The sequence below is a fragment of the Cnephaeus nilssonii genome (assembly GCF_951640355.1).
Source record: "Cnephaeus nilssonii genome assembly, chromosome: 22".
NCBI lineage: Eukaryota > Metazoa > Chordata > Mammalia > Chiroptera > Vespertilionidae > Cnephaeus > Cnephaeus nilssonii.
The window spans coordinates 12,280,223-12,348,699 of NC_137093.1; the positions used below are offsets into that span (position 1 = coordinate 12,280,223).

A 68,477-nucleotide genomic window follows, 5' to 3' on the forward strand; every position below is an offset into this window, starting at 1 on the left:
GAACACTGATTAGCTTCTAAGGAGGAAAATGTCGGGAATGAAAAGGTTTGAAAAGTAAAAAGTTATTTTGTGGCTAACGTTAGTATTATTTATTTTGAGAGTATGTCGATTAAAGCTGGGGACAGTGAAACAAAGGAAGGGCATAAGATAGAAAAGGCAAGATGGTAGCAACTGGAGTGAGTATAGGCGGGGCTGCTTTGGCCCTTTAAGAAGAAAGTCTCAGAGGCAGAAGAAATGAGCCAGCAGGGCTGCGTGGACTCAGGAAGCGAGTTACAGAAGCAAAGCAGGGCCCTCAGAGACAGGTTCAGGGTGGTTAGCCCGGGACGTGTTGCCACTGCCCACTGCTCCCCTGGTTGCAATGTGGAGTTCCTTAGAGTTTAGGAGAAAGAAGGCAAAGACACATGTTTGTTTGTTTTTCTTTTTGTGGCTAAAGTTATTTAAATGTGAGCAATTTCTGTTAAAGAGAAGCATCCTCAGTATGTTTAAAATAATTGCAGGATAAAACTAGATTTTAGCATTTATATTTTGTGTCATTCATATCCTTTATCGTAAGAGGAGGCAACTAAATTGTACTATAACTGGCCTGCCAGAAATTCTCTCAGCCATCAGAAGAGACTGGATAAAAAGTTATTTTTAGGATTTGTGTGAACAGATCATTTCAACAAATAGAAATTCCCCAAAAGAAATAAATTCTGAATCAAAATAGTAGCAAGCCAAAAAACAGTCTTACCTAAAAGCTGCTAATAGAATGCATAGGATTGAGAGGCTCCGTGGGGTAAGGTTGGTTCGTTTCAGGAACATGGCTGAGGTTTGAAACCTTATGCATGCCATGGCTACTCGATCTGTAGTTTTCCTCGGTGATCTTGACCTGAGATTCCACCCCCCCACCTTTGAGATACCTGTAGTTAGATAGTGGTTTCGAAGTAGTATATCTTGGTTTCCCCCGAACCATTTGAGATTCATTTTGTTAGCATCCATTTCAGGAAGGTTCATCATTCTAGGCCTTAAACAGAATAATCTTAGCAACCACTTCATAAGGGATAGAAAACAGTGATAAGTATGGAGTAAGAAACCAGTCAGAACCACAGCTGACAAGGTAGGCTAAAAACCAGCATGGTCTTTGAGAGGAGTTTATCAAATGAAGAGGGCACATCAATCAGGATGATTTCTGGGTTCTCAGCCAAATGCATGTTTAGGAGATCTAACAAAAAAAGGAAATGATTTGAGCACAGTAAGTTCTGCTTTGCTGGCCACTGGAGGAGACACACAACCTAGCAAAGCAGACTCCATGCTGTTTATAGCCTGGTGGGGAGAGACCTTAATGAAATAATCACAAATAGGTCATGGAAACTGGTAAGTGCTATGAAATAAAGCTTCGAGCACGAGACAGCATGCAGCCGGGGCATAGGGCAAGGGCAGAGGGTTCAGAGAAGGCTTTCCTGAGGAGGTGACCTCTGAACTAAGAGATGAAAGATGAGCAGGCAAACAGAAGAGGAAGAGCATTCCAGACAGTATGTGCAAAGGCCCTGAGGTGGAAGGAGTGTGACTGACATACTTTCGGACCCGGTGGACCTGGATGGAGCAAGATGAAGCTGAGCAGAGAGGCGGGGCGTCACGTGTCAATGAGGCAGTGTGGGGGTTGCAGCACCGTCATTTTAATAAGCAGTGATGTCACCTCTACTGTTTGCCTCCCGGGATTTTTCTGGAAACAAGGCCTAATTCATATCACAAATGCTTTGCCTTTGTAATATCCTGGGTGGAGCCTTAAGCAGCCCTGGAGACACACCAAAGCTTGGTGCCCTGATTCTGGTGATAAGACTCTCCGCCCATCAGCTACAGAGCCAGCACTCCCTGAAGATGTTCCCACAGATGAACCCTGGCTATGAGTGAGGAAGCTGTGTCCTTGTGCTCCCAGGAACGCTCTTCCATAAAACCAAGCCAAATGCAGACGTGTAGCAAGTTACGGGGGGTTATTTACGCACTTTCAACCCTTCATTGCACACACACTTTTGAACGTTGCTATGTGCCAGGCACCCTGCTAGGCACTGAGGGTATAAAACAGGAAGATAATGGTCCTTGCCCTGTACTAGCTCAACATCTTACCTACAAGCAGATAACTTAGAATTCATTAGAGATGCTGAAGCCAAGTACTCTGCGATCCCGACAAGTGTTCAGCACAGAGCCTAGCCCATTAATAAATAAAGGCTTATTTACAAAAACAGGCTGTTAGCCCACAAAGTCACTGGCCCTGCTTAGTCATAGTCTGGTCATTGGTTGCTAATGTTAAGTCACTATGGCAGATGGTCTAGACCCAGAGGGGTTGTCGCTTGATTTAAAGCAGATGCTGCCTGGCCGGTGTGGCCCAGTGGTTGAGCATGGATGTATGAACTAGGAGGTCACATTCATTTCCCATTTGGGGCACATGCCTGGATTGTGGGCTCTATCCACAGTGGGGTGGGGGTGGGGGGGCTGGCGTGCAGGAGGCTGCTGATCAATGATTTTCTCTCATCATTGATGTTTCTATCCCTCTCCCTGCCTCTCTGAAATCAATAAAAATGTATTTTTAAAAAATGGTTAAAAGCAGATGCTGTGTTAAGTGTGAAGTTCACTGGAGAACTGATTTGTTGGATGTGGAGCAGGAGTCTGAGAAACATTTGGTGTGGAGCCAGCAACCTCTGTAGTGGGGGGGGGGTGTCTTTATTTCATCACAGCTATTGACTGGGGCGCCAAGGATTAAAAATGAGATAATACATGTAAAGGGTTTAGCCCAGTGCCGTAGCAAATAATAAGCACTCAGTAACTATTAGCTATTGTCGTTTTTGTTGTTATTCTGGTAGAGAAGCCTTTCAGGGATTGGAATTAGGTGAAGCATGATTAGTTTCTAGTGGAGTGAGAGGAGAGCCCTGTCAAATACCATTTTCAGGAACTCGGTGTCTGCTCCAGGGCTGGGCAGTGAGGCATCAGCCACCACGTAGCCTCCAGAAAGTGTGGAGGAGACAGCGGTCAAGGTTATGAAGGGATCACTTTCCCTCTTCAAGGGGAGTCCTTGGTAGCTGTATTGGGTAATTTCACACCTATATTCTGATAGGAAAGTTGGAGGTAACAATAACAACCATTGAGAACACATACTTGGGATAGCTGTTTGTTTTTTGAAGTCTTGTGATTGATAATTTAAAAAACAAAATCAATACAATGACTTTTTAATTTTTATTTTTTAATCCTCACCTGAGTATATGCTTAGAGAAAGGGAGAGAGAGAGAGAGAGAGAGAGAGAGAGAGAGAGAGAGATATGTTGGTTGCCTTCCAGATGTGCCCCTACCAGGGATCGAACCCGAAACCCAGGTATGTGCCCTGACCAGGAATGGCACCTGCAAACGTTTTGGTGCACAGAATGAGATGCTCAACCAACTGAGCCACTGGGGCTGGGCCGGTGTTTTTAAAAGTCCCGCACCACCTCCAGGGGCATCTCTTTGATGCACTTCGATGGTCCATCACTGTGTTTTGTTCAAATCTGTCTGCAAGTTGTCCTTGCCCGGCCTCTCCAGTCCCCTCCCAGTTCCTGCCCCCAGGCGGGTGTCCTCAGTCTCACCGCACAGCCCGCGTGGGTAACAGCTGCAGTTACGTTAGAGATGCACAAAGAGTGGGCTGCTGAATTGCATTCATTGTGACACAAATTAATGAGACTGAAACGAAAAAAAAAAAAAAAGAACCAGATCCGGGGCTGGTGTAGACAAGCCTGAGTGATCCCGGGATGGTGGGGTGTGTGTGGGAAGGGAAACGGCCTGAGCCCCGATCGGGAGGAAGGAGGAGCGCGCCCGGCCGGAGGAGCAGGTGGAGTGAGCCTGGAGGGGCTGCGGGCCTCGGCCTAGACCCGCTGGGCTAGGGGGCGTGGCGCGAGGAGGGCGTGGCGCGGCGGTGGAGGGGGCGGGGCCGGGAGCCGGAGCTGCGGCGCGAGGGGCGGGGCCGGGAGCCGGGCAGCGGCGGGCGGGGCGCGGCGGCTCCGCGGTGCCTAGGCTCGGGCGGCCGGCCGGGGCGCCCTCATTCACGCGGAGCCGGGCCGGGAGCGCAGGCGGCGGCAGGATGAACAGTATCAAGAACGTGCCGGCGCGGGTGCTGAGCCGCAGGCCGGGCCACAGTCTGGAGGCCGAGCGGGAGCAGTTCGACAAGACCCAGGCGAGCGGCGGGCCGCGGGGGGCGGGGGGCTGGCGGGCGGCGCCCTCTCCGCGGTCCCCTCACACGCGTCCCTTCGGGCCCAGCCACCGGCCGCTCCCCGCTCCCTCACCCCCTCACCCCCTCACCCGCTCAACCTCTCACCCCCCCGGCCTCCGCGGTCGAAGCCGCCCCGCGCGCAGGTGAACCGGAAGCGCGCGCTGGCGCCGGGGCCTGAGGTGCGACCGGGGACCGCGGTGGCCGGAAGCCGGGAGGCGGCGGTGGGCCAGCGGGGGGTCCAGGTGAGCGCGGGGCCCAGGGGCGTGCCGGCGCGACCCGGCTGGGTGTCTGCGCCCCGGCCGTGCCCCTCCCCGGCTCCCGCGGGCCGGCTCGGGTCCCCGTCCTCCTCGCTGGTGAAGACGCCGCCCCCACCTCGGGGAAGCAGCGCGTTTCCTTGAAGGAAGCTCCCGGTTTCCTCCTCCCCCGAGCTGTGGTCTCGTTACCTGCCGGGCGAAAAGTTTCACGGATGCCGCCGGACTTGTTTGCCCGAGCGCCGGCCCACACGCCAGGAGGTGCACACCCCTCATTAAACCGGGCGCCCGGCAGACGGAAACTTCCTCGGCCCCCTTCCTGCGCTTCCCACGCGCCCGCAGCGCCGTCCCCGGGGGGTTATTTTAACCGTGAAACAATGGCGCGGGCGTGTATTTGGACGCGAGTTCCTGCGGAGAACGCGCGAGGCCGGCGTGGCTGTGCTGCTGGTTTTTTCGGTTCCTTTTCGTTTGACAAGCACCGAGGTGTGCTCAGGCCTGGGGGGGAGGGGAGAGCGTACTTCTTTATTTGCCAAAAGAAGTCAAACAAGGCTGAAATAGCCACACACAAAAAAATTTAAAAAAAAATTTTGCTTTCGAAATAAAGGAGGCCGAAAGAACCTCCCTCCCTCCCTCCCCTGCCTGAAGCTGGATGGTGGTGACTTGTGTGGCTGCCGCGAGCAGGTTCCTCCCCACCTCTCCCTGCAGAGAGCCCTGACTTTTGCGGTTGCTTTCAAAACAAGTTAGCACATTCTGTCTACAGCAGCTGTCTTTTGAAATAAGAAAAACCCCAGGGACACCTTCTACCTGGGTGCTTGTGATTAACAACGAAAGTGATAATAAAACCTTGGGATACCGAGGCTTTTTATGGAAAGCCGAGCGCTAGGAGTAACCTGGCCACAAATTAATTTATCCTTGTGATCATCATCCTCTGGCCTTCGGTATGTTTTTTTCTTTCAACCCGGATAGCCCATCATAAAAACAAATGTGGCATTTAAAGTCACTAATGCATAATCGATTTGCCGGAACTTGCAGAAGGATGGGGAGAAATTTAATGGGCAGAGAGAATCTGGATGTTGTCCGAAGCTTTATTCATTCGCTGAATTTCCCCCCCCCCTCCCCTCTTGCTTTTGAGGAGGAATAAAGAATTCTGGTTGCTACATAGAGAAGATGGAATTTAAAGGGCTAAGTTATTGGTCTAACTCTTGAGTTATTATAAATCAAGAGCAACCTTCTTTAATGTCAAAGAGAAGGGGTCTCTGATATAGATCCACACATTTTAGGTTTGGAAAAACTAAGGTGTTCTGTTTGTGTTTGCTTGTTGGGTTTTTTCCTCGGGCTGAGAGCGTTCCTTATAATGAAGAACTTTCTAATGGGTGAAAATAGCATTTGCCTGTTCCAGGGCTCGCTCCTTTTTTTCCTGGAAAGATAGGGTTTGGGTCCAGTGTCTGGCTGTGCTTGTCTTCAGGGTGACTTACCGGGGATGTCGGAATAAGGTTTTGTGCATGGTTAATATTTAATTAGATTGTTCCCAGAAATATCTAGTGAGCTGCCAGCCAGACCCCATTGGTGGGAAGGACCCGGAGAGCTGAGGTTGCTGCTCACGCGTCTCCTCTGGACACAGAATAGCAAGTCCAGTCCACGGACCCGCCTTCCCTGTGGAATACGCTGCCTGTGTCTTGGTGGTGACCACAGGGCCCTGTGCTGCAAAGGAGCACTTTGGCTTCCTAAGAATTCACATCCTTATGACCCCCCAGCTTCTGCTTTCCTGGTGGGCTCCTGGGTGAGGATAGGAAAAATGAGTACAGGTTAGCTTTCTCGACAGACCACACCCCCTGCTTTACAAAGGTCCCTCCCCACCCCAGTCAGGAGTGTTCAGGGAAGGTGCCTGGTACCTGTGGTTGTTGTGGGGTTGTGTGTGTGTGTGTGTGTGTGTGTGTGTGTGTTTGTAATCCTAGGGGAAGTGTCCAGAAAGCTGGCCTCTTCTTCCCCACGACTTCATTTTCTTTGGTGATAAAACCCTTTTCCAAAATGGATGTCAGAAAATCGTGTTGGCTTGTTGTAGTATTCTGAATACGGAACACCACACAATAGAGTGCACCTGCCTTCTGAACCGGAAAATGGCCTGGACCTTTGCAAAGATGATGTGGTAGCATGGAGGGCTCCTTAGGCAGGTACACCTGAGGGCTAGTCGGTGTCCCTGTGCCAGTTGCTTAACTCCTGAATCTCTTTCGTTGTCTCTAAAGATGGAGATAATTCCATCCACCTCCTGGGGCTGTTGTAAGGTATAGAGATCAGCCCCTAACGATGTGCACGCCTCCTGATTCCTGGAACCTGTGAAGACGTTTTAGTCTATTTGCTAAGAAAATGCTCATCAGCTGACCTCAAAGTGGAGCGACTAGCCTGGGTCAGCCAGGTGGGCCCAATGCAGTCACATGGCCTTTAAATGTGGAAGAGCCATTCGATGCTGGCGCCTTGGAGGTGGGGGCTGGGGCCGCTCCAGGGAAGGCAGTGTCCTCTGGAAGCTGGGACAGGTGGGAACAGGTTCTCCTGCAGAACCTCGAGGAAGAAAGGCTGCCCTGCTGGCACGAGACTTTAGCTCCCTGAGACCCATTCTGGACTTTTGACCTCAACTGTGAGATGATAGGTGTAAGCCACCAAGTTTGTGGCGTGTTATTATAGCAGTAATAGGTTACTAATACATGCGGAATGCAAGCCAGGGAGGACAGTGCTCTGCAAACTGCCAGCTAGTCTTTCTCCCTTCCTTCCCGCCCCCACCAAGCCTCAGTTTCAGAGCCATTTCTGACCAGGCAGACCTGCCTTTGAGGCCTGTTATGGATGAGGACTCAGTCTTGGAAATGCTAAATTCTAGTCTTGCTTTTTCCTTAGCTGAGTCCCTTTGCTTCTCTGGGCCGGTTTCCCCTGCAGGATGTGGAAATAGATCCCTAAAGCTTCCCGTGAGGTCAGCACGAGAGAGGGGCCGTACCTGCGTATGCCAAGCCCCGTGTGGAGCGGTGAGCAGCCCAGGTGTTAATGGTGGGGAAGGGATCGGACAGAGGACCGGCCATCCCGCTCGGCAACACATCCCCTCTGCAGCCTCTGGGAGCCGCAGTCCTGTAAAGATGAACACTTACTGCGGCTCCTGTTAGAACAGCCCTGTCCAATGGAAACCGAGTACGAACCACGTGTACCACTTCCCATTTGCTAGCAGCCCCATGAAGAAGTCAACAGAAACTCCTTTTCCTCCTATCTGTTCTTGAGCCTGGTGTCTTCAAATTAACCATTACAACATGTAACTGCTATAAAAATTATGAGTGGGATAGTTTACATTCCTTTCCCCCTACTAAGTCCTCAAAATCCGTGTGTTTGACAGAGCATGTCTGGATTTGGGCTCACACACAGGTGCTCAGTGGCCACATGTGGCCGGTGTAGACAGCACGAGGGGAGAATCACCTGGGGTGGGGAGGCTTTTAAAAATGTCAGAGCCTGGGTACCTGAGATACGGGGTCGTTTGGTGTGGGTTGGAGCCCAGGGTGTTGTTTTTGTTTGTTTGTTTCGCTTTGTTTTTAATGTTTTCCTGCCAGGAGTTCTTTAGAATCTCATTATTAGAGGCAGACCACAGGACAAGTATTTGGGAACTTGAGTTTCTCTTTGGAAAAGCTGTTCCCAAACACGCAGTACTCTCGCTTTGCGCCTGCTGGTCCCTCTGACTTCCACGCGTGCCCAGCGCCCCCTCCATGGAGTCTCCTGTGATAGGCAGGTAGACTCACATGTGCCCACCCTTGCATCTTCATCGTTCCTTACAAACACTGTGGTATTATAACACTCTAAGTCACTAACCCCTTTTTGGGCCTCATTTAAATGTTTACCAAAAAAGCTCCCAAGTTTGAGAAGAAATCTAAACCATGTGGTGGACAGGCAAGACACCCAGCTCCGTCCCACCATTGTCATGGGGGCGGGGCAGGCCTATCTTCTCCCTGCCGTGTCCCCACGTGCTGGCAGGGTGCCTGGCACCTGGAACAGACTGGTTGAGTGGCTAAAGGACAGAGGCCAGCCAAGGTTCCTTTCTGAAGAGGACAGAGAGAACCAGGCGCACAGCTACCCTAGGACACTGCCCCCAAAGCCGCCACAGCCATTCCAGCCGCACTCACCTGCCTGCTGAGGTCTGCCATTGGGGTGTGCCATGGGTGGTGAGCTGTGCCCTCCTACCTGGTTCTGCTCTCTTGGTGATGCTCAGGCAGGCAGCTGACTTCCTGACTCTGGGCTGCCAGAAATCCCCTGAGCCTCCCCGCTCCCATCAATTGACTTCTTGGTCCTGATGGGGGTGGGGATGCAGCTGCCAGCCCTTCCCTCACCCTTCCCATCTTTGATGCTCATTTGTCCCATGACATGTTCATGAGGACCTCATGCTGTGTCTTTGGGCTTGTTTCTGGTGCCTTGGAGTGTGCTACAGGAAGAAAAAGATAATTTTTTAAAATAACTTTAGAGAGAGGAAGGGAGAAGGAGAGAAACATCAATGTGAGAGAGAAACATACCATCGACTGCCTCCTGCACACCCCTACTGGGGATTGAGCCTGCAACCAGGCATGTGCCCTGATCAGGAATCAAACCCATGACCTTTTGGTGCCCGGGACCACACTCAACCAGCTGAGCCACACTGGCCAGGGCGAGAAAGATCATCCTTGTCCCCTCCAAGAGTTTTCATGTAGTGAAGGAGGTGAGAGAAGGACAGGTGTGCAGTGGCAGAGCAGTGAAGAGCAAGGCTGTGCCGCAGACGGCTCTTCTGCAAAGTGGACGCAATGGTTGTACCCAGGTCATGGCATGAGAGGTGACGGATTGCCTGGTGCTGGTGCAGAGTAGATGCTGTGTCAGCGTTAGCTGCTCCATAGAGCCCCGAAGGGCAGGTCAGACAGAAAGAAGTAGAAAGAATGTCCTGTTGGGCTCTGTCCCTGTGCCGTGGTTTGTCAGGGCAGGAGTGGAGCTGGGGCTGTTGAGGAGGGAGGCGCATCTCCAGAAGAGCGAGTCTCAGGTGCTCCCGGCCCCCTTCCCCAGGACAGCAGGCCCACTTCCAGGGACCTGGTCCTCTGGGAGGTACTCCGGGGAAGCCCCAGGGAGTTGGGACAGCCGGCTTGTGACTCCCTTGGCAGAAACGCTGCCCTTCTGACCTTGCCCAGGCCAGCGCGACCTGGGCAGACAGGGCTGTTTGTGAATGAAATGAGACTGGGCACTCGATTCCAGCAGCTTGCGTGGAAACTGGAGTCGAGTCTAGGCCTGCTTGGCTGGGGGACAGGGAAACCCGGCCGGCTCACCTGAGACGCCGCGGGGCCACGCTGTGCGCCAGGCTCTCCCTTGTCCACTTGATCCCAGGCGGGACTCAGATATCACCTTGTCTGTGCGGCCTCACACCGTGACCCTGTTCCCCGCACACTGCAGCAGAACCAAGGACGTGGGCACATGGAAGGTTGGGCACGATTGCATCACTTTGCAAGGTTGGGCCCCCTAAGCACTACCCCCTGAACCCCAAGATTCTCAGGCAGGGAGGTGTTGGCTCCTCCTATGTCCCAGCACCCTGAGCACGTGGCTCGGAGGACACACTCGGTGCGTGTGGATTCCATGCGAGTCTCCCTTCTTCGAAGCCGCCGCTTAGTGAGGCCTGAAAGGCCACAGCTCCCACTGCGGAGAGAGGCCGAGCCGTGGAGAGAAGTTTGGCTGAGGCGGGGCTGCTGCTTCTCCTGCTGAAATAAACAGCCTCAAACTGCAGTAGGTCTGCCTGCCAGGGAGTGACTCAGGCCCCTGGCTTGTGGGACAGACAGGTCTTAGAGTGATGTCACCAGGGCCCAGGGAACGAAACTGCCTGGGGTGACTCCCTGTCCATTCCGGAAGTGGAACTTGGGGTGCATCTCCACCTCCTCCTGTGTTACCAGCAGAGGTGGCAGTGGGCTGGGCTGTCCCGTGAGTGGCACCATCCTTCCTGACTCATGCCCCTCCTCCCCGAGGGCAGGTGGCCTCAGCTCAGCCCTCGGGTTTCGTAATGGAGAGGCTGGGATATGAATGAAGACAAGTGGCGCTTGAAGCCTTAGGACTGGCGCTCCCCTGCCTTCCCCGCTGCAGACGCATCCCAGTGCGCCCGGCTACTTTGCATATGACCACATCTGAGCTACCTCCTCGCTACAGAAATCCTGTGTTCGCTTTCATCAATGGCCTTTGAGGTGGCAAAACCTCTGAATGAGATCCTTCTGTCCTTCCAACAGCTCTGGAAACGCCAAAGCAGAATAACCCGCCTCTCTGCCAGTCCCCGGCCCGGCTCTTTGAAGGACGGTTTTGTCCCTGCCGAGAGCCCCTGTGAAGGGTCATGATAACAGTACAAGGAGACTTAGGTCTGATTCATTGCAGGGTTGGTTTTTAAAATAGAAACTGTTTTATAGTTGCCTTTAGTATTTAACCCTCGTGGTTAAGTTATTAGCTGGAGAAAGAAACGCTCACCACCTTGAATTTAACCAGCACTTGTATTTGAAAGAGCTTTTGTCCATTCAAATGTTCACTATTTTTTTAAATATATTTTTATTGATTTCAGAGAGGAAGGGAGGGAGAGAGAGATAGAAACATCAATGATGAGGGAGAATCATTGATTGGCTGCCTCCTGCATGCCCCCCACGGGAGACCAAGCCCACAACCCAGGCATGTGCCCTTGACCAGAATCGAACCCGGGACCCTTCAGTCCGCAGGCTGACGCTCTATCCACTGACCAAACCAGCTAGGGCTAGTGTTCACTCTTTCATTCAGCCAGCAGGAGATACGCTCCTCCTGGGGGGGGGGTGGGGCAGACCCTCCAGGAAGGGGTGTTTCAGCCCAGAGCTGAGAGATGGGGAGGCACAGTGTGGCCTGGAGGTGGGACCTGGCTTGCCTTGTTGGAGGGACAGAAGGGAGGCAACGTGGCTGGAACACAGCACGATGCTTTAGACAAGTTGCATGTGTGCTTACCTTCCGGAAGACGGGGATTTTCTTATTCTTGCTTCCCACATGGGGAAGTTGTGGTCTGGGAAGGGGACGTTTCTAAAGCGAAATCTCCCCACTGTGTCGGGGGGATGGGGATGCAGTCTGAGGGCTGGGGAGCTGCGGCTGGCAATGGTGGAACTGGGTGAGAAGACCTGGATTTGTCCTTGGGCGTGGGCTCCTGGGGAAGGGGTCTCCCGAGCCCATGTTCCCCCGTGGTGAATATCGCGATGGACTAGAGCTGTGGTCGGCAAACTGCGGCTCGCGAGCCACATGCGGCTCTTTGGCCCCTTGAGTGTGGCTCGTCCACAAAATACCACGGCCTGGGCGAGTCTATTTTGAAGAAGTGGCGTTAGAAGAAGTTTAAGTTTAAAAAATTCGGCTCTCAAAAGAAATTTCAATCGTTGTACTGTTGATATTTGGCTTTGTTGACTAATGAGTTTGCCGACCACTGGCCTAGAGGATGTCATGTCTCCCCGAGACAGTGACTCGGCTCAGCCCCTTGCTGAAAAAGGGGTTCCCAGACAGTGTTGCTGCGCGATGGGCCGAGGAGCCGGGAAATGCTCACGCTCCGTCCTCAGGGACTGTCCCCTCCCCACTGCCCCCTGACTGTGTGGCTCTTCCCAAACTTCCTGGGAGCCCCTGTGCCCTGAGTGAAGCCCCACAGCTGATGGGGCAGGGACTGGGTTGCTGTGAGCAGCCCTTGACCGAAGCCTCCTATGTGGCCCTCTGGCTTTGCTGACCATGTCCACGCCTGAGTCCACGCATGAGTCCACCTCAGGGCCCAGCCTCTTGGGGAATCACAGCTGTGGCTGCAGCTGCCTCCCAGTCTCCTGTCTTCTGAGTCGGCGCCTGCTAAGATGCTCCCTGGTGTGTGGCCCTGCATGTGGCCCGTCCAGGGACGAATGCCATTCTGGCTCTGTCCAGCCTGGTCCTGGGATTGTCTCCACAGGGTTTTTGTTAGACAAACAAGGACGAGATTGTTCCTGGAAGCAGGGCAGGTGAGGCCTCCCAGGATGTCCCCGCCCTGGCCACAAGACAGAGCCACCCCTGGAGGGAGCTGAGGTGAAGCCCAGGCCAGGTCCTTGGGAGCCGGTTCCTGTGGTGGGACCGAGAAGGCTGTCTGCTCCCTCTGCCCCTCCCCCCAGAGAGTTGGCCCAGGAGGCTACTGGGTGGAGTGAGGTGCAGACTGGGCGCTGGGTGGGTCGTGTGGGAGCTGAGAGGACAGTCACGGGCAGGTGGCCTGTGTGGGGGCTGAGAGGACAGTCACAGGGGCAGGTGGCCTGTGTGGGGGCTGAGAGGACAGTCACAGGGACAGGTGGCCTGTGCTGCAGCTTCCTCATCACAGTCTGCGAGGGAGGATGTGTGGGGCTAGTCAATATGTGCAAAGTGCTTGGAACAGCACCCGGCAGGGCAGAGGCACTTGGTCAACATTTCATCATTGTGACCTTGGGCAAGTGGTTAACTTCCTGAAGCCTTGCCCGCCTGCTCCCAAGGTTGCTTAGATCGAGGGAGGTCTCAGCTGTGACGTGCCCAGCAGTGTGCCTGGCACAGGGCTGAGCTGGATAAGTCATTTTCTTGTTAGGTGATCGAGACCTGTGGCGTGAGATACACCTTTCCATGCTGTGAGGAGCTGGCCATTCTGACTGTGTCTCTGGTGCAAGCTAGAGCCTCCCCATCTCTGGCCTGTGGCCACCCCAACCTCATCCCCACCTCTGGCTCTGGAGGGTCGGGCCCCTCCCTCACTACTGGGCACTGGGCAGAGTGAGGTGCAGCCTGCAGAGGCTCCTGGGTGTAGGCTTGTTGGATTTTTCCAGCACAGGAGCATGGGGGTGAGTGCTCAGGAAACTGGTAGCCCTCCCTCCCTGCCCACCCTCTGTGTCCTTACAGCCCCTCCCGCCCCCTCCCTCCCCAAAGCCCCCTGCCCCGCCAGTACTGCTGTGGTCCTGCTTCCCTGGCTGTGCTCAGGAGTGGGGAGATCTGTCCTGCCCCTGCCTGTGCTCAGGAGTGGGGAGAGCCTTCCCTGTCCCCCTTCCCCACCACTCAGAGCTGCTCCCTTTCTCCCCTGCGGCTCAGAGAAGCTGACAAATCCCCAAGACGGTGGCCATCTGTCCTCCCTCCACCCAGGGCCCTGCTCTCCAGCACTGGGTTTTCCCTCCCGACCTGAGGGCCCCCACCACCCATCCACTCAGCCTGTGTCTCCCTGGAAGACAGTTCTCTCTGCGGCAGGGATCCCCTGAGCCACCGGGAGGGACTGCCCCTGCTGGTCAGCACTGCTGAGGGGCTCTGGCGGGGGCTGCAGGGGGCCGAGGGAAGAAGGGTTCTTCAGGCACGCAGGTGCGAGAGGACCCCCACAGTGGTCCCGGGTTCCCCCTCCCCCTTCAGTTTTCCCACAGTCACCCCTTGGCTGGCATGAGGGTGCTACACTGTGTAGACAGAACCAAGTGATAAGGCCGCCTCCACTGAGACTGTCAGCCCCGAAGCTGAGCTGGGTCATAATCGCTCAGCAGAGTCCGGCGTGAAGGAGGACCGGCTGCACGCCCCATCTCTGTGCCCATAGGGGAAAGTCCAACAGGACCGGCTCGGGAGGCCCGGGCGTCCCTGGGGCCAGATGTCCCCTTCTGGGACGGGGCTTGGCTGCTGCTGCTGGGAGGAACATCGAGGCCCTGTGAGGTGTGCACAGACTCCCTCTGTGTGAGCACTGAGCCTCCTTGTGAGCGACCCGACCCGCACATCTGCCCCTGCACACAACGGGGCCGTGTTCCCGCTGGGAGGAACCCTGGTCCTGCAGCCAGTGGCTGGGTGGGACTGGAGGGCGGGCAGGCCTGACAGATGGTGCCATGCTTTAGAAAATCTTCCATGTGCCAGGCACGTTAGGGGCTGGGGTACAGCAGCGACCAGCCAGGTAGAACCACCCCCCTCGAGGTGCTGACATTAGGTTGAGGAGACGGATAACGGACAGATAAGGAAACGTTAGTGGGTGCTGAGTACATGGAGACTTAAGTAGGGTGGCATCAGGAAGGTGACAAGGTGAGCAGACACCCAAAAGGGGTGGGGGGCAGGGGCTCTTTCTGGGGGTCCAGGGTCCAGCAATGAGAAGGTGCTCAGTAAAGTAAGTGGGAGCTGGGGATGCCTGACCTTAACCTTGGGCCCAGCTAAGTTATGCGCTCCTCCCTGCTCCAGAAGAGCAGCCCTCTCCCTCCCCCCACCCTGCTGGGCCCCAGCCAGGCCCCAGCCAGCCTGCTCCTTCAGGGCGGGCCTCTGCTCTGCTCCTAGCTGCTGGCCTGGAGGACAAAGCGGGAGGCCTGCAGGAGGGAGAAGGGTTCCCCAGCAGCCCTTCCTGGGGTCCACCCGGTGTGTGGGGTGGAGAAAGCACTCGATCCGGCTGTGGGTACATCGCTGGTCCTTAGCCTCCTCTGGGCAGCCTGCTCTGCACGGTGGCTTTAAGCTCCACGCTGCCTGGAGTCTTCTGGACCAGGTGGCAGTTGTGAGAAGAGCCAGCTCAAATGTCAGGACAGCTGGGGGATGGGGTTACACACCCCGGAGACAGGACACGCCTGGCTTATGCTGGCAGCTGCTTGCTGCTGGGGGAGGCATGGCCCCACCCTCTTGCCTGGCACTGCCTCAGTGGCCCTCTCTTCCCAGCTGCTCACCCACACCTGGGGGAGCGTGGGACAGAATCGTTAAAGACACAGAACATAGAATCAGCCAAACCTGCCTTTGCTCTTATTAGTTGTGCAGACAAGATCCCTAACCCCAGTGCCTCAGTTTCCCCACCAGGGAAATGGGCACGTGACCACTTTCTAGGGTTGTTGCTGGGAGGCATGTTGCCCGTGCTCGGCACAGGGTAAGCTAGGGCCTGTCATTGCCCCTGTCTTAGACATATTCTGCCCGGGTGGGGTGCTCTCCCCACAGGGGCGCTTGGTGAAGGCGCCGAGGGCTCAGGCGGCTGTACTGGCAGAGTCTGGCAAATAGAACCAGTGGCCAAGGGCGCCTTCCCTGGGTGGCTTGCGGCTTTGACAGAGAAGTCAGAGCTGCCCGCCCTCTTCTCAGGTCCTGGTACCCCGAGGCAGGGGCTGCTCCCCAAGCCCGTCCTTGATGCCGGAGCATGTATCCTGGTTTTCCCCAGCACTGCCCGCACCCCGTGTGAACCAGGCCACAATGGGCACAGTGTGTGAAAGGAGGGCGGCCTGCCTTGCTGGGCGCCTCCAGAAACGGCCTCTGCCCAGCCCCAGCTCCCTCAGCTCTGGCCTGTGTGTCTGATCTGAATGGCCACCTGCGCTCCCAGGGGCTGCTTTCCTTACAGAGGAAATCTCTGAGCAGGCTCCAAGTCGGTCACAATACACCAGAAATGAGCGAGCTGGGCAGCGACTATTGTTCAGATGCCAGCAGCGGGGAGCACAGTGGCTGCAGCCGTAAAAAGAAAGCGCTGGCACTGTCTCTCGGGCCCCCTCTGCCCTGTCCCCTCTTGCATGCTTCCTGTTGACAAGGCGGGATGCTCAGGTCTGGCTGCAGGGTGGGTGAGCAGCTTCTTGGCCGCCTGGGGGAAGGGCAGTGTAAGGAATTGTGGGAGGCGGGGAGGATCTGGCCCAGAGAGGTGTCTGCATTCGTCAGGCCCCTGTCCTGTCACTCGCGGCTGCTCCTCTCAGTGCACAAACACTGATGTCCCCAGGAGCTCAGGGCTGGGTGGGGGGACAAGACCTGCCGCCAGGTGGAGAAATAAAACATCCACAAGTAAACCCAGGGCTGGTGGTAGTTCCTGGGTGAGGTGGGCAAGGGTGACAGTAGGTGCCCTGAGCCTTTGGTGAGGGAGCAGTCACCTCTAGGCAGCCTTCTTGGAAGAGGAGGCATTGACACGGGGAGGAGGCCAGACTCCAGAGGGTGGAGATGGGAGAGGACCTTCGTCAAGGATGAGATTGCTGCTTGCTCAGGGCCCAGGTGGTAGCAGCGAACCCCCCTCCTGTACCTGCCCACCCAGGAGAGACACAGCCTGCGTGGCAGGTAACGGAGCTGGGTTTATCCTGGTTTCCCACGCAGGGGCGGTATGGGCCTTGCCAGCTTGCAGCCTTCCTCTGGGTCCTGCCATGGCGAGATGGGGCTGGCAGGTGTCTGTCCGCGGCGTGTGGTGAGGGCTCTGTTCGGGCCGCTTCTCCCAGAGGAGGGACAGGACCCTGGCTGGGCCTCGCCTCGGGAAAGCCAAGCGCTGGTGGGCTGCAGCCAACAGCCGCTTCCTTCACCGCCCAGACCCCTGGGAGCTTGATGGCCTCGGGTGTCAGCTGTGGTTTGAGCTGCGCATGTCAAGCCTTCAGAGTTTGGTTTGGTTAGGTTGAGAGATGTCTGGTTGTCCGTCTCCACACGTGCCTTTCACCGCGGGAAGGGTCGCCCTGTCTGTCTGGGTGTTGCCGTTTCTGAACTCCGCCTCCTGTGTCCCTCCAGGCCATCAGCATCAGTAAGGCCATCAATACCCAGGAGGCCCCCGTGAAGGAGAAGCATGCCCGGCGTATCCTTCCTGCCTCTGGGTCCCAGGGGCGGTGGGAGGACGTGGAGGATGGGGGCCTGCCCTGTGTGGCCTTTGACCATGGGCATGGTGGGAGTGATTTAGTGGCACTGCAGGTGGCCACTGGGGCTTTGTGAGGTCCACCCCCACCGAGACGGGCGCATGTCCTCTTGTGTCCTGGCCCGGCAGAGCCTCCCGCCTCCAGCAGCTCCTGTCAGACTCTGAGCCCCATCTCAGGAGCACCATCTATTGTCTTGGACCACTGGGCCCTGTTAAATTTGAGGGGCATGACCTTGCCCTTTCTCTCCTTTTTTTCTTTATTGATTACATATGTATCCTTATTCCCCCATTCCCCCCTCTCACCCCCCCTCGCTCATGCCCTCACCCCCCTGGTGTCTGTGTCCATTGGTTAGGCTTATATGCATGCATACAAGTCCTTTGGTTGATCTCCCCCCTTTACCTCCACCCTCCCCTACCTTCCCTCTGAGGTTTGACCGTCTGATCGATGCTTCTCTGTCTCTGGATCTGTTTTTGTTCATCAGTTTATGTTGTTCATTACATTCCACAAATGAGTGAGATCATGTGGTATTTATCTTGCTCTGACTGACTTATTTCGCTTAGCATAATGCTCTCCAGTTCCATCCATGCTGTTGCAAATGGTAGGAGTTCCTTCTTTTTTACAGCAGCATATATTCCAGTGTGTAGATGTACCACAGTTTTCTGATCCAGTCATCTGCTGACGGGCACCTAGGCTGTTTCCAAATCTTAGCTATGGTGAATTGTGCTGCTGTGAACATAAGGGTGCATATATCCTTTCTGATTGGTGTTTCTAGTTCTTGGGATATATTCCTAGAAGTGGGATCACTGGGTCAAATGGGAGTTCCATTTTTAGTTTTTTGAGGAAACTCCATACTGTTCTCCACAGTGGCTGCACCAGTCTGCATTCCCACCAGCAGTGCACGAGGGTTCCTTTTTCTCCCCATCCTCGCCAGCACTTGTCGTTTGTTGATTTGTTGATGATAGCCATTCTGACAGGTGTGAGATGGTATCTCATTGTCGTTCTGATTTGCATCTCTCGGATGATTAGTGACTTTGAGCATGTTTTCATATGTCTTTCGAAAAGTATCTATTTAGGTCCGTTGCCCATTTTTTGATAGGGTTGTTTATCTTCCTTTTGTTAGGTTGTATGAGTTCCCTGTAAATGTTGGAGATTAAACCCTTATCAGAGATAACATTGGCAAATATGTTCTCCCATGCAGTGGGCTTTCTTGTTGTTTTGTTGATGGTTTTTTTTTCTGTGCAGAAGCTTTTTATTTTGATGTAGTCCCATTTTTTTATTTTCTCTTTAGTTTCCATTGCCCTAGGAGCTGTATCAGTGAAGATATTGCTTCGGCAGATGTCCGAGATTTTGCTGCCTGTGGATTCCTCCAAGATTTTTATAGTTTCCCGTCTTATGTTTAAGTCCTTTATCCATTTTGAGTTTATTTTTTGTGTATGGTGTAAATTGGTGATCTAGTTTCATTTTTTTTTTTTTTTTGCATGTATCTGTCCAATTTTCCCAACACCATTTATTGAAGAGACTGTCTTGACTCCATTGTATGCTCTTGCCTCCTTTGTCAAGTATTAATTGAGCATAGTGGTTTGGGTCTATTTCTGGGTTCTCTATTCTATTCCATTCATTGGTCTATATGTCTGTTCTTGTGCCAGTATCAGGCAATACAGCTTGTTATCTGGTTTTGAGATCCTTCCTACTTTGTTCTTTTTTCTCAGGATTGCTGTGGCCATTCGGGGTCTGTTTTTATTCCAGATGAATTTTCGGAGAGTTCGTTCTAGGTCTGTGAAATATGCTGTTGGTATTTTAATGGGGAGTGCATTGACTCTGTAGATTGCTTTGGGTAGTATGGACATTTTAATGATGTTGATTCTACCAATCCATGAACACGGTATGTTCTTCCATCTGTTTATGTCTTCCTCTATCTCTTTTTTCAGTGTCCTGTAGTTTTCTGAGTACAGGTCTTTTACCTCTTTAGTTAAGTTTATTCCTAGGTGTCTTAATCTTTTTGGTGCAATGGTAAATGGGATTTTTTTAAAAATCTTTTTTTTTAAATCCTCACCTGAGATTTTTCCATTGATTTTTAGAGAGACTGGAAAAGAGAGGGAAAACAGAGAGAAATATCGATGTGAGAGAAACACATCGATCGGTTGCCTACTGCATGAGCCCTTACCAGGGCCTGGGCCAGGAAGGAGCCTGCAACCATGGTACATGCCCTTGATCAGACTTGAACCCGGGACCCTTCAGTTTGCAGGCCGACGCTCTATCCACTGAGACAGACTGGCTAAGGCATTGCCCTTTTTCTTAACCTTTGCCGAGCTCTTTGTGAACCGTGGTGGATGGGGAGAGGGATGTGGGGAGGGGCCCAGTGGCTGCGGGATGGGCGTCACAAAGTGCCCCCGGCCTTCCCCACGCTGGTCTCTGCATGCTGCACTTGACCTTGACGCTGGTAGGCATCATTCTGGGCACGCACCATGAGAAGGGGGCCTTCACCTTCTGGTCCTATGCCATCGGCCTGCCGCTTCCCAGCAGCTCCATCCTCAGCTGGAAATTCTGCCATGTCCTCCACAAGGTCCTTCGAGATGGGCACCCCAACGTGAGTAGCCTCTGTCCACTGGTCCCCAGAGGGTCTCCTGTTGCAGCCACTGTGCTTCTTGGGGCAGCGGGAGGCTGGGCCTGTCTGCTGGTGCCCAGGGGAGGCAGGGCAGTGTCCCTTTGAAATGAGAGACTGTCCCGCCGCCCCGCTGCCCTCCACCTGCCCCTTCCCAGCCTCGCCCTCAGCCTGCCGCCAGCATGGATCAGTGTGTTGGGCCCCTCCTGCCAGTCCTGGATTCTCCAGCCTCTTCCCTCGTCCCCCTGTGCTGCAGGTCCTGCATGACTGCCAGCGGTACCGGAGCAACATCCGGGAGATCGGGGAGCTGTGGGTAGGTGTGGAGGCGAGCTTGGTGGCCTCAGTCCCTCACCCTCCACAGAGTCCAGCCGTGGCCTGCTTGGTGCTCGAGTCCTCAGCTCTCAGGACAGAGCAACGGCAGGGCCCTGTGACCGTGCCTTTCTTCACGTTCTCAGAGCAGAAGTTAGAGTGATGCTCTCTGGGGTGACAGTGGGGCGTTGCAGCCTTGCTTTAGAAGGTCTGGTACAGGAAGTCCCAAAGGCAGGACTAGGCGCCTCCAGCCCTTCAGGCCCTGAGTCGGGAAACGCAGCAGTGCCCATTCCTGGGCGGGTCATGGTGGTGGTTAGAGCCCGTGGGAGGGGTGCAGGCTCCGGGGCCCCCAGACTGGCTGCTTTAGCATCTCAGATCGGAATCTGTGTGCTCGGGAAGCTCCTAGAAGATTCTTATTCACGGGCAAGTCTGAGAGCCCGGGAGCTTGTCATCTAGGTCCCCTCCTGCACCCTCCAGAATCGGGGGTGGGGAGAGAGCCTCGGGCCTCTCTGTCCCCTGGGAGCAATGCTAGAGCCACACCGGGCAGGGCGCCCCTGGAGCCGGGGCCGCAGGAGCCCGGACCGCTGTGTTTCACCCGAAGTCAGGAAAACGGCAGCAGGTTGCCATGGCAGACGCACGTCTAGCTGGCGTGGCCACGGGGAAGCAGTGTTAGGAGCTGACAGAGGAGGCACCTGGGCGGATATGGACACGCGCCTGTTGGAGTGTGCCTCCCGGGCTGCCGCAAGCATCTTAATAAAGTATCTCAACCCAGAGCCGGCCTGCTGCCTGGACAAGGAGCTCTTGTCACAGGAGTTTCTTTGGCAAGACTGGCAAGGAGTATGATTAAAAAAACAAAATGAGAGAGCTTGCGACAAGGGCATTGTGGAGGTACCCAGGAGAAGAGTCAGTCGCCTCTGGCTGGCTAACATTAATTGAGTGAATAAGTGATTGCTGGGTGAAGGAGTGACACTCGGCTGTCACCGGGTGTCGTCCCACCTCAGCGTCCTGGTCTGCCCCGTGGCGTGCCAGGGCCTATGGGACTCTCGGGCACCTTCCTGGGCAGTGGGCGCTGATCCAGCTCCTCCCTCCACAGGGCCATTTGCACGATCGGTACGGACAACTGGTCAATGTGTACACCAAACTCCTGCTGACCAAGATCTCCTTCCACCTCAAGGTGGTGTCCTCGGGAGGGTCGTGGGGCGGAGGGGCCCTGGGCTTTCCTTCCTGATGTCCTGGGACCTAGCGGAGGGCGGGTCCTGTTCTGTCCCAACCTGATCCACGGGGATGTGGGTTCCTGGAAGTCAGAGCTTCTTGAGGCGTTTTCTGCAGACACTGGAGGTGGTCTTGGCCTTGCCCTTGGGTCTGGGCAGCCTCTTCGCCCTCGCTGGAGGTGTCCCATCTCTGTCCTTGGTCTCCGGTCCCTCGCAGTCCCTCCTCAGCCAGCACCCAGGGCCGAGGGCGGCTCCACAGGTCGGGGGCTTCTCCAGCCTCTTCCCCTCCCTCAAGTTAGAACTGGTTCTGGGCCTGCTGTTGAGTAGGGGTGTCCTCTCTGCAGCACCCCCAGTTTCCTGCGGGCCTCGAGGTGACAGACGAGGTGTTGGAGAAGGCAGCTGGGACTGACATCAACGACATGTGAGTCTCTCCAGGAGGTGCAGTGGCCTGGCACCGTTTCCTTCTCCTCCCTCCGTTTCCCTGTTTGTCCCTAAAGTCTCCAGGTTCCCACGTGTCAGTGGCTCTCTGGGGCCAAAGGTCATGTTTTCTGGAGATGAAGCTAACACTGAGGGGATGGGATTTGTTTGGAATCAGGTGTTTTTGGCTGAAGGGCCGTTGTGCTGTGCAAAGGCGTGTTGATGAACTGTGGAGGGCTCTCCCAGGGGCGTGCCCCCCCCCCCCACTCTCTCTCATCCCTCTCGCCTCCCCCCGCAGCTTCCAGCTCACCGTGGAGATGTTCGATTACATGGACTGCGAGCTGAAACTGTCTGAATCAGGTGAGCCGGGAGGGACCAGGTGTGGGAACCTGGAGACTAGGAACCAGGGGTGCCTCTGTGAGCCAGACTAAGACTGACACCCCATTCCTGCATGCACTGCCCCAGGGGTCCATCCGGGACTCCAGCCCCCTCTCCCACGACACGGTCAAGCTCCCGTTCAGGCTGCACTCCTGTGAGCCCCAACGCCCGGTCCCCTCACCGCAAGCGCGGCCCCTGAGGCCCAGCCAGAGCCCCAGGGGGCTTATGTGGACTGGCACGTACTGGATCAGAGATGAGAAGTCGAGAAGTTAATTAGAAGTAGCAATGATAAGTTCATTACCTATTAACATAAATGACATACTCGTTATAAAAAAAAAAATCCCTATTTTTATTTATTTATTTTTGGGGGGGGTTAATTTTGGGGATAGTTCCAGGGGCCGGTGTGAGATCTGCTTTTCCTGCCACCTCGTGAACCCACTCCTGTTCCAGGCCAGGGTGGGCAGGGGCGGGCCCACCAGGAGCTGCATCTGCCGGGTCCGAACTTAGGCTCCCGCCTGAGAGAGTTAGTTTGGGTCATCGTGCCCGTTTGCTGCTATAAAAGGCCCCTGAGTCGTGTTGGACTTCCCCGCCCAGGGACTGGCAGCCTTCGGACAGGAAGCCTCAGGGTCCCCTTCCCAGGGCCGCAGAGGTGCTTGTTGTGGCCACAGCTTCAGAATGACTTGTGGGTGACTCATGCTTTTCACGGGAGGAGGAGAAGCAAATGCCTTTTTAAGGAAAAGTCGGAGTTAGGAAGAGGTGTGTCTGGGCAGCCTCCTGGCATCCCGGTCTGGGTGGGCCTGTGGGCAGCTTGGCGTTGAACCTCCATGCCCAGGAGGGTGGCCCTGCCCAGGACCCAGCCTGGACCCTGGCAGGAATGTGTCATGTGGGAGCTGAGTCCTGCGGTCCTTACCCCTGTGCTGCTCTTGCCAGGGTGGGGGCTGAGTGTGGGCAGGACAGGGGTCCCCACAAGGGAAGGTGGAGAAAGCCCACAAATGGGCCCCCAGATTAGTGATGTCTTAATGAAGCACAGAGAAGGGCATCCTGGCAGCATCTCCTGGAGGGAGGTGCAGGGGCCTTGCCCACCCGGAGGCTGCTCCTTGCTGCTGGTTTATAGCAGCCAGAGATGGGGCGTCCTGAGGACCCCTCAGTGGAGAAATGGCTGTGTCTCAAAAACCCCCAAAATAGAACTTCATGGGTATTCTCAGTTTTTACAAGGAAAATGTACTTGACATGGAATTACAAGTTAAGTTTTAAAAAGGCGAGGGGCAGCATTTAGCTTCTGCCTTCTCGTCCCCTCCCTCCTGGGCATTTCCGTGTCACATGGAGGTTCGCCAGTGGTTCCAGCCCAGGCGAGGTGACAGGAAGACTCAGAGCTGGGGCCCGCCCGTCTGGAGCAGTGTCCCGGGTCCGGGTCCCGTGTGGGCGCCCTGGCGGCTCTCGGTCCTGGCGGGCTGCCTACTTGTCTCTGCCCAGAGTAGAGGCTGGGGGGCGGGCAGCCTCATGTTTGTCCTTGTCCCTCCTACTTTGATGATCTGATGAAAGGCATGATTGTCAGGGTCCAGGGAGGTTGGCCCTGGGCACAAGTTTGGGGTCACGGGTTTACAGAGCCGCGTCCTGACTCTGCCGCTGCAGCTGCTCCCAGGCCACCCTGAGGCTCTCGGGAAAGCCTGGCCAGGCTGAGCTGGATCCCATTTGCCCGACCTTGTCACCCTAGTTTGAGGGAGCACTGGCCTCAGTCTGGAGCAGCCACAGCGCACGGGGCTCCCATTGTACAAGTAAGGAGCCCGCTGGTATCTGAGGGACGGAGTCTCACTGCCCAGCGGGAGTGGGAAAGCCAGGCTCCCCAGGACGGCAGCTCCCAGGCTCCTGTGACGACGCCAGGAGCCTCTCCACACCACGGCTGTCACAGGCTCCCGTCAGCTCTGCCCGCGTCTCCCGGCTCCCCGTGCTCACACTCCTCTCTCTCCCTCTCTCTCCTCTCTCTCCTCTCTCTCCTCTCTCTCCTCTCTCTCCTCTCTCTCTCTCTCTCAGTTTTTCGGCAGCTCAACACAGCCATCGCCGTGTCCCAGATGTCCTCAGGCCAGTGCCGCCTGGCCCCCCTCATCCAGGTCATCCAGGACTGCAGCCACCTCTACCACTACACGGTCAAGCTCATGTTCAGGCTGCACTCTTGTGAGTCCCGCCGCCCCTGGTCCCCTCACCGCTACCGCGGCCCCTGAGGTCCAGCCTGAACTCCAGGGGGCTTACATGGACTGGCATGTACTGGATCAGAGATGAGAAATTAGTAGAAGTAGCAATGATGAGCTCATTACCAATGAACATAAATTACGTACTTGTTACGAAAAATCCCTATTTTCCAAAGCGAACACTCTGAGAGAAAAGCGGTGCAGTTGACATGGGTGCCGGTCTCTCGGACGCCAGGCCTCAGCAGCCCCTGGCTGCCCCTGCGTCCGTCGCTGCTAGTGTCTCCGTTCCCCACTTGGCAACGCTGGCCTGGGGCATAGGAGCCATTCGAATACCAGACCAGGGCAAACTTGAGTCTAAAGAAACTTCACTGTGCCTCCGAAGCTGGGCCCAGGGGGTTTGCCGGTCTTCGGACCGCCCTGTCCCCTTCACATCTCTTCCCTCCATGGTGGGGACTTGGCCGGGTGACAGGGATCGCTCTAATCTGTGGCGGCTTGTAGAATGGGAGGAACAGGCAGCGGAAGGGAGGGGGGAATGTGAAGTCTCCGCAGCCACAGAGTGGTGAGCAGAGATGAAGGTCCTCAAACCTGTCCGCCCAGGTCTCCCAGCAGACACCCTGCAAGGCCACAGGGACCGGTTCCATGAGCAGTTTCACAGGTACCAGCAGGCAGGGCTGCGGGCATGTCTGTGGGGCGGGGGCTGCCAGGGGGCCAGGCTCCCCTCTGACCTCCCGCGTGTGTCCCGCAGCCTCAGGAACTTCTTCCGCAGAGCGTCCGACATGCTCTACTTCAAGCGCCTCATCCAGATCCCCCGGCTGCCCGAGGTGCCTGCCCTGCTTTCCACTCTGGGTTCTGAGCCCTTGGACGACCCCGGGTGCCTAGCAGGGCCCCATGTGGGCTCTGGGGATGGCCAGGGAAGGCTCCTGGGTGGGTGGGGGGCATGCTGAGCAGCTCTCACCTATGGCCTTTGCAGGGACCCCCCAACTTCCTGCGGGCCTCGGCGCTGGCTGAGCACATCAAGCCGGTGGTGGTGATCCCCGAGGAGGCCCCCGAGGACGAGGAGCCCGAGAACCTCATTGAGATCAGCACAGGCCCCCCTGCCGGGGAGCCAGCGGTGAGTGGTCCCCTCTTCCTGCAGGGGGGTTTGGGGTGATTGGGCCTCCCTCTGCTCCCTCCTCCTGGCCTGGAGGATGGGGGTCACCGTGCTTTGCTGTGGCAGGTAGTGGCCGACCTCTTTGACCAGACGTTTGGACCCCCCAATGGCTCCATGAAGGATGACAGGTGAGGCTGGGACCCCCTGGGGGAGGGCTGGCAGTGGCCTCCATGGAGCTGTGGTCAGGAGAGGCCACAGGTGGGGGATGTGAACTGGAGCCGCTGAGGAGACCACAGATCCTGTGCGGGGTCTTCTGATTGTCCTGGCTGCCTGAACTTGAACGCCAGGACTGCGCAGGCCTCAGAAAACCCTGCCTGCCCGACCTCTGTCCCCAGGGACCTCCAGATCGAGACCTTGAAGAGAGAGGTGGAGACACTCCGGGCCGAGCTGGAGAAGATCAAGCTGGAGGTGAGGAGGCTGTGCGACTGCACCCAGCACCCGCATGCGGGCCCGGCACAGTCCCCACGTCCGTGTCCACCATGTCCACGCCCTCCTCCCGCCGCAGGCCCAGCGGTACGTCTCCCAGCTGAAGGGCCAGGTGAACGCGCTGGAGGCCGAGCTGGAGGAGCAGCGGAAGCAGAAGCAGAAGGCGCTGGTGGACAACGAGCAGCTCCGCCACGAGCTGGCCCAGCTGCGGGCGGCCCAGCTGGAGGGCGAGCGGAACCAGGGCCTGCGCGAAGAGGCCGAGAGTGCGTGGCCGGGCCGGGTGGCCGAGCCCAGTGGGAGGGTCTGGTCCCCAGTGGGGGCCTCTGCCGAGCTGGGGGTCACAGCCTCACCTCTCACCGCAGAGAAGGCCAGTGTCACGGAGGCGCGCTACACCAAGCTGAAGGAGCAGCACAGCAAGCTCATCGCCACGCACGCCGAGCTGCTCAGGAAGGTGGGGCCCGTGTGCAGGCAACGGGCGGGAGGCGGGAGGCCCGGCGGTGGCAGAGCGTGAGCCCATCCCCTGTCCACGCAGAACGCAGACACGGCCAAGCAGCTGACGGCCAAGCAGCAGAACCAGGAGGAGGTGGCGCGAGTGAAGGAGCAGCTGGTGTTCCAGATGGAGCAGGTGAAGCGGGAGTCCGAGATGAAGGTGCGTCGTGTGCACAGGCCCTGGCTCTGGAGCCCCCAGCACCACTGTCCCCGTGACACACTGTCCTCGTGACATACCATCCCGTGACACACTGTCCCCCGTCCCAGCTGGAGGAGCAGAGTGACCAGCTAGAGAAGCTCAGGAGGGAGCTGGAGGCCAAGTCCGGGGAGCTGGTGCGCGTGCAGCAGGACCTGAGCCGCACGGAGCAGGTGAGCTGCTGGCCGGGGTGGCCTCCGGATCGGGCGGGACAGGCGTCCGGGTCCTCTTCCCCGTGAACTGGGCCACGCCTAGATGCTACCAGGTTGGTTCAGTGGCCCCTCGGCCAGCTTGGCCTGTGGCTGTGACCTGGCACGCAGGGAACACACAGGACATGGGCCCTGGCCTTCCAGAAGCTCGCAGTCTCTGGGGATAGTGAAGACTGTGAACTTGGGTGGGGTGGGCGTGAGGGGTGGCGGGCACCTGGCAGCCCTGCCCACCCGCCTGGTGTTCACAGAGTGGGTCGGAGCTGAGCTCACGGCTGGATGTGCTGAGCGCAGAGAAGGAGGCGCTGAGCAGTGCTGTGCGGCAGCAGGAGGCCGACCTGCAGGCCGCCCAGAGCCTGGTGCAGGAGAAGGAGGCAGCGCTCAGCCAGGAGCAGCAGCGCCATTCCCAGGAGAGGGCCGAGCTGCAGGGGCGGCTGGCAGACAAGGTAGCGTGCCTCCCCCGCCCCGTGTGACAGCGGACTCGAGACCGTCATACCCACAGCCCCGCCCCGAGCGTGGACGAGTCAGTGGGTCTCTATGCTCACGGGGCTGTGCTCTCATCTGGTGCCTCCGGGACATTTTCACCCTCCAAAGAGAGCCCCCTCCTCCAGCCCCTGGCACCTCTAATCAGCTCTCGTCTCTGGATTTGCCTGTTCTGGACGTTCATAGAAATGGAGTCGTACAGTAGGGCTGGCTTCTTCACTCAGCACGTTTTCAGGGTTCACCTGTTTCAGAACTTCCTTCCTCTTCATGGCCCAGGGACATTCTGCTGTGTGGAGGGACCATGTGTTGCTTATCCATCGTCAGCTGATGGACACTTGGGTGGTTTTCACTTTCCGGTTATTGTGAATGATGCTGCTGTGAACATTTGTGTACAAGGTTTTGTGTGGACATGTTTTTATTTCTCTTTCCAATGTAACTACGAGTGGGTTTTCTGGGTCACATGGTAACTCTGTTTAACTTTTTGAGGAGCTACCAGTGTTTCCAAAGCGGCTGCACCATTTTCCATTCCCACTGGGAGTGTGCGTGGGTTCCAGTTTCCCTACATCCTCGCCAGCACTTGTTACTGTCTGTCTTTGTAGCCATCCTAATGGGTTCAAATGGTACTTCTTCGTGTTTTTGTTTATTTGTTTTTGTGATTGCTTTTTAAAATGTTTTTTTATTGGGTTTTAGAGAGAGAGAGGAAGGGACAGAGAGAGAGATAGAAACATCAAGGAGAGAGAAACATTGATTGGCTCCTTCCTGCACGCCCCTATTGGGGATCGAGCCCACAATCTGGGCACGTGCCCTGACCTGGCATTGAACCAGTGACTTCTTAGTTCATGGGTTGGTGCTCAACCACTGAGCCACACCGGCTGGGCCTCATTCTCATTGTGGTTTTGATGTGTTTCCCCGATGGCAAATGACATGGAGCATTTTTTGTGTTCCTTCCATTTGCATATCTTGGGAGAAATGTCTGTTCAGATCCTTTGCCTACTTTTTAACTGGTGTTTGTCTTTCTACTCCTGAGCTGTCCAGCACACTCTGGAGGGGCCCCATCCCTTGGGGTGGAGCTGGGCCTGTCCTCCGATTCCTCCCCAGCGAGGATCTGGGCTGGGTCCTGCCCAGCTGCTGTGAGGCTGCGCCTGGGCAGGGTCTCCAAGCTGCCTCCTTCCCTCCCCCAGGAGTCTCGGGAGCAGGGGCTGCAGCAGAGGCTCCTGGACGAGCAGTTCGAGGTGCTGCGGCGCTCTGCCGCCGAGGCCGAGCGCATCCTGCAGGACGCCGTGGGCAAGCTGGACGACCCCCTGCACCTGCGCTGCACCAGCTCCCCGGGTAGGGCCGCCGGCCGGGCACTCGGCCACCTTCTTTCCTGACCAGCTGGCAGGGAGGTGTCCCCTGCCCTGAGAGGTCCGCCCCTCACCCCTTCTCCCTTTGCTTGCAGACTACCTAGTGAGCAGGGCCCAGGTGGCCCTGGACGCCGTGAGCGCCCTGGAGACGGGCCACGCCCAGTACCTGACCTCCAGGTCAGGTGAGTGCAGGGCAGGACTGGGCAGGAAGAGGCCATGGGCACTTGGGTGCTGGTTCCACCAGCCCTGGCTGCCTCTTGCCTTCGGGAGGTTTCCCGCAACAGGTGCCTCTTCAGAAAGCTGAGCAGGTGCCCCCAACATGCCCACCTGGGAGCCCTGCCCTGCAGGCATGGGTCACAGAGCTGGGTTCGGTTCCCGCTCTGCTGTTTTCTAGCTGCATGACCTTCTCCTAGTACCTTCTCCCCTCTGAGCCCTCCTCATCCGTGGACTGGGCGCCGGCACCTGTCGAGCTTGCTGGGCAGAGGGCATGGCGCCTGCTCTCAGGACTCGCTCCGTGGCAGCAGCATTAGGGTCTCGTTCCTCTCCTGGCCCATAGATGCTTCTGCCCTGGTGGCAGCCCTGACGCAGTTCTCCCACCTGGCTGCGGACACCATCATCAACGGCAGCGCCACCTCTCACCTGGCCCCCACCGACCCTGCCGACCGTAAGTGGGCCAGGCTGTGTCCGCAGGTTCTCGTGGTGGACCAGGGAAGGGTGGGAGCCTGCAGACAGGTCCTGGCGTCAGAGCCCGGGCGGGAGCCTGTGTGGAGACTCCTCCCAGGGTCCTGGGGTGCCGGCTCCCCTGACAGCCCTCTCCCCCAGGCCTGATCGACGCCTGCCGGGAGTGTGGGGCCCGGGCGCTGGAGCTCGTGGGGCAGCTGCAGGAGCGGCAGGCTGTGCAGCAGGCCCAGCCCGACCGGGTGCGGAGCCCCCTGCAGGCCATCCTCCAGCTGGGCCAGGTGCTGAGTGGGCTGGGCTCTGGTTGGGGGCAGTGGGTCGGGTTGAGGCTTGGGTCCCCAACTTTTCTGCACCTTTCTCCAATTGGGCTGACCAGGTGCTTGGGGACAGAGCACGGGTCCTGCTGCCCCAGGCTCCCTGTGGAGTGGTTAGGGTCGAATTCACCCCATCTGAGCCCTGGGTGCCCTCCTCCCTCAGGAGCTAAAGCCCAAGAGCCTGGACGTGCGTCAGGAGGAGCTGGGGGCCCTGGTAGACAAGGAGATGGCAGCCACGTCCTCGGCCATCGAGGAGGCCGTGCGGAGGATCGAGGTAGGACCGGTGCCGTCCTGCAGGACCCTGGGCGGGGGAGCTGAGAGCAGGCTGCACCCCCTCTGCCAAGGACAGGCGGCCTGTGCAGGTCTGGACGGGGAGGCAGCCCTGGTGTGACGCCCTGAGCTGAGCCCACCCCTCCCGGTGCAGCGGCTGCCCCAGCGGCCCCCTTCCTCCCCTGTTGCCTCCTCCCAGCCGGCTCACGGCTGTGTCCTTGGTGCAGGACATGATGAACCAGGCCCGCCACGCCAGCTCAGGGGTGAAACTGGAGGTGAATGAGAGGTGAGCCCACTTCTGCCCCCAGGCCCGGGACAAAGCAGGTTGCCACACCAGTTAGGAGGGCAGCCCCCCAGCACCAGCGGTCTGCCCTCCTAACTGCCCGCTTTCCAGAAGCACGGGGATGAGCAGCGCACCCCGCCCTGTGGACCCCGTGTCAGGCCCCCTAACTCCCCAACCCCCTGTGGCTTCCTGGCCACATACAGCAGCTCTCCCTCTCCCCCACCCCTCCAACCCACAGGATCCTCAAGTCCTGCACAGACCTCATGAAGGTGAGCGGCCAGCTGGGACCCCAGGGGTGGGCTCTGTGGCCGGGACCCCAGGGGCGGGCTCTGTGGCCGGGACCCCAGGGACGGGCTCTGTGGCCGGGACCCCAGGGGCGGGCTCTGTGGCCGGGACCCCAGGGACGGGCTCTGTGGCCGGTACCCCAGGGACGGGCTCTGTGGCCGGGACCCCAGGGGCGGGCTGTAGCTGAGAGGGCTGCCCCAAGTGTGACATAAGTCTTGGTCTTGGCAGGCCATCCGGCTCCTGGTGACCACATCCACCAGCCTGCAGAAGGAGATTGTGGAGAGCGGCAGGGTGAGCTGGGCTTTCGGGGCGAGGGTGGGGGTGAGGGGGGGCACACAGCTACTCCTGAAGGGCCACCACTCCAGCGCCCTTCTCATCCCAGGCCACAGGGCTCCTTTGGGCAGGAGACTCCTGAAGGGTGCAGTGATGAGACCCCCCAGTGTGCACACCTGCCTGGGAGTCAGCTGAACCCCCCACAGCTCAGAGAAGGGCCCAGGGGAGCATCCCTTGCCACCTGTGATGTCATTGACTGGTCTGCCCTGCCCTCTTGTCGCCACTAGGGGGCAGCCACGCAGCAGGAATTTTACGCCAAGAACTCAAGGTGGACTGAAGGCCTCATCTCCGCCTCCAAGGCCGTGGGCTGGGGAGCCACGCAGCTGGTGTATGTCGCCCCAGGTGGGGGGCAGCAGGGAGTGTGGTGCCCAGGGTCTGAGGAGGGAATGTGGGGTGGCCCCGGTCTCCAGGTGTTGGAGACCCAGGCCCTGCCCGCTCTGCCCCCAGGGAGTCGGCTGACAAGGTGGTGCTTCACACGGGCAAGTACGAAGAGCTCATCGTCTGCTCCCACGAGATCGCGGCCAGCACGGCCCAGCTGGTGGCAGCCTCCAAGGTGAGGCTCTGCCCGGCCAGGCCTCTGCTCAGGTTCCCCACCTCCTGGCTGCGCTGGATGCACCGCATGTGGCCAGGAGACCTCGGGATGGGGCGGTCCCATGGGGGCACCCTGCGTCCTGACCCACCCCCACGCTCCCCCAGGTGAAGGCCAACAAGGACAGCCGCCACCTGAGCCGCCTGCAGGAGTGCTCCCGCACCGTCAACGTGATGGCCGCCAACGTGGTGGCCTCCACCAAGTCAGGCCAGGAGCAGATCGAAGACAGAGGTGACGGCTGGGGGCCTGGGAGCGGTGTTGGGGGTGTGGGGGCGGGGGCCCAGGCACTTACCCTATCTCTGGTCACAGACACCATGGACTTCTCTGGCATGTCCCTCATCAAGCTGAAGAAGCAGGAGATGGAGACCCAGGTAGGTGCCTGTGCCAACCCCACAGCCACCCCACTTCCTAGGTGCTCGGGCGGCCTCTGAGCCTGTCCCTCCCCTGGGGCTGAGCTCCCAGAGGGGTCTGCTGAGTGGTGCTTGCCGGCAGGTTCGGGTCCTGGAGCTGGAGAAGACGCTGGAGGCGGAGCGTGTGCGGCTGGGAGAGCTTCGGAAGCAACACTACGCGCTGGCTGTGGGGGTGGGGACGCCCGGAGAGGAGGAGCCTGGCCAGCCCGGCACTGCCCCCCACAGTGGGACCTCCAGGAAGCCGCCCCTGGCCCAGAAGCCCAGTGTGGTCCCCAGGCAGGACCACCAGGTAGGACCACCAGGTGCCAGGCGTCAGTGCTGGGATGGGGAGGGGCCCCGGAGGGTGCTGCCGGCCTCTTGCTTCCAGGTCTGTGGGACACGGGGCCTTGGGAAGGTCAGAAAACCCTGACCAGCAGGAGCAAAATGCTGACCCAGCAACATGGGGGGCTCGGCTCACTCAAGAGGAAGATGTAGGGGCTGAGGAGATGAGGGTGCAGGGGGCCTGGCTGGTTATGCACCCCTTGCAACGTCCAGTGAGCACCTCAACTTTGACCCCTGCAGCTGGACAAAAAGGATGGCGTCTGCCCCACTCAACTCATGAACTCCTAGGCTCCAGAGGGGTCCAGCGGGAGCCTGGCAGGCGGCCTGGGCCTCACGTGGCTACCGTGACTCGGCTAAGGAGGCATTGAGGGGCGCGGCGCGCACACCAGGTGCCCGGGCCTGCCCACGGCCTGGATCAGTGTCCGCGAGGCCCCCAGCCCTTGCTGAGCCCGTGGATCTGGGCCGAGGGGCTGACAGCAGTTCTGCTGGATGTGAGTATCTGCCACGGGACCACGAACTTCCAGGCTCAGCAGGCCGGAGCCACGGTTCAGGAAATACACAGACATTTGTATGTTCCCAGGTAGAGCTTTGCCTTGTGAGTTTGTATTCGGCGCCCCGGGAGCAGGGCCATGGGGTGGGGTGGGCAGGGCCTCCCCTGCCTCTTGGGCTCGGGGTCTGAGGTGAGAGGTGAACAGAACACAGTGCTGGCTGTCGGGACTGCGTGAGTCCTCCCTGGGTTTGTGGTCTCTGATTCCATGGAGATGGGACTTGGGCAAAGCAGGACTGGGACAGCGCCCTTTCTCTCGGACCTCGCTCTAGGGCAGCAGTGATGGGGGTGCTGAGGAGGACGTGGTCTGGGTCTGCTGTGGGCCAGGCAGGGCTGAGCGCCCCAGGCCTGCTGGGCTCAGGTGCTGCCCTCGCTCCTGGAGTCTGTTCCTGCTGAAATCGGTGGCCGCCCGCTTCCTGTTTCTCATTCCCATCTGGCTGCCCCGGCCCTGGAGGCCCAGCTCTGGGCTCTCCCCACTGCCCACCTCCAGCTCCCGCGCCGCAAGGTGTCCAGCTCAGCCAGAAAGAGCCCAGAACCCGTAGCCCTGCCCGCCGTCCTCCGGACCCAGGGAGCCTCGTGCTCCAAAGGAGAGGGCAGCCCACTCCGCCCGGTGCTGAAGCCCAGCGTGGCCGCCCTGCCCACGGGAGGACGACTCGGAAGAACTGCGTTGCTTGAGACCACCTGGGGGAGTGGTTGGGTGGGTGGGGCCCTGGCTGGGGGGAGGGGACCGGCCCTGCGAGGACCACCCCCTGCGTCAAGGGTCCAGTTCTGGGCGTGGAGTTGAGTGTTTCCTTGTATTGGGGTCCGACTGGCAATAAAATGCACTTTGACTGTGGTCACTGTTGCCCCCTGAGGGGCTGCGTCCGGGCTGTTTATTTCTCTGGGCTGTTTATTTCTCTGGGTTGGGACTCGCTTAGTTCCTGCAGGTGACAACGGCATTTGGAACCACAGCAACCCTGGCTGGTGCTGCTGCTGCTGCTGCTGCCAGGTGTCATGGAGGTGGTTTCTCCAGGAAGTGGAGGCCCGGACGCCTGTGTGGTGAGTGGTCGTTTAGGGCTTTTCTCCACAGCCCCCAGGCCACCTCCAAGGCAGGTCCCCAGCCCCCATGGCTCTTGATCCCCTCCCCCCAGCCCACAGCTGGTTCCCAGGAGGGCACTGGGGAGAGGGAAGGCTCCTGGCCGCCTGCCGGGGCCTCAGATCAAGCATCTGGAACAAAAGGACAGTGCAGGCCGGGGAGGGGGGAGGAAAGGTCAGTGTGGGTGGCTCCTGCCCAGCTGGCAGAACTCCCACCGTGTGGCCTCGGACACGCGTCCACTCCTGTCCCCAGGGTGACTGAGGTCCAGGTGGGTCAGTGCTTTGAAAACTGGTCTCCGTAAACAGGGAGGGGCCCCCTGCCTGATCTTTTGTAGGGTTATTTTGCTTTGGCAAAAAAAAAAAGAAAATGTACTGAGCACCTTTGCTGTGCCAAACAGCATGCCAGGTACCGGAGACACAGCAGCAAAGAAAAGATCAACCTCATGGAGCTTGTCTGGCAAGGAGGGGGCGGGTGCCCTGGTGAGGGAACATTTGTGAGGGTGTACATAGGGCTACCTCACTGGACAGCCGTGGATTCATGTGAGTCCCAGTTGTGCCTTTCCAGCCTCATGTCCAGAAGGGAGACGGGAAGTCTAAGCTAAAGCATCTTCCTGTATAAGATGCAGACACAGCACCCACTGGGTGGGGAGTGCTGAGGACTTAGGAAGATAATGCATGTACCTGCTTATGGGCTGCCTGTTGCACGTGGCACTCTCAGTAGATGTTAGCAAGATGAGCAGTAACAGAGACAAACATGTTTTCAAATGAAATAAATGGAAAAGTTACTTCAATGGAAGAATTGCTCTGTCTAGAAATCCCATTACTGATTTGTTCATTTACAGGATTGTTCTGTTTACTTTGCAGGAACTGGAGTCCATGAAGGCGGTCTCTGTGGTCGTTTTTAACGTGCCGTTATCTTGACAAGCACCTACCTATCAGTACTGTATCTTCATTGAACTTATTGGAGTGACATTGGTTAATGAAGTTATGGAGGTTTCAGTGTGTGACTGTATAACACACCATTTGTATATTGTGCTGTGTGTTCACCACCCGAAGTCGAGTTTCCTTCCATCACCATTTACCCCCCTTTACCCTCTTCTGTCACCTCCCACCCCCTTTCCGTCTGTAATCACCATATTGTCTGTGTCTATGAGGTGGTTTTTTGTTTTTGTTTTTTTGCCTAATCCCTTCACCTTTTATCACCCGCCCCCAAACTCCCTGCCCCTCTGACAGCGGCCAGTCTGTTCTCTGTATCTGAGTGTTTCTATTTTGTTAGTTCATTTTGGTCATTAGATTCCACATATGAGTGAAATCACATGGTGCTTGTCTTTCCCTGACTGGCTTATGTCACTTGGCACAATGCTCTCCAGGCCCACCCACGCTGTCGCAAAAGGTAAGATTGCCTTCTTTTTTACGGCCAATGCCTGTTCTTATTCTAAGGGAAAACAGCTCGAAAACAGCTAAAGCGGGTTGTTCTCACCCAGTGCACCCATGACCATCGGTGCAAGCCGATACACTTGAACTGGAGACCCCGAATGAGAAGCCTTGGGGCAGGTCCTGTCCTGCTCGCGCGCCCCCCCATCCCCCCTTCTCGTGAGCCAAGGGGCCCAGAGGGCAGGAGAGGATCCGACAGGCTGGGTGAGGAGCCGAAACATGCCCAGGCCAGCGCCTGCAGTGGGGCAGACTGGATTCTGCCTGTAAGCTTCCTAGAGCCACTGGGAGAGAAACCACTAGATACAAGTTCTCTTAAAGAAAAGGGAACTGCTTTCTCAGGAAAGCTCCAGCACAAGTGCCACGGGGAATGGCATCTGTTCAGGAGCCGGCAGTGGTCAGCTTGCTCAGGGCTGCTGTGGGTGCTCCTGTGTACCCGCCCAGAGGAAATCCCTCCCAGGGCATCAGGCTCGTCCGCAGCACAGGGACAGTGAGGGTCCCAGGCATGGCTCAGCCTGGGGTCGGGGGACATGTCCCCAGAGCAGAATGTCAGCCACTGACTTCTGTCATTTGAAACAAGCAGGAATGTCTCCGTTTCCATCTGCTGTGCAGCAGGTGGCGGTGACCCTGTGGGCAGCAGCCAGGGCCGCGTCCACAGACAGGTGAGGACCCTGCTTCTCGCTGCCCTTGCTGACGGCTGAGGAGTCCTGACTCAAAACGACAAGGGCTCTGCCTCAGGGCCCGGGCCCAGGATGAGGCAGCGGTGGCCGCCGTCTCGGTGGCTTTCATTTTTAACATCAGTCAACACACCACAGTGAGCTTCACACACAGGCAAATAAATGACAGGACTGTTGGTAATAATTCTCTGTTTATTAAAAAGGGTCCTACAGCCTCGCCACCGCAGCTCAGACGTGGCCCTGGAGCAATGGCGTGGACGGCCTGGCCGCCCCTTCGCCACATCCACACTGAGCCCGTGTCGGCTGCGCCCTGCTCGGCGGCAGAGGCAGGGGGTGGATGGCACTGCTCTCAGGGCTCAGAGCATGGCAGGCGCCCCTGACTGGCACGGCAGCAGATGGTCCTGTACAGCTCCGGGTCTTTGAAAACAGGTACGATACAGTAGAGTTCAAGTCCAGGAGCAGAACTGTGTGGACACCGAGTACAAAGGTGGTGGCCTCACCCGTGGCCACGGGGACAGACCGTCTGAGCTTCGGCAGCAGCCAGTTCCCCACCTGAGCACCTGGCCCGTTTGTCCACAGGTAGGTGGTGACACCCCCACCTCGGAATTCAGCTCGTGTGGCACCTATAGCTGGGAACCTAGTGGGGCAGGAAGAGGTCCTAGCTTGGCACCCTCTCTCTTCCCAGGGCCAGCCAGAGGCTGAGAATATTGGCTAAGAGGACCCTGGTTCGGGGCGTGAACTTCTTACAAAACAGGTGACATGCCCTTCCTGAAGGCAGCTGGGGGCCACAGCCACCCCAGGGCCTGGGGGCCGCCGATTCGTGTCACCTACACTTCCATCTGCTCAAAACAACATGTGCACTTTTATAAAGTTTCCCTGAATGGTTTTGTGTCAAAAAGTTTTCTTCCCCAATATAAAACAGGAAATTTACACACGTAGTAAAAATATTGGCGTATTTCTTCATAGAAACCCTGGGACCGGCTGAGGGGGGCGGGAGGAGCTGGGAGGACAGCGATGTGCAAAGTCCAGCTCCTCCCACCTCCACTGGGCAGTGGGCCAAGTGCAAACCCTGCGGGTGGCTTTGAAGGACCGAGGTTTTGGGGGAGTTGGGGGCTGTCACCCCACAGACTCAGTGAGCACCTTCTGGGCTGGCCCAGTGGCCGACCCTCACTGGGCTGGGACAAACTGTCTTGAAAATAAAGCAGAAACCAGGAACCAGGCTTACCGCGAAAGCTGACGGGAGGACCACGATTCTAAAGGGAGGGCAGCTTCCCCAGGTTCGTGAGCTACAACACGAACCGCACGAGAATGGAGAATGCAAACTGGCACTAGCACGAACCAGGGCCCCACGCTACTCACCCCACCTACAGTGCTCACAGCAGACGCCACTGGGCCCTCGGCCAGGCCCTGGGCCTCGCCTCCTCCCAAGCGTGGGCCCGGCCAGCAGGCTGGCGGGATTCTCCCAGGACAGATGGACGAGGGACCCTCACTGCAGGATGAAGCCTGGCTGGTGAGGCAGCCGGGGCGGGGGTCTCTGGGGGAGAGGTGGTGGGTATGGCGACACAAACTGCGGGGGGAGGCCCATGCGGGGGGGCAGGGGAGGGTAGAGCGGGGCCTGTGCTGAGCCCATGGCAGCGGTAAACGGAGTGGCTAAGCGTCCTGCAGGCACCGGGGGCGGGATGCGCCGAGGCATGACAGAGGGGGGCCCGCTAGCCTCTGGGGCGGCGGGCACTGGCTCGGGCCCCCTGGACGGCAGCGGGGCCGGGGCCTGCGGGAGTCTCTGCCCCTTTAGCACCATCTCCTGCAGCTTCTCGATCTTGACTCTCCGCACGTGGGCCAGTTTCCGCTGGCTCTGGTAGACATCGATGAAAGAGTCCAGAGGCAGCTCTCCCTCGAGAAACTTCTCTGCCATGTCCTGAAAGCAGCAGGAGACACCTGGTCACAGGGACAGCCCAGCCCTGAGGGGAGGACTCTTCCACCACCACCCAGCGGGCTCGGAGAGGCACCCCCAGCTTCCTCCCAACTCGGGCCCCTCCTCCTGTCCACCACAGCTCTGCACGGCAGGCCCTGGCTGACCCCGTGGGCCCACCTCCCAACCACCCGCGGGACAGCAGCCGGCTGGGGAGAGCCGGCCTCAGGATGCAGGGGTTCCTCGGCCCAGAGGACAGCACCGTGCCCAGTTCCCACTCTCTCAGGCCAGCCTGAGCCGTTCACTGCATCCTGACATGTGGGCTTAGCAGGACCGAAACCAGCTCATGCTCACCAGGGTTCCACCTGGGCCACTACCGCCAGCCTCGCAGCTACAACTGTCCCCCAGACTCATCGCTTAGTGAGGCTCCAGCCTCCAGTGCTCAGCTGGCTGCGTCCCGAGGGCACTTCCCACCTACTGACTCGGAGCAGATGGCACCCCAGCACCCATGAGACCCCTTGCTAAGTCAGCACAACATGCACCCGTCACCTGAGGACACCACTCCCTGCTGCACCCCCAGGCCACTCGGTTCAGGAGCAGCCTGGGAGGCACCACCTCCTGGCCTCGGGGCCAGGGACACTGGCTGTTTACCTCTGTGTCTTCCTCAATCTTGGCTCCTTCGGCCTGAAGAAGTGCTAACAGGGTCTCCAAGGAAGCACTGCTGGGCTGTCTGTCTGGAAGAAGCCAGAGGCAGGGTGAGCAGGGGGGCTGGCCCTCGGAAATCACAGGGCCCAGCCTCTCACAACCACCCTCCCACTCCCGCTTCAAAGCACGAGCATTGTAGCCAGAAAGGCGACAGCAGTCACACCTGCTGAGGGCTCTCCAGGAAGTGAGACTCAATCTGGGAGGACAGGTGCACCTCGCCCCTCGGAGGACTGGGACTGATACTGAGCATGGGACCTGCTCCCCACTGCCCTCTCGCAACATCGCACTTCCTGTCTGCCACCCTGTGGAGCCCATCACCGTACAGTGGACACACAGATGGTCCCAAGTCCAGCTATCAGTAAAGCCACAGCCTCCGAGCCACATCAACGCCCACCTGGGGGTTGGCACATCCGGGTTGGGGAGTGCGTGTCTGTCACGCCCAGAGGCTGCGCAGTTTGCATCCTCATGCACCAGGCACGCGGCCGCTTCCCTTTCACTGTCTGGCTAGGTGTGTTCTGGCCCATTTTTACCGAAATTATGGCGACAGTGGGTGGACTGGGCTATCCGATGCCCCTGTGACCTCTAAGGGGGTGATTTTCAACCACCTAACCTAGAAGTCTCCCTGAAACCTACCCAAAGCACCCAGGACTCTATTCCATTCCCACCTCTCCTCGTCATGGCTGGAAATTAAAGTGTGACATTAAAATGCAGCGTCCCGGAGCCGATCATGTCAACACTAACTGGGCCTAACGCACACACGTGCCGCAGCGGAGCATCGCGATTCAGAGCGCTCCCTCAGGCGCCCGCGTCCTCCGGTTTCCCCGGAAGAACCTTTCTCTCGCGCTCGCAGCAGCTGGGCAAGGGCTCCCAGCTCAGCTCCATTCCTGACGATGGCCCCCAGAGTTACCTAGTTGGGTCTTCTTGATCTGGTAGGCTTCGAACAGCACCTGCAGCTCCTGGTATTTCTGGGTCAAGCGCGCCTTCCGCGCGTCCAGCTGGGGCTGGTACAGGAGGTTCCCCTCGGCCAGGCTCCGGTTGCTGGCGAGCGTCATTTCTTTGTTAAGCTGGACATTCTGTGTCTGCAGGGAACACAGGACGGTGAGAACCCAAGCGTGTTAGTTCCCGGCCCGGCCTCAGAGGGCCCCACCCCTGCTGGCCCCTCGGCTTTCTAGTGTAGATGCTGCTTCCGGTTCTGAAAGAGCAAGCCACCTCCCTCCCAGCGGGGTGGGCTCTGTCCCCTGACCCGCGCTCAGTGGCTGTGCTGACTGGAACGCCTTACCCTCCCAGGAGGAAACAGGTTTTTTCAGAGCAAGTGTCTGCTGCTCCAGGGGAAGTTAAAGAATCACTATCGGAGGGGCCAGTGGGCTGACGTCATGACTACCAGGCCTGGGGCCCTGGGAAGGTGGTCGGTGCCCCGTGGGCCAGCTCCGCTCGTCCCCGTCCCCCCCCGCCCCCGCTGCCGGTCACCATCCACCATCCGGCGAGCGGACCCCACAGGGGTTTCCTTCTGCCCTTTCCTGCCTCTCCGGAGGTGAGGGTTAGCTGGGAGGAGGAGGAGGAGACCACCCGCCTGGACCTCGTTTCCTTTCACCCACCGCAACCCGCTGTCTGGACCTGAGGTTCAGCAGCACGCAGTCCCCACTATTTGCCCGTTCTCTCCCTCAAGCCTGTGCCAGTCCTCCCTGCTCCCTGCACACCACCTCCCGTCCTGTTCTCCCCCGCCCCCCACCGTCTATTTTCACTGCTTCCTTCCTCTCCACAGTCACAGGGTAGGGCCCTGGCTGCACTGCCACCACTGACCCCCTCGAGCCATGCCCACCGGAGGCTCCCACACGGCTCCCAGCACACTCACTCACGTGTGCACGCACACATGTAGAAGAGCACACGCACAACTTAGTGGAGTAAGAACAAAGACGAGGCCCATGGCCCCACGCCTGCAGGACACACAGATGGGCCCTAAAGAGTGGGCGCAGCTTCACACAGATCAAAGGGAGAGCCTCCAGCTCAGCACTAGGAATCTACAGCCCAAACCTCCCCTTGCTGCTGGCTGCCAGGGCTGGGGGCGGGCCGGGCCCAGCAGGGGCCCCTCTGCCCCAACCCACAGGCTGGCCCACACGGCGGGGGCCTGAGGGCTTCCCTTGGACTGCCGAGCATTTCAAAGAATGAACAGAGGAAAATCAACCACCATAAGCCGCTCTAGAAACCCCTCGGCAACTTCTTTTAACACTAAATGTGCAAATACCACGCGACCCGGACACTGCACGCTGGCAGCCACGCTCGGTCACGGTGCCCCTTTCCTGCCACTAATCGCCATGGGCATGGAGGGTGTTTTCTGGCGCTCTGTGTGCCCGGCTGGAACACGAACGCCACGGGCAACCTCTCGTCCCCTCTGGCAGGCCAGCGCCCAGCACGCGTCAGCTCAGCCACCTGATTCTCGCAGGGTCAGAGTCAGGTCACAGTCACTTCCACGCGCTAGGGAGTCCCAGAGGAGGGGAACACAAGGAAGCAACAGGCTGGAAGCAAACGGCAGTGCGTCTGCATCAAGGAGAGGGCGGAGGCAAAGCCACCGAGCCAGCGGTAACTATATCCTTGGGGCATTCGTTTTTACATTTAAAAAAACCAGTGAATTCTAAGTGGCTGCCAGCCCACACCCACGGCCTCTCCAGGTGGACACGGGCTGAGGTGGCGGGAGCTTCTTTCTAAGCAGCTGACAAAGCTCTTCCCGCCCCGGGCCCCACAGCACCGCTCGGGACGCTCGATGCGACGCAGAAGAACACTTCCCCCTCCGTGTTCCTGCCCGTTGCTCCCGGTGAGGAAACGGGAGGACACAGCAGCGGTGAGCGGGTGGGACAGCGCCCACGGCACTCAGCCAGGCCCCGTGGCCGCGCTCTGGGGGACACGGCCCGACTCCCTGGTCCCAGCCCCGCCGCTGTGACCGCGGGTACAGGAACCCGAGACCGCTGGAGGGGCCGCCGCACGTCGGGAGCCGTGGTGCCGCGCCAGCAGACGCCTGAAATTGAAAACTGTCGCCAGCCCTTGATGGTTCTCATGATCCTTTTTCTTAACCAGAGAAATCTTTTCAGGAAATAATCGCGCTGCGGTGCGGAAGCGCTTTTATCGCTGCGCTCGGTTTCCCTGCAGTTCCCCTTTCTGCTCACGGGGAGGGAGAGCGAGCTGCGCGAAGCAGCCTTCACGGCAGGATCCGACGGACGGGGAGCTATTTCTGCCCGCCTGTCCCCCCCCCCCCCCCCCCGAAGCGGCGCTGTATGAATGGGTGTCCACCCAGAGTCAACGGCGACCTCGGCACGGGGTGACCTTGTTACTCTCCTCTTTCTGCTTGTATATAACAAACATGTACGAGTTTACTGAAAAAGTTATTTTTCAATGAAAGATAAACAAACCTGGCCCAGCCAGTGTGGCTCAGTGGTTGGGCCTCGACCTAGGAACCAGGAGGTCACAGTCCGATGCCCAGGTTGCAGGCTTGATCCCCATTGGAAGGCATACAAGAGGCAGCCGATCGATGGTTCTCTCATTATTGAGGTCTCTCTCCCTTCCTCTATGAAATCAATAAAAATATATTTAAAAAATAAAAATAAACAAACCTGTTCGGTATGAGTCGAGCCAGAGGGCAGAGGCGGCAGGGAAACCGGCTGTCTTTGTTTTAGAAAAGAAAACAGGTGTTTGATTGGACCTGTCCAGGCGCGACGTCCAGCCCTCTCTCTCTGGGATGCTCACGGCAACGACGTTCCGGCAGGACGCACTTTCCGCCCCACACGCACTAGCCATTATTTATTCACTTACTTGGTTGAAGGGATACGGCAGGAAATAAAGGTCAAAAAGCAAACAAACGTAAACTCCCCTGAATGACACATGCAACGGTTACAAATGAGACGCGTGGGGACGGCGCCGGCTCGGAGGCTGGGGCTTGCAGAAGGCTCTGCGGCGGGGAATTCTGATTGGCACTGGCCGGTCCGGCTACCTCGGCTGAGGACCGTGCCTTCCTAAGCCTGCCCACATGTCCCAGCTCACCCCTTCCATGACAACATGCTCAGGCAGTCCCTTGTGCCCCCTGACCCTGTAATGCGGTCCTCAGAGCAGTCAGTGGCATGACTGAGTTATGTCAGTGAATGTCAACCAACACACGGAAAAGCCTGGCGGGGCCGCGAGTCTAAATGCCCAACACGCCGTTTGGTACTGGAGACGTGGGCTGCGGGGCTTAGCACAGAAACGTGGGGGTGCCCTTCACCCACCACCACCCAGCTCACAGCCCCACACGAGCCGCACAATCTCGCCCATGTGATGGCCGGCGTCTCCGAGGCACAGCTCGGTGGAGGTGGAACCCACACGCTCCGCCCACAGGAAGCGTCTACTGCAGGGCGGTCAGCGCACACCTCTGGCAGGAGTGCGTTTGTACTGCAGTCCACTGCGCTCGTTCAGGTCACTGTTCCTTCATCAAAAATGGGGGGGGGGGGGGGCTGAGGCATCACCCATGCGGCTGGGGGGCCGCTGTGTCACAATGGAGTTTGTGTTCCTGGGAGCGACGGGGTGCCTGGAGTGGGCTGAATGGCACCCCCACACCCCCCGAAGATGTGTCCACATCCTCACCCCTGGGTCGTGGGAGTATGGCCTTGTTTGGGAAAAGGGTCTCTGCAGATGGGACTGAGTTAAGGGTCTGGAGACCAGATCTCCCTGGATGTTCGGAGTGGCCCTGAGTCAGCCATGAGGGTCCCGGTAAGAGACACACAGACAAGACGGCAGCCGAGCCGACGCAGCAGGGGCTGGGAGGGGCAGGAGCACTCCCCTCCCCGGGAGCCTCCAGGGGGAGTGGGGGCACGGGTTTGACCTCAGGCCTCTGGGACTGGGAGAGTCGCTTTCTTGTTTTAAGGCACGGGTGGGGAACCCTTTTCCTGGATATTTATAACATCATTCGAGTGCCACACAAAATTATCAGCTTAAAAAGTAGCTTGCTGTATTTGGTCAAACCGTTAATTACCCACAACGCCTTTGCAGGGCCAAATGATTTCACGGGCCTCACACGCGGGCCGGACATTCCCTGCCCCTGCTGTAAGCCGCGGAGTTTGCAGTCACTTGCTGTGGCAGCCCCAGGGCCCTGACGCGGTGTCTCCATCCTGCTCTGTGCCCCAGGGTCCAACTGGCTGAGATGGGCCACGGACCAGTTCAACAGGCCCCTTGCCTTCCAGTTCTTGCTGGATTTGGCGATGGGGACTGAGCATAGGGTTCTCTGGGTCCCCTCCTGATGGGGTGACTAGGTGGCCAGACCCATCTCCCCACTCAAAGCAGCCCTCTCTCGCTCTCTGTTCCTCCAGCCCTGGGGTCTGGAGGTAACCACCACACCTGAGGCCAGGCCTGCCCGGCCCTGGGTCCACGCCCAGGCCTCCTGGTAAAGAACGCCTGTAGGACTCGCCTCCCAAGTCGCTGAGCGGGGGGCCGTCCTGCCAGGGCCTGGCTGACATAACCAGAAGGGCTTTCCCGGTTAAATAAAATGACACAGGAGCTCACAGGCCCCCTTAAGAGAATCGTGTCATTCACTCCGAGGCCCAGAACTTGGCCCCGGCCAACAGGCCTATCACTAAACACGTGCTCAGCCTAATCTGCAGGGATCAGGATCTCGGGCGGCCGCTGTCGGTTAACGGTTAACAACTGGCTCAACTGCTCCGAAGATTAGCTTCCTGAAAGGTTTACCATACACCGTTCAACAGTAGCACCTAAGATACACCCAAGATGAGCACCAACGATACACCACGACTACAAACCACCGGCTGGGGACCGGGACACGACGCTCTCCTGGCTCACACGGCAGTGAACCGGAAGGGGAAGATTAGGGTGATGCCGGCGACGGCCCTAAAGCAAACTCACGCTGAGGCAGAGAAAGTGGAGCGCGCTGGACACAAGCTGGCGTCACACCGGCACGCCTCTCGGTGGGGGGCTCAGGCCCTGGCTTTGGACACTGCCGGAACAACGGGAGAGGGCCTCCTGCCCTGTACCTTACACGTCCATTACAGACTCACGAACGTCAGGGACTTCCCTCTCGCCTAAAGCTCGACAGACACAACACACCCAACACGGGTTGGCTGGTCCGTTCATTCATTCATCCATTCATTCATTCATCCTTCCATTCATTCATTCATTCATTCAGGGAACACGTATGGAGCACCTCTCCGTGCCCGGCTCTAGGGCAGCGGTTCTCAACCGGTGGGTCGCGACCCACAGGTTGAGAACCGCAAGCAGGGTCGCCTAAGACCATCGGAAAACACAGATATTTACATTACAATTCATCACAGTAGCAAAATTACAGTTATGAAGTAGCAACGAAAATAACTTTATGTCTGGGGGTCACCACCACATGAGGAACTGGATTAAAGGGTCGCGGCATTAGGAAGGTTGAGAACCACTGCTCTAGGGAGACAGCAGCCAGAACACAGCAGGCCCTCACCCCCGTCCAGGGAGACAGGCCTGTGGGCTGCGCGGCGCTCGCCCTGCACTGCAGCCCGCACCCCACCCCCACCCCACACAGACTGCATCTGCTCTTCCAATGAAAGGCCTGAAAGAGAAAACAAAATCAAAACAGATGCGAATTTAAAGACCTGAGTAAGCGCGTCACTGGTGTTGGGACACCTTCCACCTCGGCAGGACGTGCCCGGCTCTGTGCCCCCCGCTCTTCACGCATCACCTCCATCCCATCCTCTCGGGAGGTGGAGGGGGGGATCGAACCCAGGATCCTTCAGTCCACTGGCCAATGCCCTTTCCCCCGAGCCAGACCGGCCAGGGCAAAAGAGCAGGGTAGCTGTTTGATTCCGCCCACCCTGCCCCTCTTAACCCAGGTTCAGTAGATGGAGTCAGTGTTCAAGCAACCTTGAAAAATGACCAACAAGCTTTCGGGGGGGGGGGGGGCACTCATTTTTCTGCTGCTCCAAGTCCACAGCCAGAGGGGGACACTCCAACTTGGTCAGCAGCTGACCCCTGCCCTCCGTGTGGCCCCAGACCCATCTGGGCTGGGCTGTCCCCGACCCAGACTGGCCTTCCCTCAGAGAAACACCGGTTCCTTTTGGATTTTGCTATTTTCCTCTCCAGATAAAATTAAATGGACAGCCAGAGAGAGAGAGAGAGAGAGAGACACACACACACGAAGGCGGAGACAAGCCTGGGCTCCTGCTCTTTCCACGGCAGCGCAGGTTGGGTTGCACGGGGCTTTAAACACCGCCGGCTCTCGGATTAGGTGATGAAAGCCTGGCAGGCGTGCACCAGCTTAACCTCGTCTCCTTTATTGTCCTGCACCTGCTCAGCTCGCCAGTTAATTCAGGGTCAATTCCACCCCCACCACCTGCACGGTGAGTGCGGCCTTTGAGGTTCAAGGGCACGGTATTAGAAAGCCCGAAGTCCTCGCCCATTCCGTGGAAACACCTGCCCGGGGGCGGCTCATGTCCCCGCCGGCTTCCGGGTGCAGCCTGTGCCCCAAGCCTGCAAGTGCCCAGAGCTGCCCGCACACCGAGGCGCTTCCCAGCGTTCCTTGAGTTTTCACGGAAAGAACCCTCAACGGCTGCAGAGTCGGACGGTGCAACCTGTTACCAAAGTGTCAGATCTGGAAAATACAAAAGTCAGCGAGGGCGCCGGGGGGCGTGATGAGATGGCCCGAAAGACAGCAACCCCGTGGGCTGTGTGAAACCGTCCCCGAGCCGGCCGCCTGCGCGGGGAAGGACTGTACCAGCTGCTCATCTCCCACCAGAGCAACCCACGCAACACACAGAACCGACAGACGGAGGGGGACTGTTTCTGATTGACGACCCGAAATCCTGCTGGGTGAGACAGAACCGGCCGCCTCAGAAAGCAGCAGGCAGTGGGGTGTCCCCTGGACCTCCCCTTCGCGTGGGGCTGGCTCGAATCTTAAATTAGCGCGTCCGTCACTCTGAGGGCGAGTGACCCACCAAGGCGAAGGGGGGCTGGAAAGCCAACGGGCCGCCCGGGAAGAAGGGGGTGGTCTCGGGCTCACCCCCGGTCAGCCTTCTAGTCCTGGCGGAACCATATTCCGGGCGTCTTCGCTGCTGCTTTTCCCTGGAAGCCTCATTAGCTAATATTCAGAGAAACGGCCCACGCTCTGCCCCTGCCTGGGTGGATGTGGCTATTACGGTGTGCCGGTTCCGAGCTGCGGCGGTCACGAGGAGACCATCCCTGACCTTCTAGGGCCTGGGGCTCTGGGTGGAGGAGCAGGGCGGGGATGGGACACCCACCTGGTCCCAGTGAACCGCCTGGTCCCAGTCTCCTCCAAGCCGGGGGCTCCGCGCGCCGGGCCCACCTGGGCCACAGGGGCCCGGGGTCAGCAGGTGGGCCAGGGAAGCCCCAGAGAGCCCTCACCCACTACGATCAGAACCAGCTAGTTGCCGGCTCACCGAGCTGGCTGAAACAGGAAATCACCGAATAAACAAAATTTTAGAGACACCTGCCCGTTTTTTCCTTTGAGGCAGGGGTGGGGAACGTCCGGCCCACGGGCTGTACGAGGCCGGGCCCAGGCAAGGCATCTGGGGAGAGTTAATGAAATGTCTGACCAAATGCAGCAGGCTGCTTTTTGAGCTGATGATCTTGTATGGCCCGCGAATGACGTTAGAAATACCCACAGGGCCCTTGGCCAGAAGAAAGGTTCCCCACCCCTGGTTGGAGACAAAGGTCTTTTCCTAGAGAGAGAGTGTCCACCAGCTGAGTTACGGCAGTGTTTCCACCCAGACCACGTCCTTGCCCGCGCAGAGCTGCCAGGCACGGGACGGCAGGGCGCGCGGAGTCTGGAATTCCCCAGTTCCCCCCAAGCTGGTCTGCCCCCGACTCGCCAGCAAGCTTTTCCCTAGAGCATCAGGCAGTGGGGTGCTGCTGAGCCCACTTCTCCCCTCTCCTCACGCCAGCGGCTCAGCAGCTGCCACACATTTAGTGGAACGGTTGCACGGCTGTAGCAACAAAACCAGAACAACCGGTCTGAGAGCAAACACGCTTGACTCTGGGTAGAGATGCAGCTGCCTTGTGGGAGCAGAAATGCCTGCCACCCGGTCATGGCCACGGTCATGGGGGGGGTGGTGGGGGGAGGGGGCGCTCAATCGTATTTGATAAAGGGAACGAACAGGGCCAATCGCTGGCCTGCTTTAGTTACGTGCAAAGGGGGTCAATTAACGACTTCTACTGTAATTAAAACACCCGATCCCTCCTCCCCGCCCCCAAAGAAAGCCGCCTAACGGAAGGCAATTTCGAAACCCGGCTTTTCCTCGTAGCCGTTTCTGGCCGGGACCAGCGGCCAAAGCACGTGTGTGAGCGGAGCTCAGGGTGCTCCGGGGGACACAGGTGCGGCCAGCAGGGTCCCGGGTTTCTCTCTAAGGCTCCGCCCCCTGTTTGACCTTTAAAGCGCAGCCCGACCCGCACTTCCCGCCACCTGACTCGAGTTTCGAGTTTCGTTTAACAGATAACACTTACTCTCACGTGCCTGAAATTACTCATCTCCGAGTCAACCTGAGAAAATGCTATTCTAAGAAGGGAATTTTATTTTTTAAGTCTGTGGCTAAAGAAGAAAGGGATTAATCAAAGGAGAACCAGCTATTCTACTTAAATTTCATAACCAAAGAAAAAGCAACCCTATGCAATTATATCTGATGTAGGGACGTGGATGTTCTAACTAAAAGTGGCTAAATACTTAAGACTTGTTTTCAAAAAGTATTTTAATAGATTTATGTTCACCGATGTTCATTGTAATATAATATGATAGCAAAAAAAAAAAAGCAGCTAAATAGCCTATATAGTAAGGGAATGGTCACATAAATTAAGACATAGCCATACAGTGAAATATCATGTGACCATTAAAAATGTCATGGAAGAACATTCTGATAAAAAACCGCCCAGATACATTCTTTTATTTTTAAAAAAATATTTTTTTATTGATTTCAGAGAAGAAGGGAGAGGGAGAGATAGAAAGATCAATCAACGATGAGAGAGAATAACTGATCACACCCCCTACTGGGGATCGAGCCCACAGCCCCAGCATGTGCCTTGACTGGGAATCGAACCATGACTTCCTGGTTTATAGGTCGATCACAGCTCAACCACTTAGCCATTTTCTTATATTCTGATAAGAAAATGCCCAGCGTATAACACAAAACAAACAGGAAAAGGTATATACATAATGATCCTGGTGGAGAAAGATAGGAAGAAAACGTATAAAATGTAACAGTCATCTCTGAGTGGTGCCGTTACGTGTGATTATATGTTTTCCTCTCCAGTTTTCTGTACGTATTTAAATTTGTTCTATAATAACGCGTAAAAAAGTGTTATTTTTAAAGGTTTGTTCAGTTGGGATCGGGAATTTAAAATACTATATACTTCCCTGCCCCCCCCCCCCCGTTTTTTTTTAATTCGTGCACTGGTAGGACCCCTAGCGCTGCCGCTGCCGCTGCTGGCCGGGGCCTCCCTCCTTCCCCCGCCGGCCCCGCCCCCTGGTTGAACTCCCGGAGGAACTCCTGGTCACGAGGACAATTTGCATACTATGCTTTTATTATATAGGATATATGTGTACGTGTGTGTGTGTGTGTGTGTGTGTGTGTGTGTGTGTGTATTCTTATTGATTTCAGAGAGGAAGGGAGAGGCAGAGAGAGATAGAAACATCGATGAGAGAGAATCATTGATTGGCTGCCTCCTGCACGCCAAAAACTGGGGATCGAGCCTGCAACCGGGGGAATGTGCCCCCGGCCGGAATCGAACCTGGGACCCTTCAGTCCGCAGGCCGATGCTCCATCCACTGAGCCAAACCGGCCAGGGCTTCCCTGCCTTTTTAACCGGAGAAGGCAGGGAGCCTCTGACGAGGCAGAACTGACCTTGCGAATAACAAGTAACCACGGCTCCATCTGTGACAAGCCCGTGCCGTGGGCTATGGGAGCAGATGGCGGCTTATCCCCTAAATAAGCACTTGCCATGTGTGCCCCTCGGGGGAGCTTCCGCTGGCAGGCGGACCTAACAAAGCAAGACAAAGGGACACCCTCTCACCTCTCCACCGCTCTACGCTCCTCACTGCTCACCAGGGAACCCCTTTAAGGAATCACCGTGAGCATCCCCACAATCAGGCCCTACGGGAAGCACGCCCCCAAGTGGCCCCAACCACCTGACCCTGGCCGCTCCCGGCTCCCGGGCACGTACCACCGCCAGGCACGGGGCTCAGCAGTTCCCAGACAGTCCTGTCGCCGCAGCCGGCTCACGAGGGTGGCCTTACGCACTCCCGTTTTAGAGATAAGCAAACTGACGTTTGGGAAGGTTAATCTGTGCCCATGGTTTCCTAGCAACCCAGGCCCGTCGTAACCACGAGGCTCACTAGTCGACCTTCCATTTTTGTGCGCAGCTTTTTATAACGTGGCTCCTCCTTCTCCATCGCTTACTTCTTGGCCGTGTTCTGGCTTCTCCCGACACCCTTGAAGGATGTGCCCCTGGCAGATAAACCGCAGGGCTCGGCCGTTCCCTGAACTGCGCGCAGAGCGAGACCGGCTGCGCAGGCGCCCAGGGCAAGCCGCCACGTCGGGACTGGCCACCCCAAGGCCTTTTGACCCGTCGTCTCCCGGCCTCCACCGGCTCCGCCCGCTTTCTGTCTCGCCCCCCTCCCCCTCCCCCCGGCTGCCCAAGTCCTCCACGGGAATTGCCAGACAGACCGCAGTGCCCAGCTCAGGACCCGCCAGGGCTCCCTCCGACGGGCGACGGGCGGGCCAAGCCCAGGCTTGGGCTAGAGCAGGAGGCCACCTGGCTCTGCCTGCCCCTCGGCCTGTCCCCCCCACCCCCCGCCCCCGGCCCCGCCTGGTCCCTGCCGTCACCCATGCCCTACGGAAGCCCTCTCCCTCCGGATCTGCGTCACCCACCCTGAGTCCCGGCTCAGGGGCAGCTCCTAGGAAACCCTCCCTGTGGCCCCCAGCCCCGCCTCGCTGGGACTCCCCCCCGCTGGGCACGCCCGCATCACTACGGGGGCACACGCACACCGCCCTCCCCTAAAGGACGGGGGCCACGTCGTTCTCGACCTCAGCTGTGCCGGGTTAACGGCGTGCTGTCCGGTGTCCGCCCAGCACTGGGCTGCGGGTGGGAATGGAACGCCAGGTGCCTTCAATAACCGTGGCCGTCACCAAAGATCTGAGTGGAAGCAGCGTTCACCACAGGCCGCTGCTTGTACGAACACAAACTATCCAAACACCGGCCTTTCACACTCCCTCTTCGGCGCAGAAACGAAAGGCTCCCACAATCCCATGCTGCAGGGTAACCTGGTGACGACCAAGCCACCCCACCGGTCTGCCTCCTCGTTCCCCGCGAAGAAGCCGCACGGAGAACCTCCCGGCCCTCACCACCGGGTCAGACCGGCCTCCTGCCGATGACGGGAGCTGAAACCCCCCCGGAGCCGAGGAGACGGACCGCAGGACGCCCAGCCGCACCGAGATCACGCGTGTGCGCAGTGGCTGCCGCAGGGCCCTGACGGACAGCCTGCCCGGTGCACCTGCCACCCTCCCCACTGCCTGCCCCGATCCTGTGATCAAAGCCAAGCAAAGGAGCACCCGCGTCGGCGGAGCCCGAGCCCATGGGCCCCGCACGTGAGGGAGGCCAACAGTCCTGTCTGCTCCCGGGTCCTCTTTCGGCCCGTCGGCCGCGGGCGGGCCCTGCACGGGGTGTCGGCCTGGCCCGCTCTCTCCCCTCACTCGGCGGCACCGGCACATCCTGCGGGCCAGGCAGCGTCCGGGTGCGAGCACAGGGATCAGCATGTCCCAGGCTCGGCAGGGACGCGGGGCGGGGACGGACGTACACAACGTGTGTCAAGTGCCACAGGAGAGTCATCGAAGAGGCGCAGGGACCACGTGTCAGTGACGGAGGGGGTGGGGAGAGCCGGAGGGTGAAGCTGCAGGCCACTCCGGTGGGCAGGGGCGGGGCAGCCCCACCAGGGCACCGAGGCAGCAGGGGGCCCGCAGCGGCCTGCGTCTCCTCTCCAGAACCCGAGCTCCAATCCAAGCTCTTTTCCCCTGCACTTCCGCGTCCACCTGAGACCTGGGCGTCGGGACGTCCCCGCGCCAACTGCCGATCCCGCCCCCCCGCGGCTGCCAGGTTCATCCCGAGCGCACCCCTCTGCTCCAGGCTCCGAAACTCACCGACACCGAGCCCGCACGCACGCTGGCACTCGGCCCCGCCAGCCTCCCGCCCGGTCCTGTCCCTGCTCGCAGCAAATCTGACCTGGCAAAGGCGGACAGCAACTCGCTGGTCATGCACCTTCCTGCCCGGCTGTGCCCCCGCCGCCGCGTCTTCCTGATCCCCCATGTCTGTCTCATGCCGCCCAGAGGCCTTTACAGCTCATAACAGACTCCTAATTCGGGGGCGGGGGCGGGGGGTCATGCTCGGAAGAGAGCACAGATCCCCTTTAAACCACGTGAGCTCGGCGGCATTAGCAGTCACACTGCCCCCCCATCCCGACTCTTCATCTTCCCAAACGCCCCCCGCATTCTCTCGTGCTGTGCCTGTCCGTGGACTTGGTTTCTGCCCCGGGTTCCGGGATCCTGCCCTCTTCACCTTTCCGTCCTGGGCGAGGCCTTGCCCAGACGGTGACCCACAGCAGTGGACCTGAAACGGAACCTTCCGGAAATGGCAGCAAAAATACTGTGCCTTTTAGTTTCAGCAACAATGGCAGCTAACAGCAATTTACTGAGCGCTCCCCTGTGCCGTGGGCATCTTACAGGCTTAGCTCACTGAACCCCCCGACCACCCTCTGAAGTCGGTTACTGTTTATTATCCCCTTTATTTTTTTAAAAAAATATATTTTTTATTGATTTCAGAGAGGAGAGAAACATCAATGATGAGAGAGACTCATGGATCGGCCGCCTCTTGCATGCCCTCCCCCCCACCCCCAACCCCCCAGGATGGAGCCTGCAACCTGGGCACGTGCCCTGACTGGGAATCAAACCGTGACCTCCTGGTTCATAGGATGATGCTCAACCACTGAGCCCCGCCGACTGGGCCATTATCCCCTCTGTGTTCAACGAGGAGCCTGCCCAGGAGAGGCGGACCAGCCACACTGCTGGCATCAGAGCTGCCGCTGTCAATCAGTGCAGAAGCAGCAGAGAGCGAGGAAACACGGGAGCAGGCTGACGGGTCTGAAATCCCCTCGCCCCACGAGAACCCTGAGAGGCGGGCGGGGCCACTCTCCCGCTACAGGGGAGGCACGAAGCACAGAGCTCCCAGGACCCACATAAGGGCACCCGACTCGCTTGGTGCCTCCTTTAAAAAAAGGTAAAATCAGACCAAAACCCCATTTCGGGAAATATCCCTGGCATGGTCCTTTTTTACTCAAGAGTTAAAGTAACAGGTCGGAGGAAGAGAAGAGGCAAACACGACCGCTGAAGGCTTTATACACGCAGTCCTGACCGGACAACACGAGCAGGAACCGACGCCGGCCGCACACTGTGGGCGCCGGCCGCACACCGTGGGCGTGGAAATCCCGGCTTCCACACACCCCTCGCCCCAGCACCCCACGTGTGCGGCAAGGCTGGTCCATTTCCATGAGCCCTGTGATTCCCGCAGCCGCCTGGCGGCCCCATGCCCCGCTCTGCAGAGCGCACCGCGGGGAAGGAAACTACCCCTTCCAGGAGAGACTGAGCCTCGGTACTTTCCACCCCGTCTGCTCTTCAGACCCTCCGTGGAGCATGTGGGCATCCTCACTTGCCAGAGGAACGGGAATCCTGAATTGGATCCTTAGCACCAACCAACCAGTGTTTCCCCAAAAAGCACACTGGGAGGAGTGACCCAGGGGTCGGGGGAGCTGCCCAATCCCCAGGCAACAGTTCCTTTGAAGGGAGGACCCTGACTCTGAACACAAGGCCACGTACAGGTGACTCTGAACACAAGGCCACGTACAGGTGACTCTGAACACAGGGCCACGTACAGGTGACTCTGGACACAAGGCCACGTACAGGTGACTCTGAACACAGGGCCACGTACAGGTAACTCTGAACACAAGGCCACGTACAGGTGACTCTGAACACAAGGCCACGTACAGGTGACTCTGGACACAAGGCCACGTACAGGTGACTCTGAACACAGGGCCACGTACAGGTGACTCTGAACACAGGGCCACGTACAGGTAACTCTGAACACAAGGCCACGTACAGGTGACTCTGGACACAAGGCCACGTACAGGTGACTCTGAACACAGGGCCACGTACAGGTGACTCTGGACACAAGGCCACGTACAGGTGACTCTGAACACAGGGCCACGTACAGGTGACTCTGAACACAGGGCCACGTACAGGTGACTCTGAACACAAGGCCACGTACAGGTGACTCTGGACACAAGGCCACGTACAGGTAACTCTGGACACAAGGCCACGTACAGGTGACTCTGGACACAAGGCCACGTACAGGTGACTCTGAACACAAGGCCACGTACAGGTGACTCTGAACACAGGGCCACGTACAGGTAACTCGCAGGGAGCCGACCTGGACAGGAGGTCGGGAAAGGGCGCGCACGGCCTGGCAGATGGGACCTACCGTCTGCCGCTCACACCCCGTTCGGCAATCGCAGCGGACGGAGCACAACGCCGCTGTCTTCAAGCCAAAGAGGGAATGAAAGCCTTCACAACCAGCCACACTTCCCGGTGGCCGCAAAGTATCCCCTCGGGCTCCCAGGAGCCTTACTCTGCAATTTAAAACACGTCCTTCTGCCAATTAGAACACACACACAAAACAAAACAGCCTTCGGTCCAGGTCAGGAGACTCTGCTGCCAGAGGCCTGTTCCACGTACTGGCTCCTCCGAGACCTACCGAGGCACCGAACCCTTCTGACCACAGGAAGGCAAATGTCTCTCAGGCTAGCGGCAAGTAAACATGGCCTCAACGTTCTGGAAATGAGACCCTATGGACGTGCCCGGGTGAGCTGGTATGAAGGATTGCCAGTAACCTTTCTAAAAAGGGAGAGCTACGAATGATTGTTAAAAATGGCAATTACGCCGTGGCCGGGTGTGCTCAGGGGTTAGAGCGTCGGCCCGTGCACTGAAGGGTCTCGGGTTCGATTCCTGGTCAAGGGCATGTACCTGGGCTGCGGTTCACGCCCCAATCCTGGTTGGGGCTCGTGCTGGAGGCAACCAGTTGATTTGTCTCTCTCACACTGATGTCTGTCTCTCTCTCTCTCTCTCTCTCTCTCTTCCACTATGAAAATGGAAATGGGGAAACATATCCTCAGGTGAGGATGAACAAAAATATAAAAACAAAAACTTGCAATTACACTCCTGAGCACCGACTATGGGCTGCGTTAAGGACTTAACATGCACCATCCCACAGAATCCGCACACCAACTCCATGAAACAAACACGACCGCGTTATCCTTCTCCGGACGCTCAGAGAGGTACAGTGACTTGCCTGCAGTCACACAGCTGGGGGGTGGCCGAGGTCAGCCCGGACTGACTGATGCCAAAGCCCGGATGTTCTTTACCACGGCAGCATACGCGTTCCACGTGGTCGAGAGTGGACGGTTCACAGAGTATTTCCTTCTGCCGTGTCTCACAACCACCTCCCAACAAACCAACGAGTCGCAGCGGCAGCTGAGCGAAAACCGCCAGGGCCCAAGCCTGGGCTGCTGTGCGGCACGCCCGTGCCTCCAGAACCCGCCGCCTGGGAGCGGGGCAGCAGGATCTGCCACGTGTGCCGGCGGCCAGGTGAGCTGCCCGGCTCAGAGCGGTATTCCGGCCTTCGCCTCCCGCTTCCTTGTTTTATTTAAAAGCACTACGCCCCAAGAACAAACACGCCTGCCGAGTTACGAACTCTGTGGTCGGGACAAGTGGCCTCCGCCAGCCCTCGGTCTCTGCGCGGGACACTCAGGTAAGGAAGGTCAGTCACCTTTACGCAAACACAGGACACCAAAACCCACCATCAACCCAAACCTGCTCGACGAACGCGCCTTTCCCTTTAAAGAAGAACCTCCAGTTCCCGGGAAGAGGAAGCCCGCGAGGCCCCCACGGCCTCAGGCGGCGAGTTCCTGCTCTTGCACAACCTCCCCTCCATCAAAAGGCAGCTTATTCCCATGAACGTTCTGCCAGCAGAAGGACAGACCCCCGTCCTCCCTGAGCCAGGGATGTCTCTGGTCACAGAGAGTGAAACAGCGTGTGTTACACGTTAAAAAAAAACAACACGCCTCTCCTTTGACGATTAAACTAGAAAGGTGCCTGCTGGCGGCCAACGAAAGGTCTCCCGGCAACAGGAAAGCAGAGACGCGAAGCGGAGGTTTTCTTTCTCCGGAGACGTGAAACTCTCCCTCCGCCGAGAAAGATGGATTTTGTCACGTATTATCCTCCGGAACGGAGAGTGCCGCACGGAGACCACGAACGGGGTAAATTGCATCCCGGAGCCACGTCACATGTGCCAAGTTACAAGCCAGTGAATACAAGGGTTGCATTAACGGGAAGGCTGATACCATCTTACACACTGGCCCCTCTGTCGCTCGGGACAATGATCTGTTGAGGGTTTTCCAGGGATTCTGAATGTGCAACCTCCAGACAAGCCCCCCTTTCAGGGGCTGGCGCAGTGCTAACAACCCCTCCTGGGAAAGAAAGCCAAGCCCCCCACAGGCTGCTGGCGAGGGGCAGCCCGCAGGCAGGCGTGGGAAGGCCCCGACTTCAGAGACAAAGGAGGAGGGGGCGGGGGGCCGGAGAGCAGGATGGGCCTGGGCCCCCCAGCCTGAGAAGGCCCAGACCCCCGGACAGGACTAGAGGGAGAGTCGGGAGAAAGGGAGAAGCAAGCGCACGCCGCCAAGGCACAGGCTGAGGTCAGTTACCGTGAGAGCGAACCGGGCAGGAGGTTCCGGAGAGGTGGGGACGGGCGGTCCGCTCCCCCACTCCCCCGTTTATCTTCCTCCAATAAACAGCCGAGGAAATCTCCTGGGGGGGGGGGGGGACGACACTAGGGCAGAGCATTCCCTTCTTTCATGGGGGGGCAACTCTTACAGGGAAAGGGGACGGCCACCCCCCATAGGCCCACCCACCAGACAAGCCCCCAGGATAACTGTTAGGGCCATTTCCTCATGCAGTCAGACCCCGAGAGCCTCTCAGAGACCCAGACCCCTCACGTCTTATACCTCAGAGACCCCTGCCCAGTCATAAAACCCATCTCAGAGTTACCTCCCAAACCCAGCTACAGTCACTCGCCCCCCAACTACCTCCCAGTCCCAGCTACAGTCACTCAGCCCCAGAATTACCTCCCAGACCCAGCTACAGTCACTCAGCCCCCCAGCTACCTCCCAGACCCAGCTACAGTCACTCAGCCCCAGAATTACCTCCCAGACCCAGCTACAGTCACTCAGCCCCCCAGCTACCTCCCAGACCCAGCTACAGTCACTCAGCCCCCAAACTACCTCCCAGACCCAGCTACGGTCACTCAGCCCCCCAACTACCTCCCAGACCCAGCAACAGTCACTCAGCCCAACTACCTCCCAGACCCAGCTACAATCACTCAGCCCAACTACCTCCTAGACCCAGCTACAGTCACTCAGCCCAACTACCTCCCAGACCCAGCTACAGTCACTCAGCCCAACTACCTCCCAGACCCAGCTACAGTCACTCAGCCCAACTACCTCCCAGACCCAGCTACGGTCACTCAGCCCAACTACCTCCCAGACCCAGCTACAGTCACTCAGCCCCCAACTACCTCCCAGACCCAGCTACAGTCACTCAGCCCCCAACTACCTCCCAGACCCAGCTACAGTCACTCAGCCCAACTACCTCCCAGACCCAGCTACGGTCACTCAGCCCCCCAAACTACCTCCCAGTCCCAGCTACAGTCACTCAGCCCCAGAATTACCTCCCAGACCCAGCTACAGTCACTCAGCCCCCCAGCTACCTCCCAGACCCAGCTACAGTCACTCAGCCCAACTACCTCCCAGACCCAGCTACAGTCACTCAGCCCAACTACCTCCCAGACCCAGCTACAGTCACTCAGCCCAACTACCTCCCAGACCCAGCTACAGTCACTCAGCCCCCAACTACCTCCCAGACCCAGCTACAGTCACTCAGCCCCCAACTACCTCCCAGACCCAGCTACGGTCACTCAGCCCAACTACCTCCCAGACCCAGCTACAGTCACTCAGCCCAACTACCTCCCAGACCCAGCTACGGTCACTCAGCCCCCCAAACTACCTCCCAGTCCCAGCTACAGTCACTCAGCCCCAGAATTACCTCCCAGACCCAGCTACAGTCACTCAGCCCCCCAGCTACCTCCCAGACCCAGCTACAGTCACTCAGCCCCAGAATTACCTCCCAGACCCAGCTACAGTCACTCAGCCCCCAAACTACCTCCCAGACCCAGCTACGGTCACTCAGCCCCCCAAACTACCTCCCAGACCCAGCTAAGTCACTCAGCCCCCCAACTACCTCCCAGACCCAGCTACAGTCACTCACCCCCCACCTACCTCCCAGACCCAGCTACAATCACTCACCCCACAACTACCTCCCAGACCCAGCTACAGGCACTCAGCCCCCAAACTACCTCCCAGACCCAGCTAAGTCACTCAGCCCCCCAACTACCTCCCACACCCAGCTACAGTCACTCACCCCCCACCTACCTCCCAGACCCAGCTATAGGCACTCAGCCCGCCAACTACCTCCCAGACCCAGCTACAATCACTCACCCCCCAACTACCTCCCAGACCCAGCTACAATCACTCACCCCCCAACTACCTCCCAGACCCAGCTACAGGCACTCAGCCCCCCAACTACCTCTCAGACCCAGCTACAGTCACTCAGCCCCCAAACTACCTCCCAGACTCAGCTATAGTCACTCAGCCCCCCAAACTACCTCCCAGACCCAGCTACAGTCACTCACCCCCCAACTACCTCCCAGACCCAGCTACAGTCACTCAGCCCAACTACCTCCCAGACCCAGCTACAGTCACTCAGCCCCCAACTACCTCCCAGACCCAGCTACAGTCACTCACCCCCCAACTACCTCCCAGACCCAGCTACAGTCACTCAGCCCAACTACCTCCCAGACCCAGCTACAGTCACTCACCCCCCAACTACCTCCCAGACCCAGCTACGGACACTCAGCCCCCAAACTACCTCCCAGACCCAGCTATAGTCACTCAGCCCAACTACCTCCCAGACCCAGCTACAGTCACTCACCCCCCAACTACCTCCCAGACCCAGCTACAGTCACTCAGCCCAACTACCTCCCAGACCCAGCTACAGTCACTCACCCCCCAACTACCTCCCAGACCCAGCTACAGTCACTCACCCCCCAACTACCTCCCAGACCCAGCTACAGTCACTCACCCCCCAACTACCTCCCAGACCCAGCTACAGTCACTCACCCCCCAACTACCTCCCAGACCCAGCTACAGTCACTCACCCCCCACCTACCTCCCAGACCCAGCTACAGTCACTCAGCCCCCAACTACCTCCCAGACCCAGCTACAGTCACTCAGCCCAACTACCTCCCAGACCCAGCTACGGACAATCAGCCCCCAAACTACCTCCCAGACCCAGCTACAGTCACTCAGCCCCCCAACTACCTCCCAGACCCAGCTACAGTCACTCAGCCCAACTACCTACCAGACCCAGCTACAGTCACTCACCCCCCAACTACCTCCCAGACCCAGCTACAGTCACTCAGCCCAACTACCTCCCAGACCCAGCTACAGTCACTCACCGCCCAACTACCTCCCAGACCCAGCTACAGGCACTCAGCCCGCCAACTACCTCCCAGACCCAGCTACGGACACTCACCCCCAACTACCTCCCAGACCCAGCTACAGTCACTCAGCCCAACTACCTCCCAGACCCAGCTACGGACACTCACCCCCAACTACCTCCCAGACCCAGCTACAGTCACTCAGCCCCAACTACCTCCCAGACCCAGCTACAGTCACTCACCGCCCAACTACCTCCCAGACCCAGCTACAGGCACTCAGCCCGCCAACTACCTCCCAGACCCAGCTACAGGCACTCACCCTCCAACTACCTCCCAGACCCAGCTACAGGCACTCACCCTCCAACTACCTCCCAGACCCAGCTACAGTCACTCAGCCCCCAACTACCTCCCAGACCCAGCTACAGTCACTCACCCCCCAACTACCTCCCAGACCCAGCTACAGTCACTCACCCCCCACCTACCTCCCAGACCCAGCTACAGTCACTCAGCCCCCAACTACCTCCCAGACCCAGCTACAGTCACTCACCCCCCAACTACCTCTCAGACCCAGCTACAGTCACTCAGCCCAACTACCTCCCAGACCCAGCTACGGACAATCAGCCCCAAACTACCTCCCAGACCCAGCTACAGTCACTCAGCCCCCCAACTACCTCCCAGACCCAGCTACAGTCACTCAGCCCAACTACCTCCCAGACCCAGCTACGGACACTCACCCCCAACTACCTCCCAGACCCAGCTACAGTCACTCAGCCCAACTACCTCCCAGACCCAGCTACGGACACTCACCCCCAACTACCTCCCAGACCCAGCTACAGTCACTCAGCCCCAACTACCTCCCAGACCCAGCTACAGTCACTCACCGCCCCCAATTCTCTCCTAAAGCTCATATCCAGCTAGTCCACTCAGCCCCTCAAAACCTATTCTCAGACCCCAATACCTGCCTCAGTCTCTTTGTGTCCCTCCTCCTTCCCTTTAAGCTCCCCAATCTCTGCCCGGACGGAGCCCTGGGCGCCCTCAGTCTGTCAGCCCTAATCCTCCCCTACAGTCCCCTCGGCAACCCAGTCTCCACCGCCCCATTCCCTCCGCGCCCCACCAGCCTCAGCCACAGCCCTTTGCGCCCCCAAAGCCCACCGCTGGCTCTCACCCCGCTCCCTCCCCAGCCTCGGGCCCCAAGCCCCGCGCACGGACGCCCTTCCCAGCTCAGCCCGCACCCCCGACCCCGGCCCGGCCCCCGCACCCCCGACCCCGGCCCGGTCCCGCCCCCGCCGGCGCGGCCCTGCCCCGCGGCCCCGCTCACCTCCTCCATCCGCTGCACCATGGCCGCCAGCTGCGCCTCGTCCTCCAGCAGCTCGTTCAGCTGCACCAGCGACAGCCCCGCGAACCGCGCCTCGCCCCCCGCGCCCGCCATGCCCGCCACTCGGCCGCCGCCGCCGCCGCTCTGGCCGCCGGGCTCCGCCGACCGGAAGGGCCGCCCTCAAGCCCCGCCCCCGACGGCGAGGGGGTGGGGGACACGTGACGCCAGCGCTGGGGCGTGACGTCATCGGCGCGCGGGCGGCGGCGGGCGTAGCCGGCAGCACACACACCTGGCGGGGCGCGGGCAGCGGGATGTCGCTCCGGGGGAGGTTGGGGGCTTCCAAGGGAAGGGAAAGGACCTTGGGGACGGGCTTGTGACGCAGCGAGCGGCGGTGATGATGTCACTGCGGCACAGGAGAGGGCGCCGTGATGTCATCAGAGCCTTTTCCTGGAGGAAAGGGGATTCTGAGATCCAAAGAAAGCGGGCAGAGGGCCCTGGCTGGTTTGGCTCAGTGGATAGAGTGTGGGCCTGCGGACTGGAGGGTTCCGGGTTCCATTCCAGTCCAGGGCACCTGCCAGGGTTGCGGGCTCATCCCCAGTGGGGGGCGTGCAGGAGGCAGCCGATCAATGATCCTCTCTCATCATTGATGTTTCTCTCTCTCCCCTTCTCCCTTCCTCTCTGAAATCAATAAAAATATATTTTAAAAAAAGAAAAGAAAGAAAGCGGGCAGCGGGCAGGAAGTTCCTGCCGCCCAGGCCCGGCTGCAGAAGGGGACTTGGTGGGAAGCACCTTCCACGGAAGGTTTCTCGGAGCCGTGGGCTGCCACGTCCTCCACGTCACAAGCATTGGTTGAGGCCACACGTGTGCGAGGCACTGGGGACACCGCTCCGCATAGACAGAAAGGACCCCGCCGTGTGGAGCTACCAGGCGGAGAGGGTCAGCACACCAACAGAATGGTTACACCTTGGGAGCGGTCAGAGGAGGAAATGAGTGCTGAACCCGGAGGCTAAGGGGAAGGCTTTCTTTAAGAGAGGAGTCAAAGGATGGCCCTCAGAGAAGGGACACCTACGCAGAGCTAAAGGAGGAGAGCGGAGGCAGCCGCCACCACTGCTGCAGGAAGCTGCAGGCAGCAAGACGGCGTGTGCAAAGGCCCTGAGGCAGCACCAGCTTGTACATTCAAGGACTGGGCAGAATGCACCCACTCAGAGGAAGGCACCTAGACCTCAAGGTGGGCCGACCGGTGCCCTTTCAGAAATGACACGATGTAGGGTGTCATTGCTCAGTCTCCCCAGCCATCTGGAAGTCTCTCGAGATCCAGGAATCTGGGAACACACCCCGCTTTGGAATCTGCCACAGTTCTAGTGGAAGGAAACCTAAGTCTGAGGGTAACCACTGGAGCCCCTCATTTTACACATAAAGAAACTGAGGCCCCGAGAAGAGGACGCTTTCGTCTTGCCTTTGTTCCCAAAATCAAGTAGTTGGCAGGTCGCCTGGCTCCCCGTCTGGCATCCACCATGCTGGCATCATGCACACTGAGCTGGTCGCATCCCTCAGCGCTGAGCACAGGCCAGGCATTCAGCAAACGCTTATTGGCTGACTGGCGAGCTTTGTGGGTGAAGATGATGCCGCTGCTTCGCCATCTGTAGAACATAAGGTCTGAGTTGTCTGGCCATACATTGCCCTGGACTACCCGGACCCGTTCTGTCTCCTCCCCGCCCCTCGTGACCAAGGGCACACGTGTGTCGGAAAATGGGGAAAGTGAGAGGAAGCATTTCATGTTGTCTGCAAGTAAAAGTTTTCATCGAGTTCAACAGTTTTCTTTGAATTTGTTATAGTTGGTTTAAAAAAAAAAAAGGTGGCTTTGCCCCGGCCGTTGTGGCTCAGTTGGTTGGGTGCTGTCCCGTGCACTGAAAGGTTGCCGATTCGATTCCCAGTCAGGGCACATGCCTGGGTTGCAGGCTGGATCCCTGGTAGGGGATGTGCAGGAGGCAGCCGAACAGGCAGCCGAAAAAAATCCAAGGGGCTGGGTAGAGATGGGTTAAGGGGAGAAATGGGGGACATCTGTAATACTATCAACAATAACAAATAGACATTTAGTAATTTTAAAAAGAATCTTAAAAAAAATAGTCAATAACCCTGGCCGGTAGCTCAGTAGTTGGCGCATTGGCCTGCACAGGGAAGGGAGTGCGTTCAATTCCCCGGCAAGGCATGTATCTGGGTTGTGGATTCGCTCCCCACCCCTGGTCAGGGCGCAGGCAGGAGGCAACCAATTGATGTCTCTCTCACATCCCTATCTCTCTCTCTCTCTCTCTCTCTCTCTCTCTCTCTCTCTCTCTCTCTCTCCCCCCCCCCCCCTTCCCTCCCTCTCTTCCACTCTCTCTCTGAAAAGCAATGGAAAAAATATCCTCGGGTGAGGATTAACAACAACAACAAAAAGAATAAAAATTTTTTTAATTTAAAAATGTGGCTTTGAGAAAGAAAAGCCACAAAAAAAAAAAAAAAAGAGGAAGGGGAAGTAGAAAGTCAAATTTATGGTCAGGGATACTAGCTCAGTTTTTTTTCTTCTTTTCTCTCCAGGAAAGGAACGGACCTGCCAAATTGAGACGCATAGTTGTGTTTTCTAGAAAATTCTCACTTGTGAAGCTTGAGATGTGCAGAATTTCCTCCCAATCCTCACAGAAGGTGAGAGGAAGGCGTCAGAATGTCCCAGCACACAAAGGGACGAAGCGCCTTCGCCAAGAACACCCACCAAGACCACGCGGGGCTCCGCACGGCACGCCTGGGTCCGGGTGCTCCGTGAACACGGGCCTCTCCTCTCGGCCCTGCCCAGCCCTCCTTCAAACCTGCACGCTGCACCGACCTCTTCGCGCCACACACCGCTTCCTTTGTCAGGCAGGGCAAACCGCAGGACACACCGTGTTTGCTGCTGCTCTAGAAACGTCTCGGTGTTTCTCACAAGTGGTCGAAAATAGAAAAGACACAGCCAACCCTTGAAGTGGCGTCAAACCTGCCGACTGAAGGTGCGGGTGGACGTGAACATTTCCCCCTTCCTCTTCCTCCTGCAGCTGCCGGCCACCTCGGCGGGTGAACTAAGGTCTTGCTCTGGCAAATCAAGGGCAGAATAAGCATGTGCCAGGGCTTGCGTCTCAATGGAACCCTTGTTACCCCAGCAGTGACTCTCTTGTTACACAACACCGGGGACTGTTTGGAAAGCACCCTTCCAGAAAAAAAAAGTACATAACCTTCTCATAGCTGCGCCTTAAAATCCTCTAGCCTTGATGTTAGAATTCTTTCTCTCTGAGGCACGGCAGGAGGACTGTTCGTGAACGTTTTCCAGTTGGAAGGGCTGGGAGGAAACGTAGGTTGACCTGATGACCAGGTATCCATAGCAGAGGCTACGCAGCGGTGGGTGGGGCCGGGGCGGGACTACCACCCCCTGAGGCGGCAGGTGGAGCAGCCGTGCCCCTCTCGGGAGGCACCGCCTGACGTGGCCGCCCTGGTCATTGTCGTCTGCGAATGTCTAAATGCCCAGCATTACCCAAGCACCAGTCATCAAGAAGGACAAGGAAATCATTTTAGGCACAGTCCCTGCTTTTGGAGAAAGGAGATATAAAAATACTAGAGGCCTGGTGCATGAAAATTCATGCACTGGAGTGGGGGGGTCCCTCAGCCCGGCCTGCCCCCTCTCACAGTCCAGGAGCCCTCAGGGGCGGGAGGCGACCCGGTGATCAGGGGAAGGCAACGCCCCATCATACCTCTGCTGCTGCCACTGCCGGCAGCGCAAGCCTCGGCCGGCCCTGGTTACCGGAGCCTCGGGCAGCCCTGGGCGGCTGCGGGGCTGAGGGGACTGGGGGACTCCAGAGGCAGGCACGCGGAGCAGCTGGGCACCGCCATCTTTGAGGGCCTAGCAGTCAATTAGCATATTCCCTCCTTATTGGCTGTGGGCGCCGCCATCTTTGAGGGCCTAGCAGTCAATTAGCATATTCCCTCCTTATTGGCTGTGGGCGCCGCCATCTTTGAGGGCCTAGCAGTCAATTAGCATATTCCCTCCTTATTGGCTGTGGGCGCCGCCATCTTTGAGGGCCTAGCAGTCAATTAGCATATTCCCTCCTTATTGGCTGTGGGCGCCGCCATCTTTGAGGGCCTAGCAGTCAATTAGCATATTCCCTCCTTATTGGCTGTGGGCGCCGCCATCTTTGAGGGCCTAGCAGTCAATTAGCATATTCCCTCCTTATTGGCTGTGGGCGCAGGAAGCTTGATTGTTTTGAGTTGAGGTTCGGCCCTTTTGGTTTTTGGATTTTTTAAAAACTTTTTGCTCCCCCGGGGGGGGTTAATAAACAGTCTCAGGCACCCGGAAAAAGAGGCGGAAGATAATAAGTACTCATGTGCTCGCCAGGTTAAGGAACACACATCACAGACACCATGGGACACCTCCTCAGCCCCATGTCTTCTCTCCCTCTCCAGAGGGTAGCCACTGTCCTACGTAACTCTCTTACCACAGACACCCATAAACGCAATAAAAATGACACATACTGATATCTCTGCTGCTTGCTTTTTTGTTCCAACATTACCTCTCTGAACTGTATCCTTGCTGATTCATTTAGTTTGGAAACATTTTTTTTCCATAGCTGTAAAGCCTTCTGTTTTATACAAGTACGATCATTTTTTTAAATCCTTCCATTGACGGAGGTCAGGGAGGTATACACTTCCACTTGACTGGCTGTTGTGCTCCAAAGCAGTCCCACGGTCGTTTTTGGTTGTTTTATTGTGAGAAAATATACACAATGTAACATGTACCGTGTAAACCATGTTTAAGGGCACAGCGCAGGGGCATGAAGTACATACACGTGTGGGGCAGCCATCGCCGAACTGGACCTCTGCGCTAAATGAAGCAGTAACTTCCATCTCTCCCTCCCCCTCCCCCCCGCCGCTGGTGACCACTGTCCTACTTTCTGTGTCTGTGACTCTGACTCCCCTCGGGACCTCACCAACGTGGAATCATCCATATTTGTCCCTTTGTGACGGCTTATTTCACTTCCCCGTCTTTAAGGTTCATCCATATGGTAGCACGTGTCAGAACTTCCTTCCTTTGAGGCAGGGGTGGGGAGCGTCCGGCCCAGGGGGCGTATGAGGCCCGAGAAATCCTGTGGTCTGGCCCTGCCAAGGCATCAGGGGTGAGTTAAATGTTTGACCACATGTAGCAGGCTGATGTCTAAGTTGATAATTCTGTAGGGCCCTCGAGTGATGTTACAAATATCCACATGGCCCCTTGCTTTAAAGGGTGGGTAATATTCCATTGTACGGACCACATCTTCTTTATCCACCCACGGGCCGATGGGCACGTGGGCTGTCTCCAACTTTTGGCTGCGCTGAGCGGTGCCGCCGTGAACACTGGTGTGCAAAGAGCGGTCTGAGCCCCTGTGATCGCACGGGGGACCCGCACAGGCCGTCCCTCGAGGGGACCCACATGCTTTCAAATCCCAGAGCTGGGTCTTCACCACCAGCGTGGCCTTCCGAAGTGACCCTTCGCTATGCGGGCCTGGGGTCGCCCTGACCCTGCAGCAGTGCGCGGGCTGTTCTGCAATATGCCCGACAACTTCAGGGAGATCACGTTCACGCACCAGGAAACAAACTCAGCTCTAGATTTCGCCTCCAGCCCTGGCGAGACTAGAGAAAGCTGACGTCTGAGTGGTGGTTACGATGCTGGAGCAGACTTACCCCTAGGGCCAGCGAGAGACGGGTGTCCAGGCACTGCTCACTCTCGGGGGGGTGGGGGGGGGACTGAAACTGTCTCAAGGTGGTATTTTATTTTATTTTTTAAAATATATTTGTATTGATTTCAGAGAGGAAGGAAGAAGGAGAGAGAGATAGAAACATCAATGATGAGAGGGAATCATTGATCGGCTGCCTTCTGCACGCCCCACACTGGGGATCGAGCCTGCAACCAGGCATGTGCCCTTGATCGGAATCGAAAACCCGGGACCCTTCAGTCTGCAGGCCGACGCTCTATCCACTGAGCAACACCGACTAGGGGTCAAGGTGGTATTTTTAAAAGAACCTTTCTAGGTCCTCGGTTTTTCTTTCTTTTTTTTTCAGTTCTAGAAATAATTTGCATCTTTCGTTTCTTAACTGGGTGATATGGTTCTCTCTCGCTTTCGGGGAAACCTGGCGTCTTTCATGACCAAATACACAAAGGGACCCAGGTGCCCTTACATCAGATCCCGTCAGAGGCATTCGCACCGTCAGCGTGACCTCGCCTCCATCACCGGGGAGGCGTGTTTCTCAGGTGTCTCCACTGCGAAGCCACCCTTCCCCGCCCCACCTCCCCTCCACCCCCACCTCCCTGCTTCCCACTCTCTCCTCTGTGGCGGGAGGTCGCTGGGCACAGCCCACACCTAGGGGCTGGGGAGTTATGCTCCTGTGCTTCTTAGTTTTTAAAGTTATAACATGAGCCCGGCCGCGTGGCCCCGTGGTTGAGCATCGACCCGTGAACCAGGAGGTCACGGTTCGATTCCCGGTCAGGGCACCTGCCTGGGTTGCAGCTCCATCCCCAGTGTGGGGCGCCCAGGAGACGGCCGATCGATGATTCTCTCTCATCATCGGTGTTTCTATTTCTCTCCCTCTCCCTTCCTCTCTGAAATCAATAAAAACACATATTTTTAAAAAGGCATAAAATGACATTGAGTCAGATCCAAACAGCAAAGAAAGGGGTCAAAGCCGTTGTGAGCAGCCTCTGGTGTCTCCTTCTGGGGATGTTTGTCACCGCGGGACCCAGCGCCTACGTCGTATCCACCCTCCACCCGCCGGCGCTCGGGGGAGCGTGTCCAACCTGCACAGCATCTGTCACAGGGAAATCGTTCGCCAGAGACACACGGACTTTTATTAATGTGATTCCTCCAGCACGTTGCCCGCCCCGGGACGGTTCCCACAGCACCCAGCGGGCACGGCCCACGGTAACAGTCCTCCAGGAGCACAGGGAGAGTTCGAGCGGGGTGTGTGTGTGTGTGTGTGTGTGTGTGTGCGTGCGTGCGTGTGTGTGTGCGCGCTCGTGTGTTTAATTCCGTGCAGCTTTTTTTTAATGAAGATTCTTCTCAGCAGCAGGTGTTAATTCAGGCACTAAATCGGGGACGCTGTGATCACTGTGAAATTCTGCACGTCTCCTCCGCGACAGATGGGGGTTCATGTGCTCACGCCTCCTGTCCTGATGGCTCTGCACACGCTAACGGTCTGACGTCACCTCCCCCTCCTGACGGCTCTGCACGCGCTAACGGTCTGACGTCACCTCCCCGTCCTGGCGGCTCTGCACGTGCTAACGGTCTGACGTCACCTCCCCGTCCTGGCGGCTCTGCACGTGCTAACGGTCTGAAGTCACCTCCCCGTCCTGATGGCTCTGCACGCGCTAACAGTCTGACGTCACCTCCCCGTCCTGATGGCTCTGCACGCGCTAATGGTCTGACGTCACCTCCCCGTCCTCATGGCTCTGCACGCGCTAACGGTCTGACGTCACCTCCCCGTCCTCATGGCTCTGCACGTGCTAACGGTCTGACGTCACCTCCCCGTCCTGGCGGCTCTGCACGCGCTAACGGTCTGACGTCACCTCCCCGTCCTGACGGCTCTGCACGTGCTAACGGTCTGACGTCACCTCCCCGTCCTGACAGCTCTGCACGCGCTAACGGTCTGACGTCACCTCCCCGTCCTGACGGCTCTGCACGTGCTAACGGTCTGACGTCACCTCCCCGTCCTGACAGCTCTGCACGCGCTAACGGTCTGACGTCACCTCCCCGTCCTGACAGCTCTGCACGCGCTAACGGTCTGACGTCACCTCCCCGTCCTGACGGCTCTGCACGTGCTAACGGTCTGACGTCACCTCCCCCTCCTGACAGCTCTGCACGCGCTAACGGTCTGACGTCACCTCCCCGTCCTGACAGCTCTGCACGCGCTAACGGTCTGACGTCACCTCCCCGTCCTGACAGCTCTGCACGCGCTAACGGTCTGACGTCACCTCCCCGTCCTGACAGCTCTGCACGCGCTAACGGTCTGACGTCACCTCCCCGTCCTGACAGCTCTGCACGCGCTAACGGTCTGACGTCACCTCCCCGTCCTGACAGCTCTGCACGCGCTAACGGTCTGACGTCACCTCCCCGTCCTGACAGCTCTGCACGCGCTAACGGTCTGACGTCACCTCCCCGTCCTGACAGCTCTGCACGCGCTAACGGTCTGACGTCACCTCCCCGTCCTGACAGCTCTGCACGCGCTAACGGTCTG

The 68,477-nt window shown here is 58.0% G+C and overlaps 2 protein-coding genes and 1 long non-coding RNA gene across 5 annotated transcripts; 1 reads left to right on the top strand and 2 right to left on the bottom strand.

The window, feature by feature from the left end:
- Positions 1 to 3,978: 3,978 nt before the first annotated feature.
- Positions 3,979 to 32,264, top strand: HIP1R (huntingtin interacting protein 1 related). 2 transcript variants are annotated; one of them, XM_079762827.1, is made up of 32 exons: positions 3,980 to 4,173; positions 16,887 to 16,950; positions 19,453 to 19,595; positions 19,867 to 19,923; positions 21,013 to 21,093; positions 21,475 to 21,551; positions 21,846 to 21,907; positions 23,957 to 24,097; positions 24,709 to 24,766; positions 24,857 to 24,932; positions 25,082 to 25,222; positions 25,328 to 25,389; positions 25,597 to 25,669; positions 25,767 to 25,950; positions 26,050 to 26,138; positions 26,220 to 26,336; positions 26,444 to 26,545; positions 26,830 to 27,024; positions 28,243 to 28,390; positions 28,500 to 28,586; positions 28,961 to 29,068; positions 29,227 to 29,363; positions 29,560 to 29,670; positions 29,894 to 29,952; positions 30,188 to 30,218; positions 30,463 to 30,525; positions 30,795 to 30,895; positions 31,015 to 31,120; positions 31,264 to 31,387; positions 31,466 to 31,527; positions 31,649 to 31,855; positions 32,128 to 32,264. In XM_079762827.1, the coding sequence occupies exons 1-32, from the start codon at positions 4,081 to 4,083 to the stop codon at positions 32,173 to 32,175; spliced, it is 3,207 nt and encodes a 1,068-aa protein (XP_079618953.1). In that variant the 5' UTR covers positions 3,980 to 4,080; the 3' UTR covers positions 32,176 to 32,264. The 2 variants fall into 2 exon arrangements, 1 of the variants encoding a protein (XP_079618953.1); XR_013813045.1 differs by lacking the exons at positions 31,649 to 31,855; positions 32,128 to 32,264 and having other exon boundaries at positions 3,979 to 4,173; positions 30,795 to 30,909; positions 31,466 to 31,479.
- Positions 32,265 to 37,092: 4,828 nt separating this feature from the next.
- VPS37B (VPS37B subunit of ESCRT-I) lies at positions 37,093 to 60,399 on the bottom strand. Of its 2 annotated transcripts, none has more exons than XM_079762828.1 (4): positions 60,216 to 60,399; positions 39,138 to 39,309; positions 38,177 to 38,259; positions 37,093 to 37,531 (listed from the first exon to the last, which is right to left on the bottom strand). In XM_079762828.1, exons 1-4 carry the CDS (start codon positions 60,324 to 60,326, stop codon positions 37,103 to 37,105), a joined length of 795 nt encoding a protein of 264 aa, XP_079618954.1. In that variant the 5' UTR covers positions 60,327 to 60,399; the 3' UTR covers positions 37,093 to 37,102. The 2 variants fall into 2 exon arrangements, with proteins under 2 accessions (XP_079618954.1, XP_079618955.1); XM_079762829.1 differs by lacking the exon at positions 60,216 to 60,399 and adding an exon at positions 49,409 to 49,527.
- Positions 48,667 to 49,400, bottom strand: LOC307094187. Its single transcript, XR_013813046.1, has 2 exons — positions 49,291 to 49,400; positions 48,667 to 49,258 (listed from the first exon to the last, which is right to left on the bottom strand). It is a non-coding gene; the product is annotated as an uncharacterized lncRNA (long non-coding RNA).
- Positions 60,400 to 68,477: the final 8,078 nt, after the last annotated feature.

What these genes read in the sequence shown, in the direction of transcription:
- HIP1R (XM_079762827.1), top strand. Translation starts at nt 4,081, where the DNA reads ATGAACAGTATCAAGAACGTGCCGGCGCGGGTGCTGAGCCGCAGGCCG. An exon ending in AGATCCCCCGGCTGCCCGAG is followed by an intron (nt 24,933 to 25,081) that starts GTGCCTGCCCTG and finishes TGGCCTTTGCAG; the next exon opens with GGACCCCCCAACTTCCTGCG. An exon ending in AAACTGGAGGTGAATGAGAG is followed by an intron (nt 29,953 to 30,187) that starts GTGAGCCCACTT and finishes TCCAACCCACAG; the next exon opens with GATCCTCAAGTCCTGCACAG.
- VPS37B (XM_079762828.1), bottom strand. Translation starts at nt 60,326, where the DNA reads ATGGCGGGCGCGGGGGGCGAGGCGCGGTTCGCGGGGCTGTCGCTGGTG. An exon ending in GATCAAGAAGACCCAACTAG is followed by an intron (nt 38,260 to 39,137) that starts GTAACTCTGGGG and finishes GGCTTCTTCCAG; the next exon opens with ACAGACAGCCCAGCAGTGCT. An exon ending in AGATTGAGGAAGACACAGAG is followed by an intron (nt 37,532 to 38,176) that starts GTAAACAGCCAG and finishes TGCTGCTTTCAG; the next exon opens with GACATGGCAGAGAAGTTTCT.